This window comes from Leptodactylus fuscus, unplaced genomic scaffold (genome assembly GCF_031893055.1).
Source record: "Leptodactylus fuscus isolate aLepFus1 unplaced genomic scaffold, aLepFus1.hap2 HAP2_SCAFFOLD_86, whole genome shotgun sequence".
Taxonomy (NCBI): domain Eukaryota; kingdom Metazoa; phylum Chordata; class Amphibia; order Anura; family Leptodactylidae; genus Leptodactylus; species Leptodactylus fuscus.
In genome coordinates, this window is record NW_027440904.1 from 182,467 (window position 1) to 254,555 (window position 72,089).

The 72,089-nt window shown below is 51.1% G+C and overlaps 1 protein-coding gene across 2 annotated transcripts; it reads left to right on the forward strand.

Moving 5' to 3' along the window:
- Positions 1-3,273: 3,273 nt before the first annotated feature.
- MGST1 (microsomal glutathione S-transferase 1) lies at positions 3,274-31,154 on the forward strand. 2 transcript variants are annotated; one of them, XM_075262069.1, is made up of 4 exons: positions 3,274-3,377; positions 14,725-14,854; positions 26,295-26,389; positions 30,814-31,154. In XM_075262069.1, exons 2-4 carry the CDS (start codon positions 14,738-14,740, stop codon positions 31,058-31,060), a joined length of 459 nt encoding a protein of 152 aa, XP_075118170.1. In that variant the 5' UTR covers positions 3,274-3,377; positions 14,725-14,737; the 3' UTR covers positions 31,061-31,154. The 2 variants fall into 2 exon arrangements, with proteins under 2 accessions (XP_075118170.1, XP_075118169.1); XM_075262068.1 differs by having other exon boundaries at positions 14,737-14,854.
- The last annotated feature ends 40,935 nt before the right edge of the window (positions 31,155-72,089 follow it).

Below are 72,089 nucleotides of genomic sequence, written 5' to 3' on the forward strand. Positions count from 1 at the left end.
CATAGAGACCGGGCCTGGAGAACATACAGGAGACTCCATACAGACCGGGCCTGGAGAACATACAGGAGACTCCATACAGACCGGGCCTGGAGGACAGAGGAGACTCCATACAGACCGGGCCTGGAGAACAGAGGAGACTCCATACAGACCGGGCCTGGAGAACAGTCAGGAGACTCCATAGAGACCGGGCCTGGAGGACAGAGGAGACTCCATAGAGACCGGGCCTGGAGGACAGAGGAGACTCCATACAGACCGGGCCTGGAGAACACACAGAAGACTCCATAGAGACTGGGCCTGGAGAATAGAGGAGACTCCATAGAGACCAGGCCTGGAGAACACACAGGAGATGCCATAGAGACCGGGCCTGGAGAACACACAGGAGACTCCATAGAGACCGGGCCTGGAGGACAGAGGAGACTCCATACAGACCGGGCCTGGAGAACAGAGGAGACTCCATACAGACCGGGCCTGGAGAACAGTCAGGAGACTCCATAGAGACTGGGCCTGGAGAACACACAGGAGATGCCATAGAGACCAGGCCTGGAGAACACACAGGAGACTCCGTAGAGACCGGGCCTGGAGAACACATAGGAGACTCCATACAGACCAGGCCTGGAGAACACACAGGAGACTCCATAGAGACTGGGCCTGGAGAACACACAGGAGATGCCATAGAGACCGGGCCTGGAGAACAGAGGAGACTCCATACAGACCGGGCCTGGAGAACAGAGGAGACTCCATACAGACCGGGCTTGGAGAACATACAGGAGACTCCATAGAGACCGGGCCTGGAGAACACACAGGAGATGCCATAGAGACCGGGCCTGGAGAATAGAGGAGACTCCATAGAGACCAGGCCTGGAGAACACACAGGAGACTCCATACAGACCAGGCCTGGAGAACACACAGGAGACTCCATACAGACCAGGCCTGGAGAACACACAGGAGACTCCATACAGACCAGGCCTGGAGAACACACAGGAGACTCCATACAGACCAGGCCTGGAGAACACACAGGAGACTCCATAGAGATCCTGCCTGGAGAACACACAGGAGACTCCATAGAGACCGGGCCTGGAGAACACACAGGAGACTCCATAGAGACCAGGCCTGGAGAACACACAGGAGATGCCATAGAGACCGGGCCTGGAGAACAGACAGGAGACTCCATAGAGACCGGGCCTGGAGAACAGACAGGAGACTCCATAGAGACCGGGCCTGGAGAACAGAGGAGACTCCATACAGACCGGGCCTGGAGAACACACAGGAGACTCCATAGAGACTGGGCCTGGAGAACACACAGGAGATGCCATAGAGACCAGGCCTGGAGAACACACAGGAGACTCCATACAGACCGGGCCTGGAGAACAGACAGGAGACTCCATAGAGACCGGGCCTGGAGAACAGACAGGAGACTCCATAGAGACCGGGCCTGGAGAACAGAGGAGACTCCATACAGACCGGGCCTGGAGAACACACAGGAGATGCCATAGAGACCGGGCCTGGAGAATAGAGGAGACTCCATACAGACCGGGCCTGGAGAACACACAGGAGACTCCATACAGACCGGGCCTGGAGAACAGAGGAGACTCCATAGAGACCGGGCCTGGAGAACAGAGGAGACTCCATAGAGACCGGGCCTGGAGAACACACAGGAGACTCCATACAGACCAGGCCTGGAGAACAGAGGAGACTCCATACAGACCGGGCCTGGAGAATAGAGGAGACTCCATAGAGACTGGGCCTGGAGGACAGAGGAGACTCCATACAGACCAGGCCTGGAGAACACACAGGAGACTCCATAGAGACCGGGCCTGGAGAACAGAGGAGACTCCATACAGACCGGGCCTGGAGGACAGAGGAGACTCCATAGAGACTGGGCCTGGAGAACACACAGGAGACTCCATACAGACCGGGCCTGGAGAACACACAGGAGACTCCATAGAGACCGGGCCTGGAGAACAGAGGAGACTCCATAGAGACCGGGCCTGGAGAACAGACAGGAGACTCCATAGAGACCGGGCCTGGAGAACAGAGGAGACTCCATAGAGACCGGGCCTGGAGAACAGAGGAGACTCCATAGAGACCGGGCCTGGAGAACAGAGGAGACTCCATAGAGACCAGGCCTGGAGAACACACAGGAGACTCCATACAGACTGGGCCTGGAGAATAGAGGAGACTCCATACAGACCGGGCCTGGAGAACACACAGGAGACTCCATAGAGACTGGGCCTGGAGAATAGAGGAGACTCCATACAGACCGGGCCTGGAGAACACACAGGAGACTCCATACAGACCAGGCCTGGAGAACAGACAGGAGACTCCATACAGACCGGGCCTGGAGAACACACAGGAGACTCCATACAGACCGGGCCTGGAGAACACACAGGAGACTCCATACAGACCGGGCCTGGAGAATAGAGGAGACTCCATACAGACCGGGCCTGGAGAACAGGCAGGAGACTCCATAGAGACCGGGCCTGGAGAACAGAGGAGACTCCATAGAGACCGGGCCTGGAGAACACACAGGAGACTCCATACAGACCGGGCCTGGAGAACAGAGGAGACTCCATACAGACCAGGCCTGGAGAATAGAGGAGACTCCATACAGACCGGGCCTGGAGGACAGAGGAGACTCCATACAGACCGGGCCTGGAGAACAGAGGAGACTCCATAGAGACCGGGCCTGGAGAACAGAGGAGACTCCATACAGACCAGGCCTGGAGAATAGAGGAGACTCCATACAGACCGGGCCTGGAGGACAGAGGAGACTCCATACAGACCGGGCCTGGAGAACAGAGGAGACTCCATAGAGACTGGGCCTGGAGAACATACAGGAGACTCCATAGAGACCGGGCCTGGAGAACAGAAGAGACTCCATAGAGACCGGGCCTGGAGAACACACAGGAGACTCCATACAGACCGGGCCTGGAGGACAGAGGAGACTCCATACAGACCGGGCCTGGAGGACAGAGGAGACTCCATACAGACCGGGCCTGGAGAACAGAGGAGACTCCATACAGACCGGGCCTGGAGAACACACAGGAGACTCCATACAGACTGGGCCTGGAGAACAGACAGGAGATAGGCCCTGGAGATGTGGGCTGGAGGTGACAGGCGGGCCCTGGAGATGTGGGCTGGAGGTGACAGGCGGGCCCTGGAGATGTGGGCTGGAGGTGACAGGCGGGCCCTGGAGATGTGGGCTGGAGGTGACAGGCGGGCCCTGGAGATGTGGGCTGGAGGTGACAGGCGGGCCCTGGAGATGTGGGCTGGAGGTGACAGGCGGAGCTGAGTGTGGCATTCAGAGAAGCAGGAAGAAGTCCGGTCTCCAGATCACAGCAAGTTCTGCCCCAGGATCCAGGACACTGTACACACAGGTGGGAGTCACTAGATGTTCTCTCTGCTCCTTCTTGTTTCCTGTCACCTTCTGTTCAGACTGTGTTGTGTAATATTCTCTGCAGCCCCTAGTCCTAGTGTAACTCACTATAGTGCACACACAGCTGGGCCCCTAGTCCTAGTGTAACTCACTATAGTGCACACACAGCCGGGCCCCTAGTCCTAGTGTAACTCACTATAGTGCACACACAGCAGGGCCCCTAGTCCTAGTGTAACTCACTATAGTGCACACACAGCAGGGGCGCCTAGTCCTAGTGTAACTCACTATAGTGCACACACAGCAGGGCCCCTAGTCCTAGTGTAACTCACTATAGTGCACACACAGCAGGGGCCCCTAGTCCTAGTGTAACTCACTATAGTGCACACACAGCAGGGGCCCCTAGTCCTAGTGTAACTCACTATAGTGCACACACAGCTGGGCCCCTAGTCCTAGTGTAACTCACTATAGTGCACACACAGCAGGGCCCCTAGTCCTAGTGTAACTCACTATAGTGCACACACAGCCGGGCCCCTAGTCCTAGTGTAACTCACTATAGTGCACACACAGCAGGGGCCCCTAGTCCTAGTGTAACTCACTATAGTGCACACACAGCCAGGCCCCTAGTCCTAGTGTAACTCACTATAGTGCACACACAGCAGGGCCCCTAGTCCCAGTGTAACTCACTATAGTGCACACACAGCAGGGGCCCCCCTAGTCCTAGTGTAACTCACTATAGTGCACACACAGCAGGGGCCCCCCTAGTCCTAGTGTAACTCACTATAGTGCACACACAGCCGGGCCCCCTAGTCCTAGTGTAACTCACTATAGTGCACACACAGCCGGGCCCCTAGTCCTAGTGTAACTCACTATAGTGCACACACAGCCGGGCCCCTAGTCCTAGTGTAACTCACTATAGTGCACACACAGCCGGGCCCCTAGTCCTAGTGTAACTCACTATAGTGCACACACAGCCGGGCCCCTAGTCCTAGTGTAACTCACTATAGTGCACACACAGCTGGGCCCCTAGTCCTAGTGTAACTCACTATAGTGCACACACAGCAGGGGCCCCCCTAGTCCTAGTGTAACTCACTATAGTGCACACACAGCAGGGCCCCTAGTCCTAGTGTAACTCACTATAGTGCACACACAGCAGGGCCCCTAGTCCTAGTGTAACTCACTATAGTGCACACACAGCAGGGCCCCTAGTCCTAGTGTAACTCAGTATAGTGCACACACAGCCGGGCCCCCTAGTCCTAATGTAACTCACTATAGTGCACACACAGCAGGGGGTCCTAGTGTTACTCACTATAGTGCACACACAGCAGGGGCCCCTAGTCCTAGTGTTACTCACTATAGTGCACACACAGCAGGGGCCCCTAGTCCTAGTGTAACTCAGTATAGTGCACACACAGCAGGGCCCCTAGTCCTAGTGTAACTCACTATAGTGCACACACAGCTGGGGCCCCTAGTCCTAGTGTAACTCACTATAGTGCACACACAGCAGGGCCCCTAGTCCTAGTGTAACTCACTATAGTGCACACACAGCAGGGCCCCTAGTCCTAGTGTAACTCACTATAGTGCACACACAGCAGGGCCCCTAGTCCTAGTGTAACTCACTATAGTGCACACACAGCAGGGGCCCCTAGTCCCAGTGTAACTCACTATAGTGCACACACAGCAGGGCCCCTAGTCCTAGTGTAACTCACTATAGTGCACACACAGCATGGGCTCCCCTAGTCCTAGTGTAACTCACTATAGTGCACACACAGCAGGGGCCCCTAGTCCTAGTGTAACTCACTATAGTGCACACACAGCAGGGCCCCTAGTCCTAGTGTAACTCACTATAGTGCACACACAGCAGGGCCCCTAGTCCTAGTGTAACTCAGTATAGTGCACACACAGCAGGGGCCCCTAGTCCCAGTGTAACTCACTATAGTACACACACAGCAGGGGCCCCTAGTCCTAGTGTAACTCACTATAGTGCACACACAGCTGGGCCCCTAGTCCTAGTGTAACTCACTATAGTGCACACACAGCCGGGCCCCTAGTCCTAGTGTAACTCACTATAGTGCACACACAGCAGGGCCCCTAGTCCTAGTGTAACTCACTATAGTGCACACACAGCCGGGCCCCTAGTCCTAGTGTAACTCACTATAGTGCACACACAGCAGGGGCCCCTAGTCCTAGTGTAACTCACTATAGTGCACACACAGCCGGGCCCCTAGTCCTAGTGTAACTCACTGTAGTGCACACACAGCCGGGCCCCTAGTCTTAGTGTAACTCACTATAGTGCACACACAGCAGGGCCCCTAGTCCCAGTGTAACTCACTATAGTGCACACACAGCAGGGGCCCCCCTAGTCCTAGTGTAACTCACTACAGTGCACACACAGCAGGGGCCCCCCTAGTCCTAGTGTAACTCACTATAGTGCACACACAGCAGGGGCCCCCCTAGTCCTAGTGTAACTCACTATAGTGCACACACAGCCGGGCCCCCTAGTCCTAGTGTAACTCACTATAGTGCACACACAGCCGGGCCCCTAGTCCTAGTGTAACTCACTATAGTGCACACACAGCAGGGGCCCCCCTAGTCCTAGTGTAACTCACTATAGTGCACACACAGCCGGGCCCCTAGTCCTAGTGTAACTCACTATAGTGCACACACAGCCGGGCCCCTAGTCCTAGTGTAACTCACTATAGTGCACACACAGCCGGGCCCCTAGTCCTAGTGTAACTCACTATAGTGCACACACAGCCGGGCCCCTAGTCCTAGTGTAACTCACTATAGTGCACACACAGCCGGGCCCCTAGTCCCAGTGTAACTCACTATAGTGCACACACAGCCGGGCCCCTAGTCCCAGTGTAACTCACTATAGTGCACACACAGCAGGGGCGCCTAGTCCTAGTGTAACTCACTATAGTGCACACACAGCAGGGGCCCTAGTCCTAGTGTAACTCACTATAGTGCACACACAGCCGGGCCCCTAGTCCTAGTGTAACTCACTATAGTGCACACACAGCAGGGCCCCTAGTCCCAGTGTAACTCACTATAGTGCACACACAGCCGGGCCCCTAGTCCCAGTGTAACTCACTATAGTGCACACACAGCAGGGGCGCCTAGTCCTAGTGTAACTCACTATAGTGCACACACAGCAGGGGCCCCTAGTCCTAGTGTAACTCACTATAGTGCACACACAGCTGGGCCCCTAGTCCTAGTGTAACTCACTATAGTGCACACACAGCTGGGCCCCTAGTCCTAGTGTAACTCACTATAGTGCACACACAGCAGGGGCCCCCCTAGTCCTAGTGTAACTCATTATAGTGCACACACAGCAGGGCCCCTAGTCCCAGTGTAACTCACTATAGTGCACACACAGCAGGGGCCCCCCTAGTCCTAGTGTAACTCACTATAGTGCACACACAGCAGGGGCCCCTAGTCCTAGTGTAACTCACTATAGTGCACACACAGCCGGGCCCCTAGTCCTAGTGTAACTCACTATAGTGCACACACAGCTGGGCCCCTAGTCCTAGTGTAACTCACTTTAGTGCACACACAGCAGGGGCGCCTAGTCCTAGTGTAACTCACTATAGTGCACACACAGCAGGGCCCCTAGTCCTAGTGTAACTCACTATAGTGCACACACAGCTGGGCCCCTAGTCCTAGTGTAACTCACTATAGTGCACAAAGAGCAGGGGCCCCTAGTCCCAGTGTAACTCACTATAGTGCACACACAGCCGGGGCCCCTAGTCCTAGTGTAACTCACTATAGTGCACACACAGCAGGGCCCCTAGTCCTAGTGTAACTCACTATAGTGCACACACAGCAGGGCCCCTAGTCCTAGTGTAACTCACTATAGTGCACACACAGCAGGGCCCCTAGTCCTAGTGTAACTCACTATAGTGCACACACAGCTGGGCCCCTAGTCCTAGTGTAACTCACTATAGTGCACACACAGCAGGGGCCCTAGTCCTAGTGTAACTCACTATAGTGCACACACAGCAGGGGCCCTAGTCCTAGTGTAACTCACTATAGTGCACACACAGCCGGGCCCCTAGTCCTAGTGTAACTCACTATAGTGCACACACAGCCGGGCCCCTAGTCCTAGTGTAACTCACTATAGTGCACACACAGCCGGGCCCCTAGTCCTAGTGTAACTCACTATAGTGCACACACAGCAGGGGCCCCTAGTCCTAGTGTAACTCACTATAGTGCACACAGCTGGGCCCCTAGTCCTAGTGTAACTCACTATAGTGCACACACAGCTGGGCCCCTAGTCCTAGTGTAACTCACTATAGTGCACACACAGCTGGGCCCCTAGTCCTAGTGTAACTCACTATAGTGCACACACAGCAGGGGCCCCCCTAGTCCTAGTGTAACTCACTATAGTGCACACACAGCCGGGCCCCTAGTCCTAGTGTAACTCACTATAGTGCACACACAGCAGGGCCCCTAGTCCTAGTGTAACTCACTATAGTGCACACACAGCCGGGCCCCTAGTCCTAGTGTAGCTCACTATAGTGCACACACAGCAGGGGCGCCTAGTCCTAGTGTAGCTCACTATAGTGCACACACAGCTGGGCCCCTAGTCCTAGTGTAACTCACTATAGTGCACACAGAGCAGGGGCCCCTAGTCCCAGTGTAACTCACTATAGTGCACACACAGCCGGGGCCCCTAGTCCTAGTGTAACTCACTATAGTGCACCCCTAGGTTACCCAGCCCCCCAGACATTTTGGGTCTGCACTGTATACGGAGGTTGAAGAATCACATGACCCTCCCAGTGCTGAGTCACTCCTCGCTGCACCTTGCACTGGGTTACATCATGTCTATTACTTTAGTCACAGGGTCCCCTCTACTCCAGTTACATCCACGGCTGCAGTGCTTCATGTTATTCTCCAGGTGCACAGCATGAGCCGATTCTCCAGCAGAATGGTGACTGCAGCTCTGGATATAACTGGAGTAAGAGATAGGATCAGATTGAGGAACAATCTCTGGGGATTTCTGTTGTTCAGGGGTTTTTTGTGTTGGATTCTCCTCTGCACTCTTGATGTGAAACAGTTAAGACATACTCCGCCTGGCGGCCAGGCGGAGCTCTCACATACCTCCCAACCCTCCCAGATTCTGCAGGACAGTCCTGGATTGCGGGTCGTGTCTTGCAGTCCCGGTCAGCAGATGGTATGTTCTCCGGACACAGATAGTGAATGAAGCAGAGCTATCCCCGGACCGCCCCCACCTTACCGCTGTACTCCTATGCACTCCGGCCCCAGGTTGCTGTAGGCGCCATGTGATGACGTCACTCACATCGCACCTACTGCTCCTAGAACTTTCCGAGAGAAGAGACTGCTGACACAGCGGGAGGGGAGGAGCAGAAAAGAGGGGAGGAGCAGAGGAGAGGGGAGGAGCAGAAAAGAGGGGAGGAGAAGAGGAGAGGGGAGGGGCAGAAAAGAGGGGAGGAGAAGAGGAGAGGGGAGGAGGAGAGGAGAGAGGAGGAGCAGAAAAGAGGGGAGGAGCAGAGGGGAGGAGGAGAGGAGAGGGGAGGAGCAGAGGAGAGGGGAGGAGCAGAGGGGAGGAGGAGAGGAGAGGGGAGGAGCAGAGGAGAGGGGAGGAGCAGAAAAGAGGGGAGGAGCAGAGGGGAGGAGGAGAGGGGAGGAGCAGAAAAGAGGGGAGGAGCAGAAAAGAGGGGAGTAGCAGAGGAGAGGGGAGGAGAAGAGGGGAGGATCAGAAAAGAGGGGAGGAGAAGAGGAGAGGGGAGGAGCAGAAAAGAGGGGAGGAGAAGAGGAGAGGGGAGGAGGAGAGGAGAGGGGAGGAGGAGAGGAGAGAGGAGGAGAAGAGGAGAGGGGAGGAGGAGAGGAGAGGGGAGGAGCAGAGGGGAGGAGCAGAAAAGAGGGGAGGAGCAGAAAGAGGGGAGGAGCAGAAAAGAGGGGAGTAGCAGAAAAGAGGGGAGGAGAAGAGGAGAGGGGAGGAGCAGAAAAGAGGGGAGGAGAAGAGGAGAGGGGAGGAGCAGAAAAGAGGGGAGGAGAAGAGGAGAGGGGAGGAGCAGAAAAGAGGGGAGGAGCAGAGGGGAGGGGAGGAGAAGAGGAGAGGGGAGGAGCAGAAAAGGGAGGAGGAGAGGGAGGAGAAGAGGAGAGGGGAGGAGAAGAGGAGAGGGGAGGAGCAGAGGGGAGGAGAAGAGGAGAGGGGAGGAGGAGAGGGGAGGAGAAGAGGAGAGGGGAGGAGCAGAGGGGAGGAGAAGAGGGGAGGAGAAGAGGAGAGGGGAGGAGCAGTAAAGAGGGGAGGAGAAGAGGAGAGGGGAGGAGAAGAGGAGAGGGGAGGAGCAGAAAAGAGGGGAGGAGCATATGAGAGGGGAGGAGCATAGGAGAGGGGAGGAGCAGAGTTGAGGGCAGGCGTATCCCGCCAGGAACATCATCTGCAAGGAGTTTGTATGTTCTCCCCGTGTTTGCATGGATTTCCTCCCATACTACAAAGACATACTGATAGGAAAAAATATATAATAATAATTGAAATAATAATAATAATAATAGTAATTACATCGTGAGCCCTGTATGGGGCTCACAATCTACATTAAAAAAAAGGAGATGAGGGGAGGAGCAGAAAAGAGGGGAGGGGCAGAAAAGAGGGGAGGGGCAGAAAAGAGGGGAGGGGAGCATCAGTGTTTCTTATGTTAAACTGTGGGGGCAAATTGAGGGGGAACATTTAACAGGAGGCTGATGAAGGGGGGCATGAACCTGAGAGCAGACATTGGGAGGTCATTAAACTGGGGACAGATAAAGGGAGATATTAAACTAGTGGCAAATGGAAGGGGTGGGGACATTAAATATTGGGAAATTAAGAGGGACATTAAAGGGATTCTACTATTAAAACATTTTTTTTTGGCGATAACACGTTGGAATAGCCTTTAGGAAGGCTATTCGTCCCTTACCTTTAGACATGGTTTCCGCCGCGCTGTTCCTTAGAAATACCAGTTTTTACCGGTATGTAAATGAGTTCTCTGGCAGCGATGGGGGCGTCCGCACCGCTGCCAGAGAAGTGTCTCCAAGCACCACCTCCTTCTTCGTCCGCTGCGTCATCTTCAATGTCTTCTTCCGTCACAGGCTCGTAACCTAGCAGAGCAGACTGCACAGGTCATGGGAAAATGGCCGCTAACAATACTGAGCAAGCGACCATTTTCACATGACCTGTGTGCCTGCGCAGTCTGCTCTGCTAGAAGTTACAAGCCTTCACCGGAAGACATTGAAGATGACGCGGCGGACGAAGAAGGAGGCGGCGCTTGGAGACACTTCTCCGGCAGCAGTGGGGACGCCCTCATCGCTGCCACAGAACTCATTTACATACCGGTAAAAAACGGTATTTCTAAGGAACGGCGCGGCAGAGACCATGTCTAAAGGTAAGAGATAAATAATAGCCTTTCTAAAGGTTACTCCGACGTGTGATCGCCCAAAAAAAAGTTTTAATAGTAGAATCCCTTTAAAAAAATGGGGGTCACTGAACAGAGACAAATGGCAAATGGAAAGGGACATTAAACTGGGGACACCATGTCCACGTCTAATTGCCCCCAGATTAATGGGGAAATAGGAGGGGAACAATATAATGTTAGCGTGACTGTAGGAGGATTATACAGATTATACCACTGCTGTATGTAAACAACATATTTATTTCAGCTGGATTTAATCACTGGCTGATAACAGATAGTAATAGATTGTATTCCCCTGTCCTACAGTCGGCCTCTCCTCTCCTGACATGGCAGATAACAGATAGTAATAGATTGTATTCTCCTATCCTACAGTCGGCCTCTCCTCTCCCGACATGGCAGATAACAGATAGTAATAGATTGTATTCTCCTGTCCTACAGTCGGCCTCTCCTCTCCTGACATGGCTGATAACAGATAGTAATAGATTGTATTCCCCTGTCCTACAGTCGGCCTCTCCTCTCCTGACATGGCTGATAACAGATAGTAATAGATTGTATTCCCCTGTCCTACAGTCGGCCTCTCCTCTCCTGACATGGCTGATAACAGATAGTAATAGATTGTATTCTCGTGTCCTACAGTCGGCCTCTCCTCTCCTGACATGGCTGATAACAGATAGTAATAGATTGTATTCCTCTGTCCTACAGTCGGCCTCTTCTCTCTTGACATGGCTGATAACAGATAGTAATAGATTGTATTCTCCTGTCCTACAGTCGGCCTCTCCTCTCCTGACATCGGCAGATAACAGATAGTAATAGATTGTATTCCTCTGTCCTACAGTCGGCCTCTTCTCTCTTGACATGGCTGATAACAGATAGTAATAGATTGTATTCTCCTGTCCTACAGTCGGCCTCTCCTCTCCTGACATGGCAGATAACAGATAGTAATAGATTGTATTCTCCTATCCTACAGTCGGCCTCTCCTCTCCCGACATGGCAGATAACAGATAGTAATAGATTGTATTCTCCTGTCCTACAGTCGGCCTCTCCTCTCCTGACATGGCTGATAACAGATAGTAATAGATTGTATTCCCCTGTCCTACAGTCGGCCTCTCCTCTCCTGACATGGCTGATAACAGATAGTAATAGATTGTATTCCCCTGTCCTACAGTCGGCCTCTCCTCTCCTGACATGGCTGATAACAGATAGTAATAGATTGTATTCTCGTGTCCTACAGTCGGCCTCTTCCTCTCCTGACATGGCTGATAACAGATAGTAATAGATTGTATTCCTCTGTCCTACAGTCGGCCTCTTCTCTCTTGACATGGCTGATAACAGATAGTAATAGATTGTATTCTCCTGTCCTACAGTCGGCCTCTCCTCTCCTGACACGGCAGATAACAGATAGTAATAGATTGTATTCTCCTGTCCTACAGTCGGCCTCTCCTCTCCTGACACGGCAGATAACAGATAGTAATAGATTGTATTCCCCTGTCCTACAGTCGGCCTCTCCTGACATGGCTGATAACAGATAGTAATAGATTGTATTCCCCTGTCCTACAGTCGGCCTCTCCTCTCCTGACATGGCAGATAACAGATAGTAATAGATTGTATTCCTCTGTCCTACAGTTGGCCTCTCCTCTCCTGACATGGCAGATAACAGATAGTAATAGATTGTATTCCCCTGTCCTACAGTCAGCCTCTCCCCTCCTGACATGGCTAATAACAGATAGTAATAGATTGTATTCCCCTGTCCTACAGTCGGCCTCTCCCCTCCTGACATGGCTAATAACAGATAGTAATAGATTGTATTCTCCTGTCCCACAGTCGGCCTCTCCTGACATTACTGATAACAGATAGTAATAGATTGTATTCCCCTGCCCTACAGTCGGCCTCTCCTCTCCTGACATGGCTGATAACAGATAGTAATAGATTGTATTCCCCTGTCCTACAGTCGGCCTCTCCCCTCCTGACATGGCTGATAACAGATAGTAATAGATTGTATTCCCCTGTCCTACAGTCGGCCTCTCCCCTCCTGACATGGCTGATAACAGATAGTAATAGATTGTATTCCCCTGTCCTACAGTCGGCCTCTCCTGACACGGCTGATAACAGATAGTAATAGATTGTATTCCCCTGTCCTACAGTCGGCCTCTCCTCTCCTGACATGGCTGATAACAGATAGTAATAGATTGTATTCCCCTGCCCTACAGTCGGCCTCTCCTCTCCTTACATGGCTGATAACAGATAGTAATAGATTGTATTCCCCTGTCCTACAGTCGGCCTCTCCTCTCCTGACATGGCTGATAACAGATAGTAATAGATTGTATTCCCCTGTCCTACAGTCGGCCTCTCCTCTCCTTACATGGCTGATAACAGATAGTAATAGATTGTATTCTCCTGTCCTACAGTCGGCCTCTCCTGACATGGCTGATAACAGATAGTAATAGATTGTATTCCCCTGTCCTACAGTCGGCCTCTCCTCTCCTGACATGGCTGATAACAGATAGTAATAGATTGTATTCCCCTGTCCTACAGTCGGCCTCTCCCCTCCTGACATGGCTGATAACAGATAGTAATAGATTGTATTCCCCTGTCCTACAGTCGGCCTCTCCTGACATGGCTGATAACAGATAGTAATAGATTGTATTCCCCTGTCCTACAGTCGGCCTCTCCTCTCCTGACATGGCTGATAACAGATAGTAATAGATTGTATTCTCCTGTCCTACAGTCGGCCTCTACTCTCCTGACATGGCTGATAATAGATAGTAATAGATTGTATTCCCCTGTCCTACAGTCGGCCTCTCCTGACATGGCTGATAACAGATAGTAATAGATTGTATTCCCCTGTCCTACAGTCGGACTCTCCTCTCCTGACATGGCTGATAACAGATAGTAATAGATTGTATTCTCCTGTCCTACAGTCGGCCTCTCCTCTCCTGACATGGCTGATAACAGATAGTAATAGATTGTATTCCCCTGTCCTACAGTCGGCCTATCCTCTCCTGACATGGCTGATAACAGATAGTAATAGATTGTATTCTCCTGTCCTACAGTCGGCCTCTCCTCTCCTGACATGGCTGATAACAGATAGTAATAGATTGTATTCCCCTGTCCTACAGTCGGCCTCTCCTCTCCTGACATGGCTGATAACAGATAGTAATAGATTGTATTCCCCTGTCCTACAGTCGGCCTCTCCCCTCCTGACATGGCTGATAACAGATAGTAATAGATTGTATTCCCCTGTCCTACAGTCGGCCTCTCCTCTCCTGACATGGCTGATAACAGATAGTAATAGATTGTATTCTCCTGTCCTACAGTCGGCCTCTTCCTGACATGGCTGATAACAGATAGTAATAGATTGTATTCTCCTGTCCTACAGTCGGCCTCTCCTCTCCTGACATGGCTGATAACAGATAGTAATAGATTGTATTCTCCTGTCCTACAGTCGGCCTCTCCTGACATGGCTGATAACAGATAGTAATAGATTGTATTCTCCTGTCCTACAGTCGGCCTCTCCTCTCCTGACATGGCTGATAACAGATAGTAATAGATTGTATTCCCCTGTCCTACAGTCGGCCTATCCTCTCCTGACATGGCTGATAACAGATAGTAATAGATTGTATTCTCCTGTCCTACAGTCGGCCTCTCCTCTCCTGACATGGCTGATAACAGATAGTAATAGATTGTATTCCCCTGTCCTACAGTCGGCCTCTCCTCTCCTGACATGGCTGATAACAGATAGTAATAGATTGTATTCTCCTGTCCTACAGTCGGCTTCTCCTGACATGGCTGATAACAGATAGTAATAGATTGTATTCCCCTGTCCTACAGTCGGCCTCTCCCCTCCTGACATGGCTGATAACAGATAGTAATAGATTGTATTCCCCTGTCCTACAGTCGGGCCTCTCCCCTCCTGACATGGCTGATAACAGATAGTAATAGATTGTCTTGCAGGATGACGTCTCTGGCAGATATTGAGGTGTTTCGGGCATTCGCCACTTATGCGACCCTTGTCCTTGTGAAGATGATGTTAATGAGCCTGGTAACTGCTTTCTACAGAATCACCCGGAAGGTAAGTGTCAGTGCAATGGAATAAAATTGGGGGAGGGGATGAGGCATAGAGCTGTGTGTTGTTACAAAGCGCAGGGGACATTAGATCATGTTAATATTATAGTGGGGGGCTGTAGGGTCTGGGGATCTCTGACCAAGGACACACCCCTGACTGATAACCTCTCAGTCACGTGTAAAGAAAACAGTGTGTGATACTCCTAATCCCCCCAGTATGGTGACCGGTGTGTAATATCTAGTGTGTGATACTTCTAATCCCTCCAGTATAGTGACCAGTGTGTAATATCTAGTGTGTGATACTCCTAATCCCTCCAGTATGGTGACCAGTGTGTAATATCTAGTGTGTGATACTCCTAATCCCCCCAGTATGGTGACCGGTGTGTAATATCTAGTGTGTGATACTCCTAATCCCCCCAGTATGGTGACCAGTGTGTAATATCTAGTGTGTGATACTCCTAATCCCTCCAGTATGGTGACCGGTGTGTAATATCTAGTGTGTGATACTCCTAATCCCCCCAGTATGGTGACCGGTGTGTAATATCTAGTGTGTGATACTCCTAATCCCTCCAGTATGGTGACCGGTGTGTAATATCTAGTGTGTGATACTCCTAATCCCCCCAGTATGGTGACCGGTGTGTAATATCTAGTGTGTGATACTCCTAATCCCCCCAGTATAGTGACCGGTGTGTAATATCTAGTGTGTGATACTACTAATCCCCCCAGTATAGTGACTGGTGTGTAATATCTAGTGTGTGATACTCCTAATCCCCCCAGTATGGTGACCGGTGTGTAATATCTAGTGTGTGATACTCCTAATCCCCCCCAGTATGGTGACCAGTGTGTAACATCTAGTGTGTGATACTCCTAATCCCCCCAGTATGGTGACCAGTGTGTAATATCTAGTGTGTGATACTCCTAATCCCCCCAGTATGGTGACCGGTGTGTAATATCTAGTGTGTGATACTCCTAATCCCCCCAGTATGGTGACCAGTGTGTAATATCTAGTGTGTGATACTCCTAATCCCCCCAGTATGGTGACCGGTGTGTAATATCTAGTGTGTGATACTCCTAATCCCCCCAGTATGGTGACCAGTGTGTAATATCTAGTGTGTGATACTCCTAATCCCCCCAGTATGGTGACCGGTGTGTAATATCTAGTGTGTGATACTCCTAATCCCCCCCAGTATGGTGACCAGTATGTAATATCTAGTGTGTGATACTCCTAATCCCCCCCAGTATGGTGACCAGTGTGTAATATCTAGTGTGTGATACTCCTAATCCTCCAGTATGGTGACCGCTGTGTAATATCTAGTGTGTGATACTCCTAATCCCCCCAGTATGGTGACCGCTGTGTAATATCTAGTGTGTGATACTCCTAATCCCCCCAGTATGGTGACCGGTGTGTAATATCTAGTGTGTGATACTCCTAATCCCCCCCAGTATGGTGACCGGTGTGTAATATCTAGTGTGTGATACTCCTAATCCCCCCAGTATAGTGACCGGTGTGTAATATCTAGTGTGTGATACTCCCAATCCCCCCCAGTATGGTGACCGCTGTGTAATATCTAGTGTGTGATACTCCTAATCCCCCCAGTATGGTGACCGGTGTGTAATATCTAGTGTGTCATGCTCCTAATCCCCCCAGTATGGTGACCGGTGTGTAATATCTAGTGTGTGATACTCCTAATCCCCCCCAGTATGGTGACCGCTGTGTAATATCTAGTGTGTGATACTCCCAATCCCCCTCCAGTATAGTGACCGGTGTGTAATATCTAGTGTGTAATACTCCTAATCCCCCCAGTATGGTGACCAGTGTGTAATATCTAGTGTGTGATACTCCTAATCCCCCCAGTATGGTGACCAGTGTGTAATATCTAGTGTGTGATACTCCTAATCCCCCCCAGTATGGTGACCAGTGTGTAATATCTAGAGTGTGATACTCCTAATCCCCCCAGTATGGTGACCGGTGTGTAATATCTAGTGTGTGATACTCCTAATCCCCCCAGTATAGTGACCGGTGTGTAATATCTAGTGTGTGATACTCCCAATCCCCCCCAGTATGGTGACCGCTGTGTAATATCTAGTGTGTGATACTCCTAATCCCCCCCAGTATGGTGACCGGTGTGTAATATCTAGTGTGTGATACTCCTAATCCCCCCAGTATGGTGACCAGTGTGTAATATCTAGAGTGTGATACTCCTAATCCCTCCAGTATGGTGACCAGTGTGTAATATCTAGTGTGTGATACTCCTAATCCTCCGGTATGGTGACCAGTATGTAATATCTAGTGTGTGATACTCCTAATCCCCTCCAGTATAGTGACCAGTGTGTAATATCTAGTGTGTGATACTCCTAATCCCCCTCCAGTATAGTGACCAGTGTGTAATATCTAGTGTGTGATACTCCTAATCCCTCCAGTATGGTGACCAGTGTGTAATATCTAGTGTGTCATGCTCCTAATCCCCCAGTATGGTGACCAGTGTGTAATATCTAGTGTGTGATACTCCTAATCCCCCCAGTATGGTGACCAGTGTGTAATATCTAGTGTGTGATACTCCTAATCCCCCCAGTATGGTGACCAGTGTGTAATATCTAGTGTGTGATACTCCTAATCCCCCCAGTATGGTGACCAGTGTGTAATATCTAGTGTGTCATGCTCCTAATCCCCCCAGTATGGTGACCAGTGTGTAATATCTAGTGTGTGATACTCCTAATCCCCCCAGTATGGTGACCAGTGTGTAATATCTAGTGTGTGATACTCCTAATCCCCCCAGTATGGTGACCAGTGTGTAATATCTAGTGTGTGATACTCCTAATCCCCCCAGTATGGTGACCGGTGTGTAATATCTAGTGTGTGATACTCCTAATCCCCCCAGTATGGTGACCGGTGTGTAATATCTAGTGTGTGATACTCCTAATCCCTCCGGTATGGTGACCAGTGTGTAATATCTAGTGTGTGATACTCCTAATCCCTCCAGTATGGTGACCGGTGTGTAATATCTAGTGTGTGATACTCCTAATCCCCCCTAGTATGGTGACCGCTGTGTAATATCTAGTGTGTGATACTCCTAATCCCCCCAGTATAGTGACCAGTGTGTAATATCTAGTGTGTGATACTCCTAATCCCCCCCAGTATGGTGACCGGTGTGTAATATCTAGTGTGTGATACTTCTAATCCCTCCAGTATAGTGACCGGTGTGTAATATCTAGTGTGTGATACTCCTAATCCCCCCAGTATGGTGACCAGTGTGTAATATCTAGTGTGTGATACTCCTAATCCTCCCAGTATGGTGACCGCTGTGTAATATCTAGTGTGTGATACTCCTAATCCCCCCAGTATGGTGACCAGTGTGTAATATCTAGTGTGTGATACTCCTAATCCCTCCAGTATGGTGACCGGTGTGTAATATCTAGTGTGTGATACTCCTAATCCCCCCAGTATGGTGACCGCTGTGTAATATCTAGTGTGTGATACTCCTAATCCCCCCAGTATAGTGACCAGTGTGTAATATCTAGTGTGTGATACTCCTAATCCCCCCCAGTATGGTGACCGGTGTGTAATATCTAGTGTGTGATACTTCTAATCCCTCCAGTATAGTGACCGGTGTGTAATATCTAGTGTGTGATACTCCTAATCCCTCCAGTATGGTGACCAGTGTGTAATATCTAGTGTGTGATACTCCTAATCCTCCAGTATAGTGACCGGTGTGTAATATCTAGTGTGTGATACTCCTAATCCTCCAGTATAGTGACCGGTGTGTAATATCTAGTGTGTGATACTCCTAATCCCCCCCAGTATGGTGACCAGTGTGTAATATCTATTGTGTGATACTCCTAATCCTCCCAGTATGGTGACCGGTGTGTAATATCTAGTGTGTGATACTCCTAATCCCCCCAGTATGGTGACCAGTGTGTAATATCTAGTGTGTGATACTCCTAATCCCCCCAGTATGGTGACCAGTGTGTAATATCTAGTGTGTGATACTCCTAATCCCTCCAGTATGGTGACCGGTGTGTAATATCTAGTGTGTGATACTCCTAATCCCCCCAGTATGGTGACCGCTGTGTAATATCTAGTGTGTGATACTCCTAATCCCCCCAGTATAGTGACCAGTGTGTAATATCTAGTGTGTGATACTCCTAATCCCCCCAGTATGGTGACCGGTGTGTAATATCTAGTGTGTGATACTTCTAATCCCTCCAGTATAGTGACCGGTGTGTAATATCTAGTGTGTGATACTCCTAATCCCTCCAGTATGGTGACCAGTGTGTAATATCTAGTGTGTGATACTCCTAATCCTCCAGTATAGTGACCGGTGTGTAATATCTAGTGTGTGATACTCCTAATCCCCCCAGTATGGTGACCGCTGTGTAATATCTAGTGTGTGATACTCCTAATCCCCCCAGTATGGTGACCAGTGTGTAATATCTAGTGTGTGATACTCCTAATCCCTCCGGTATGGTGACTGGTGTGTAATATCTAGTGTGTGATACTCCTAATCCCCCCCAGTATGGTGACCAGTGTGTAATATCTAGTGTGTGATACTCCTAATCCCCCCAGTATGGTGATCAGTGTGTAATATCTAGGTGTGATACTCCTAATCCTACAGTATGGTGACCAGTGTGTAATATCTAGTGTGTGATACTCCTAATCCCCCCCAGTATGGTGACCGGTGTGTAATATCTAGTGTGTGATACTCCTAATCCCCCAGTATGGTGACCAGTGTGTAATATCTAGTGTGTGATACTCCTAATCCCTCCAGTATGGTGACCAGTGTGTAATATCTAGTGTGTGATACTCCTAATCCCCCCCAGTATGGTGACCGGTGTGTAATATCTAGTGTGTGATACTCCTAATCCTACAGTATGGTGACCAGTGTGTAATATCTAGTGTGTGATACTCCTAATCCCCCCCAGTATGGTGACCAGTGTGTAATATCTAGTGTGTGATACTCCTAATCCCCCCAGTATAGTGACCAGTGTGTAATATCTAGTGTGTGATACTCCTAATCCCCCCAGTATGGTGACCAGTGTGTAATATCTAGTGTGTGATACTCCTAATCCCCCCAGTATGGTGACCAGTGTGTAATATCTAGTGTGTGATACTCCTAATCCCTCCAGTATGGTGACCAGTGTGTAATATCTAGTGTGTGATACTCCTAATCCCCCCAGTATGGTGACCAGTGTGTAATATCTAGTGTGTGATACTCCTAATCCCCCCAGTATGGTGACCAGTGTGTAATATCTAGTGTGTGATACTCCTAATCCCTCCAGTATGGTGACCAGTGTGTAATATCTAGTGTGTGATATTCCTAATCCTACAGTATGGTGACCAGTGTGTAATATCTAGTGTGTGATACTCCTAATCCCCCCCAGTATGGTGACCAGTGTGTAATATCTAGTGTGTGATACTCCTAATCCCCCCAGTATGGTGACCGCTGTGTAATATCTAGTGTGTGATACTCCTAATCCCCCCAGTATGGTGACCGGTGTGTAATATCTAGTGTGTGATACTCCTAATCCCCCCAGTATGGTGACCAGTGTGTAATATCTAGTGTGTGATACTCCTAATCCCCCCCAGTATGGTGACCAGTGTGTAATATCTAGTGTGTGATACTCCTAATCCCCCCAGTATGGTGACCAGTGTGTAATATCTAGTGTGTGATACTCCTAATCCCCCCCAGTATGGTGACCAGTGTGTAATATCTAGTGTGTGATACTCCTAATCCCCCTCCCAGTATGGTGACCAGTGTGTAATATCTAGTGTGTGATACTCCTAATCCCCCCAGTATGGTGACCAGTGTGTAATATCTAGAGTGTGATACTCCTAATCCCTCCAGTATGGTGACCAGTGTGTAATATCTAGTGTGTGATACTCCTAATCCTCCAGTATGGTGACCAGTGTGTAATATCTAGTGTGTGATACTCCTAATCCCCTCCAGTATAGTGACCAGTGTGTAATATCTAGTGTGTGATACTCCTAATCCCCCTCCAGTATAGTGACCAGTGTGTAATATCTAGTGTGTGATACTCCTAATCCCTCCAGTATGGTGACCAGTGTGTAATATCTAGTGTGTCATGCTCCTAATCCCCCCAGTATGGTGACCAGTGTGTAATATCTAGTGTGTGATACTCCTAATCCCCCCAGTATGGTGACCAGTGTGTAATATCTAGTGTGTGATACTCCTAATCCCCCCAGTATGGTGACCAGTGTGTAATATCTAGTGTGTGATACTCCTAATCCCCCCAGTATGGTGACCAGTGTGTAATATCTAGTGTGTCATGCTCCTAATCCCCCCAGTATGGTGACCAGTGTGTAATATCTAGTGTGTGATACTCCTAATCCCCCCAGTATGGTGACCAGTGTGTAATATCTAGTGTGTGATACTCCTAATCCCCCCAGTATGGTGACCAGTGTGTAATATCTAGTGTGTGATACTCCTAATCCCCCCAGTATGGTGACCGGTGTGTAATATCTAGTGTGTGATACTCCTAATCCCCCCAGTATGGTGACCGGTGTGTAATATCTAGTGTGTGATACTACTAATCCCCCCAGTATGGTGACCGGTGTGTAATATCTAGTGTGTGATACTCCTAATCCCTCCGGTATGGTGACCGGTGTGTAATATCTAGTGTGTGATACTCCTAATCCCCCCAGTATAGTGACCGGTGTGTAATATCTAGTGTGTGATACTCCTAATCCCCCCAGTATGGTGACCGGTGTGTAATATCTAGTGTGTGATACTCCTAATCCCCCCAGTATGGTGACCAGTGTGTAATATCTAGTGTGTGATACTCCTAATCCTCCAGTATAGTGACCAGTGTGTTATATCTAGTGTGTGATACTCCTAATCCCCCCCAGTATGGTGACCAGTGTGTAATATTTAGTGTGTGATACTCCTAATCCCTCCAGTATGGTGACCGGTGTGTAATATCTAGTGTGTGATACTCCTAATCCCCCCAGTATGGTGACCGGTGTGTAATATCTAGTGTGTGATACTCCTAATCCCTCCGGTATGGTGACCAGTGTGTAATATCTAGTGTGTGATACTCCTAATCCCTCCAGTATGGTGACCGGTGTGTAATATCTAGTGTGTGATACTCCTAATCCCCCCAGTATGGTGACCGCTGTGTAATATCTAGTGTGTGATACTCCTAATCCCCCCAGTATAGTGACCAGTGTGTAATATCTAGTGTGTGATACTCCTAATCCCCCCCAGTATGGTGACCGGTGTGTAATATCTAGTGTGTGATACTTCTAATCCCTCCAGTATAGTGACCGGTGTGTAATATCTAGTGTGTGATACTCCTAATCCCCCCAGTATGGTGACCAGTGTGTAATATCTAGTGTGTGATACTCCTAATCCTCCCAGTATGGTGACCGCTGTGTAATATCTAGTGTGTGATACTCCTAATCCCCCCAGTATGGTGACCAGTGTGTAATATCTAGTGTGTGATACTCCTAATCCCTCCAGTATGGTGACCGGTGTGTAATATCTAGTGTGTGATACTCCTAATCCCCCCAGTATGGTGACCGCTGTGTAATATCTAGTGTGTGATACTCCTAATCCCCCCAGTATAGTGACCAGTGTGTAATATCTAGTGTGTGATACTCCTAATCCCCCCCAGTATGGTGACCGGTGTGTAATATCTAGTGTGTGATACTTCTAATCCCTCCAGTATAGTGACCGGTGTGTAATATCTAGTGTGTGATACTCCTAATCCCTCCAGTATGGTGACCAGTGTGTAATATCTAGTGTGTGATACTCCTAATCCTCCAGTATAGTGACCGGTGTGTAATATCTAGTGTGTGATACTCCTAATCCTCCAGTATAGTGACCGGTGTGTAATATCTAGTGTGTGATACTCCTAATCCCCCCCAGTATGGTGACCAGTGTGTAATATCTAGTGTGTGATACTCCTAATCCCCCCAGTATGGTGACCAGTGTGTAATATCTAGTGTGTGATATTCCTAATCCCTCCAGTATGGTGACCGGTGTGTAATATCTAGTGTGTGATACTCCTAATCCCCCCAGTATGGTGACCGCTGTGTAATATCTAGTGTGTGATACTCCTAATCCCCCCAGTATAGTGACCAGTGTGTAATATCTAGTGTGTGATACTCCTAATCCCCCCCAGTATGGTGACCGGTGTGTAATATCTAGTGTGTGATACTTCTAATCCCTCCAGTATAGTGACCGGTGTGTAATATCTAGTGTGTGATACTCCTAATCCCTCCAGTATGGTGACCAGTGTGTAATATCTAGTGTGTGATACTCCTAATCCTCCAGTATAGTGACCGGTGTGTAATATCTAGTGTGTGATACTCCTAATCCCCCCAGTATGGTGACCGCTGTGTAATATCTAGTGTGTGATACTCCTAATCCCCCCAGTATGGTGACCAGTGTGTAATATCTAGTGTGTGATACTCCTAATCCCTCCGGTATGGTGACCGGTGTGTAATATCTAGTGTGTGATACTCCTAATCCCCCCCAGTATGGTGACCGGTGTGTAATATCTAGTGTGTGATACTCCTAATCCCCCCAGTATGGTGACCAGTGTCTAATATCTAGTGTGTGATACTCCTAATCCCCCCAGTATGGTGACCAGTGTGTAATATCTAGTGTGTGATACTCCTAATCCTACAGTATGGTGACCAGTGTGTAATATCTAGTGTGTGATACTCCTAATCCCCCCCAGTATGGTGACCGGTGTGTAATATCTAGTGTGTGATACTCCTAATCCCCCCAGTATGGTGACCAGTGTGTAATATCTAGTGTGTGATACTCCTAATCCCTCCAGTATGGTGACCAGTGTGTAATATCTAGTGTGTGATACTCCTAATCCCCCCAGTATGGTGACCGGTGTGTAATATCTAGTGTGTGATACTCCTAATCCTACAGTATGGTGACCAGTGTGTAATATCTAGTGTGTGATACTCCTAATCCCCCCCAGTATGGTGACCAGTGTGTAATATCTAGTGTGTGATACTCCTAATCCCCCCAGTATGGTGACCAGTGTGTAATATCTAGTGTGTGATACTCCTAATCCCCCCCAGTATGGTGACCAGTGTGTAATATCTAGTGTGTGATACTCCTAATCCCTCCAGTATGGTGACCAGTGTGTAATATCTAGTGTGTGATACTCCTAATCCCCCCAGTATGGTGACCAGTGTGTAATATCTAGTGTGTGATACTCCTAATCCCCCCCAGTATGGTGACCAGTGTGTAATATCTAGTGTGTGATACTCCTAATCCCTCCAGTATGGTGACCAGTGTGTAATATCTAGTGTGTGATATTCCTAATCCTACAGTATGGTGACCAGTGTGTAATATCTAGTGTGTGATACTCCTAATCCCCCCCAGTATGGTGACCAGTGTGTAATATCTAGTGTGTGATACTCCTAATCCCTCCAGTATGGTGACCAGTGTGTAATATCTAGTGTGTGATATTCCTAATCCTACAGTATGGTGACCAGTGTGTAATATCTAGTGTGTGATACTCCTAATCCCCCCCAGTATGGTGACCGGTGTGTAATATCTAGTGTGTGATACTCCTAATCCCCCCAGTATGGTGACCGGTGTGTAATATCTAGTGTGTGATACTCCTAATCCCTCCAGTATGGTGACCGGTGTGTAATATCTAGTGTGTGATACTCCTAATCCCCCCAGTATAGTGACCAGTGTGTAATATCTAGTGTGTGATACTCCTAATCCCTCCAGTATGGTGACCAGTGTGTAATATCTAGTGTGTGATACTCCTAATCCCCCCAGTATGGTGACCGGTGTGTAATATCTAGTGTGTGATACTCCTAATCCCTCCAGTATGGTGACCGGTGTGTAATATCTAGTGTGTGATACTCCTAATCCCCCCAGTATGGTGACCAGTGTGTAATATCTAGTGTGTGATACTTCTAATCCCCCCAGTATGGTGACCGGTGTGTAATATCTAGTGTGTGATACTCCTAATCCCTCCACTATAGTGACCGGTGTGTAATATCTAGTGTGTGATACTCCTAATCCCCCCAGTATGGTGACCGGTGTGTAATATCTAGTGTGTGATACTCCTAATCCCCCCAGTATGGTGACCGGTGTGTAATATCTAGTGTGTGATACTCCTAATCCCTCCAGTATGGTGACCGGTGTGTAATATCTAGTGTGTGATACTCCTAATCCCTCCACTATAGTGACCGGTGTGTAATATCTAGTGTGTGATACTCCTAATCCCTCCACTATAGTGACCGGTGTGTAATATCTAGTGTGTGATACTCCTAATCCCTCCAGTATGGTGACCAGTGTGTAATATCTAGTGTGTGATACTCCTAATCCCCCCCAGTATGGTGACCGGTGTGTAATATCTAGTGTGTGATACTCCTAATCCCTCCAGTATGGTGACCGGTGTGTAATATCTAGTGTGTGATACTCCTAATCCCTCCACTATAGTGACCGGTGTGTAATATCTAGTGTGTGATACTCCTAATCCCTCCACTATAGTGACCGGTGTGTAATATCTAGTGTGTGATATTCCTAATCCTACAGTATGGTGACCAGTGTGTAATATCTAGTGTGTGATACTCCTAATCCCCCCCAGTATGGTGACCGGTGTGTAATATCTAGTGTGTGATACTCCTAATCCCCCCAGTATGGTGACCGGTGTGTAATATCTAGTGTGTGATACTCCTAATCCCTCCAGTATGGTGACCGGTGTGTAATACTCCTAATCCCTCCACTATAGTGACCGGTGTGTAATATCTAGTGTGTGATACTCCTAATCCCTCCACTATAGTGACCGGTGTGTAATATCTAGTGTGTGATACTCCTAATCCCTCCAGTATGGTGACCAGTGTGTAATATCTAGTGTGTGATACTCCTAATCCCCCCAGTATGGTGACCGGTGTGTAATATCTAGTGTGTGATACTCCTAATCCCCCCAGTATGGTGACCGGTGTGTAATATCTAGTGTGTGATACTCCTAATCCCTCCAGTATGGTGACCGGTGTGTAATATCTAGTGTGTGACCACCGCACCCGGCCCACTGTGCTAGATACTTAGCTATTATCCAGGTGGTGTGAAGAGGAGGCGAGGAAGGCTGAGCGGAGCAGGACTCGGACACAGATGAGAAGCCGTTACAGGGAGACAGAGCATATATGGGCCCAGGAATCTGGAGTATAAGACCGGCCACTGACAGCAGGCAAAGGGGAGTGGCACAAGCTCCGCCCACAGCACTGCACAGGACTCAAGAAGGCCCTGACCCACAATGCAACTCATCATGTGATCCATGCATGAGTGCAGAAACAGCATGCCCAGTGTGAACATTCCCCTGCAGCACATCAGAAGATTCATGCGCCGAATGCTGAAGCGGCAAAGACCGTGTCCTGACAGGCAGGCGGTATCGTGCGGGGGATGTAGCCATGTCTTACCACGCACATCTCCTATTGGTTACAGGTCTTTGCCAATCCTGAAGATGCCAAATCTCACAGTAAAGGAGGCGACCCAAAGAAATACATCCGGACAGACCCAGACGTGGAGCGAGTGCGCAGGTAAGATGTGTCCACCAATACATAGTAACCTAGTGATCCTGCCTGTAGAGGGCGTCCTTCTCTTTCTACTCTATGCATATGTCCACACGGTGCAATTTGTATTCTGCATGTGAACACTTCCACACAGATAGGCGCAACGGGATGTCAGTGCAGTGCGTAGGCATCTTGTCGCAGCATTCTACTCCGGATTACACTCAATCTTTGGGTGTAATCTGGAGAGAGGCTCGCACCGCGGACACCGCGAATGAGTCCGCCTTGGAATCCGCGGCAAGATACGGCAGCTCGCTTCTTTTTTCCAGTACTAGCAAGCAGAAAAAAAAAGCAAGCGGTTCCCATTGAAGTCAATGACGTTTTTAGAGCTGGATTTTGAGGTGGATTCTGCTCCATCCTCAGAGGACGTCCTCCTGTCTCTGCTCCATCCTCGGAGGACATCCTCGTGTCTCTGCTCCATCTGCGGAGGACGTCCTGGTGTCTCTGCTCCATCTGTGAGGACGTCCTCGTGTCTCTGCTCCATCCTCAGAGGACGTCCTCCTGTCTCTGCTCCATCCTCGGAGGGCGTCCTCGTGTCTTTGCTCCATCTGCGGAGGACATCCTCGTGTCTCTGCTCCATCTGCGGAGGACGTCCTCTTGTCTCTTCTCCATCTGAGGAGGACGTCCCCGTGTCTCTGCTTCATCTGCAGAGGAAATCCTTGTGTCTCTTCTCCAACTGCGAGGACATCCTCGTGTCTCTGCTCCATCTGCGGAGGACTTTCTCGTGTTTCTGCTCCATCTGCGGAGGACAGATGGAGCAGAGACAACAGGACGTCCTCGTCTCGTCTCCATCTGCGGAGGACGTCGTGTCTCTGCTCCATCTGCGGAGGGTGTCCTTGTGTCTCTTCTCCATTGCGGAGGACGTCCTTGTGTCTCTTCTCCATCTGCGGAGGACGTCCTTGTGTCTCTGCTCCATCTGCGGAGGACGTCTTTGTATATCTGCTCCATCTGCGGAGGACGTCCTCGTGTCTCTGCTCCATCTGCGGAGGACGTCTTTGTATATCTGCTCCATCTGCGAAGGACGTCCTCGTGTCTCTGCTCCATCTGCGGAGGACGTCCTGGTGTCTCTGCTCCATCTGTGAGGACATTTTCGTGTCTCTGCTCCATCTGCGGAGGACGTCCTCGTGTCTCTGCAAAATCTGCAAGGATGTCCTCATGTCTCTGCTTCATCTGCGGAGGACACCCTTGTGTCTCTGCTCCAACTGCAAAGACATCCTTGTGTCTCTGCTCCATCTGCGGAGGACGTCCTGTTGTCTCTGCTCCATCTGCAGATGACGTCCTCGTCTCGTCTCCATCTGCGGAGGACGTCGTGTCTCTTCTCCATCTGCGGAGGGTGTCCTTGTGTCTCTTCTCCATCTGCGGAGGACATCGTGTCTCTGCTCCATCTGCGGAGGACATCCTAGTGTCTCTTCTCCATCTGCGGAGGACATCCTAGTGTCTCTTCTCCATCTGCGGAGGACGTCCTAGTGTCTCTTCTCTATCTGCGGAGGACGTCCTTGTGTCTCTGCTCCATCTGTGGAGGATGTCCTAGTGTCTCTGCTCCATCTGCGGAGGACGTCCTTGTGTCTCTGCTCCATCTGTGGAGGATGTCCTCGTGTCTCTGCTCCATCTGCGGAGGACGTCCTAGTGTCTCTTCTCCATTTGCGGAGGACGTCCTTGTGTCTCTGCTCCATCTGCGGAGGACGTCCTTGTGTCTCTTCTCCATCTGCGGAGGACGTCCTTGTGTCTCTGCTACCTTCAGAGGAAATCCTTGTGTCTCTTCTCCAACTGCGAGGACATCCTCGTGTCTCTTCTCCATCTGCGGAGGACGTCCTCGTGTCTCTGCTCCATCTGCGGAGGACATCCTCGTGTCTCTGCAAAATCTGCAAGGATGTCCTCATGTCTCTGCTTCATCTGTGGAGGACGTCCTAGTCTCTTCTCCATCTGCGGAGGACATCCCCGTGTCTCTGCTTCATCTGCGAGGACGTCCTCGTCTCTGCTCCATCTGCGGAGGGTGTCCTTGTGTCTCTTCTCCATCTGCGGAGGACGTCCTAGTTTCTCTTCTCCATCTGCGGAGGACGTCCTAGTTTCTCTTCTCCATCTGCGGAGGACGTTCTTGTGTCTCTTCTCCATCTGCGGAGGACGTCCTTGTGTCTCTGCTCCATCTGCGGAGAATGTCCTTGTGTCTCGGCTCCATCTGCGGAGGACGTCCTAGTGTCTCTGCTCCATCTGCGGAGGACGTCCTCGTGTCTCTGCTCCATCTGCGGAGGACGTCCTCGTGTCTCTGCTCCATCTGCGGAAGACGTCCTCGTGTCTCTGCTCCATCTGCGGAGGACGTCCTAGTGTCTCTTCTCCATCTGCGGAGGACGTCCTAGTGTCTCTTCTCCATCTACGGAGGACGTCCTAGTGTCTCTGCTCCATCTGCGGAGGACATCGTGTCGATGCTCCATCTGCGGAGGACGTCCTAGTGTCGATGCTCCATCTGCGGAGGACGTCCTAGTGTCTCTGCTCCATCTGCGGAGGACGTCCTAGTGTCTCTGCTCCATCTGCGGAGGACGTCCTCGTGTCTCTGCTCCATCTGCGGAGGATAGGATGTCCTCGTGTCTCTGCTCCATCTGCGGAGGATGTTCTCGTGTCTCTGCTCCATCTGCAGAGGACGTCCTTGTGTCTCTTCTCCATCTGCGGAGGATGTCCTCGTGTCTCTGCTCCATCTGCGGAGGACGTCCTCGTGTCTCTTCTCCATCTGCGGAGGACGTCCTAGTGTCTCTGTTCCATCTGCGGAGGACGTCCTCGTGTCTCTGCTCCATCTGCGGAGGACGTCCTAGTGTCTCTTCTCCATCTGCGGAGGACGTCCTAGTGTCTCTGCTCCATCTGCGGAGGACGTCCTAGTGTCTCTGCTCCATCTGCGGAGGACGTCCTAGTGTCTCTGCTCCATCTGCGGAGGACGTCCTAGTGTCTCTGCTCCATCTGCGGAGGACGTCCTCGTGTCTCTGCTCCATCTGCGGAGGACGTCCTAGTGTCTCTTCTCCATCTGCGGAGGACGTCCTAGTGTCTCTGCTCCATCTGCGGAGGACGTCCTTGTGTCTCTGCTCCATCTGCGGAGGACGTCCTCGTGTCTCTTCTCCATCTGCGGAGGACGTCCTAGTGTCTCTGCTCCATCTGCGGAGGACGTCCTCGTGTCTCTGCTCCATCTGCGGAGGACGTCCTAGTGTCTCTTCTCCATCTGCGGAGGACGTCCTAGTGTCTCTGCTCCATCTGCGGAGGACGTCCTAGTGTCTCTTCTCCATCTGCGGAGGACGTCCTAGTGTCTCTGCTCCATCTGCGGAGGACGTCCTAGTGTCTCTGCTCCATCTGCGGAGGACGTCCTAGTGTCTCTGCTCCATCTGCGGAGGACGTCCTAGTGTCTCTGCTCCATCTGCGGAGGACGTCCTCGTGTCTCTGCTCCATCTGCGGAGGATAGGATGTCCTCGTGTCTCTGCTCCATCTGCGGAGGACGTCCTAGTGTCTCTTCTCCATCTGCGGAGGACGTCGTGTCTCTGCTCCATCTGCGGAGGACGTCCTCGTGTCTCTGCTCCATCTGCAGAGGACGTCCTCGTGTCTCTTCTCCATCTGCGGAGGACGTCCTCGTGTCTCTTCTCCATCTGCGGAGGACGTCCTAGTGTCTCTGCTCCATCTGCGGAGGACGTCCTAGTGTCTCTTCTCCATCTGCGGAGGACGTCCTAGTGTCTCTTCTCCATCTGCGGAGGACGTCGTGTCTCTGCTCCATCTGCGGAGGACGTCCTCGTGTCTCTGCTCCATCTGCGGAGGACGTCCTCGTGTCTCTGCTCCATCTGCGGAGGACGTCCTAGTGTCTCTTCTCCATCTGCGGAGGACGTCGTGTCGATGCTCCATCTGCGGAGGACGTCGTGTCGATGCTCCATCTGCGGAGGACGTCCTCGTGTCTCTGCTCCATCTGCGGAGGACGTCCTCGTGTCTCTTCTCCATCTGCGGAGGACGTCCTCGTGTCTATTCTCCATCTGCGGAGGACGTCCTCGTGTCTCTTCTCCATCTGCGGAGGACGTCCTAGTGTCTCTTCTCCATCTGCGGAGGACGTCCTAGTGTCTCTGCTCCATCTGCGGAGGACGTCCTAGTGTCTCTGCTCCATCTGCGGAGGACGTCCTTGTGTCTCTTCTCCATCTGCGGAGGACGTCCTCGTGTCTCTGCTCCATCTGCGGAGTTTGTGGCAAGTTATATATTTTCCTGGTGTCGAGGCTGGAGCTGTAGTGACTTGTGTGGCCACTAGAGGGCAACTGGGATACTTGTAATCAGGCAGTAAATTGAAATGCTGAAAAGAGGCTTATTGAGGGGGAGGGGCTATAAGTTTGCCATCACTGCCGTAAAGTGACTATTAATGCTCGCTCTGTCTCTCTCCACAGGTGTCACCTCAATGACATAGAGAATATTGTGCCGTTTCTGGGCGTGGGCCTTCTCTACGCCCTCAGTAACCCCGAGCTGTCCTGCGCTCTGCTGCATTTCCGTGTCTTTGCGGCCAGTCGCGTTCTGCACACCATCGCCTACTTGACGCCACTGCCGCAGCCCAGCCGTGCTCTCACCTTCCTGGTTGGCTTCCTGACGACGTTGTCCATGGCGTTTTGCACTGTGCGCAGCCTTCTCTACATCTAGGGGGCCACACCTGATGCGGGGGCGTGGCTATCTGGAAGCCCTGCCCCCACCTTTATGTGTTCTTATAAGAATAGATTTGGGGTTTTTTACCTGATTTGTCTCCTCCTTTTTTGTGCTTGACAGTATTTCTAAGCGGTGCCCCCATTAGCCATGGCCATAGCTGGTACTGCATCGTAACAAATCATCACAAGCGTCTCATCCACTGACAGTGACACAATGTCAATCAGCTTTAGTATCGCATAGTAGGTGTAGCCTGCATTCAAGAAGCTCCTCCCCCTTCAAGAATGGCAGAAGTTCTCTCTCATTTCTTTCTGCTATGACCCAAAGAGGAGTGGCTACATGGAGGGTATCCCCATCACTGCCCCGCCCACCAGGAAGCACAGACTATTATCCCCATCACTGCCCCGCCCACCAAGAAGCACAGACTATTATCCCCATCACTGTCCCGCCCACCAGGAAGCACAGACTATTATCCCCATCACTGTCCCGCCCACCAGGAAGCACAGACTATTATCTCCATCACTGTCCCGCCCACCAGGAAGCACAGACTATTATACCCATCACTGTCCCACCCACCAGGGGGCACAGACTATTATCCCCATCACTGCCCCGCCCACCAGGAAGCACAGACTCTTATCCCCATCACTGCCCCGCCCACCAGGAAGCACAGACTATTATACCCATCACTGTCCCGCCCACCAGGAAGCACAGACTCTTATCCCCATCACTGTCCCGCCCACCAGGAAGCACAGACTCTTATCCCCATCACTGCCCCGCCCACCAGGAAGCACAGACTATTATCCCCATCACTGCCCCGCCCACCAAGAAGCACAGACTATTATCCCCATCACTGCCCCGCCCACCAGGAAGCACAGACTATTATACCCATCACTGCCCCGCCCACCAGGAAGCACAGACTCTTATCCCCATCACTGTCCCGCTCACCAGGAAGCACAGACTATTATCCCCATCACTGCCCCGCCCACCAGGAAGCACAGACTATTATACCCATCACTGCCCCGCCCACAAGGAAGCACAGACTCTTATCCCCATCACTGCCCCGCTCACCAGGAAGCACAGACTATTATACCCATCACTGCCCCGCCCACCAGGAAGCACAGACTATTATCCCCATCACTGCCCCACCCACCAGGGGGCACAGACTATTATCCCCATCACTGTCCCGCCCACCAAGGGGCACAGACTCTTATCCCCATCACTGCCCCGCCCACCAGGAAGCACAGACTATTATACCCATCACTGTCCCACCCACCAGGGGGCACAGACTCTTATCCCCATCACTGTCCCGCTCACCAGGAAGCACAGACTATTATCCCCATCACTGTCCCGCCCACCAAGGGGCACAGACTCTTATCCCCATCACTGCCCCGCCCACCAGGAAGCACAGACTCTTATCCCCATCACTGCCCCGCCCACCAGGAAGCACAGACTATTATACCCATCACTGTCCCACCCACCAGGGGGTACAGACTCTTATACCCATCACTGCCCCGCCCACCAGGAAGCACAGACTATTATCCCCATCACTGCCCCGCCCACCAGGAAGCACAGACTATTATCCCCATCACTGTCCCACCCACCAGGGGGCACAGACTCTTATCCCCATCACTGCCCCGCCCACCAGGAAGCACAGACTATTAGCCCCATCACTGCCCCGCCCACCAGGGGGCACAGACTCTTATCCCCATCACTGCCCCGCCCACCAGGAAGCACAGACTATTAGCCCCATCACTGCCCCGCTCACCAGGAAGCACAGACTCTTATCCCCATCACTGTCCCGCCCACCAAGGGGCACAGACTATTAGCCCCATCACTGCCCCGCCCACCAGGAAGCACAGACTCTTATCCCCATCACTGTCCCGCCCACCAAGGGGCACAGACTATTATCCCCATCACTGTCCCACCCACCAGGAAGCACAGACTATTATCCCCATCACTGCCCCGCCCACCAGGAAGCACAGACTATTATACCCATCACTGTCCCACCCACCAGGAAGCACAGACTATTAGCCCCATCACTGCCCCGCTCACCAGGAAGCACAGACTCTTATCCCCATCACTGTCCCGCCCACCAAGGGGCACAGACTATTATCCCCATCACTGCCCCGCCCACCAGGAAGCACAGACTATTATCCCCATCACTGTCCCGCCCACCAGGAAGCACAGACTATTATCCCCATCACTGCCCCGCCCACCAGGAAGCACAGACTATTATACCCATCACTGTCCCACCCACCAGGGGGCACAGACTCTTATCTCCATCACTGCCCCACCCACCAGGGGGCACAGACTATTATACCCATCACTGCCCCGCCCACCAGGAAGCACAGACTATTATACCCATCACTGCCCCGCCCACCAGGAAGCACAGACTATTATCCCCATCACTGTCCCGCCCACCAGGAAGCACAGACTATTATACCCATCACTGTCCCACCCACCAGGAAGCACAGACTCTTATCCCCATCACTGTCCCGCCCACCAGGAAGCACAGACTCTTATCCCCATCACTGCCCCGCCCACCAGGAAGCACAGACTATAATCCCCATCACTGCCCCACCCACCAGGGGGTACAGACTATTATCCCCATCACTGTCCCGCCCACCGGGAAGCACAGACTATTATACCCATCACTGCCCCACCCACCAAGGGGCACAGACTATTATACCCATCACTGCCCCGCCCACCAGGAAGCACAGACTCTTATCCCCATCACTGCCCCGCCCACCAGGAAGCACAGACTATTATCCCCATCACTGCCCCGCCCACCAGGAAGCACAGACTATTATACCCATCACTGTCCCACCCACCAAGAAGCACAGACTATTATCCATATTACTGCTCCGCCCACCAGGAAGCACAGACTCTTATCCCCATCACTGTCCCGCCCACCAAGGGGCACAGACTATTATCCCCATCACTGTCCCACCCACCAGGAAGCACAGACTATTATCCCCATCACTGTCCCGCCCACCAGGAAGCACAGACTATTATACCCATCACTGTCCCACCCACCAGGAAGCACAGACTCTTATCCCCATCACTGCCCCGCCCACCAGGAAGCACAGACTATTAGCCCCATCACTGCCCCGCTCACCAGGAAGCACAGACTCTTATCCCCATCACTGTCCCGCCCACCAAGGGGCACAGACTATTATCCCCATCACTGCCCCGCCCACCAGGAAGCACAGACTATTATCCCCATCACTGTCCCGCCCACCAGGAAGCACAGACTATAATCCCCATCACTGCCCCACCCACCAGGGGGTACAGACTATTATCCCCATCACTGTCCCGCCCACCAGGAAGCACAGACTATTATACCCATCACTGCCCCACCCACCAAGGGGCACAGACTATTATACCCATCACTGCCCCGCCCACCAGGAAGCACAGACTCTTATCCCCATCACTGCCCCGCCCACCAGGAAGCACAGACTATTATCCCCATCACTGCCCCGCCCACCAGGGGGTACAGACTATTATACCCATCACTGTCCCACCCACCAGGGGGTACAGACTATTATCCATATTACTGCTCCGCCCACCAGGAAGCACAGACTCTTATCCCCATCACTGCCCCGCCCACCAAGAAGCACAGACTATTATACCCATCACTGTCCCACCCACCAGGGGGTACAGACTATTATCCATATTACTGCTCCGCCCACCAGGAAGCACAGACTATTAGCCCCATCACTGCCCCGCTCACCAGGAAGCACAGACTCTTATCCCCATCACTGCCCCGCCCACCAGGGGGTACAGACTATTATCCCCATCACTGCCCCGCCCACCAGGGGGTACAGACTATTATCCATATTACTGCTCCGCCCACCAGGAAGCACAGACTATTATCCCCATCACTGCCCCGCTCACCAGGAAGCACAGACTATTATCCCCATCACTGCCCCGCCCACCAGGGGGTACAGACTATTATCCCCATCACTGCCCCGCCCACCAGGAAGCACAGACTATTATCCCCATCACTGCCCCGCCCACCAGGGGGTACAGACTATTATCCCCATCACTGTCCCGCCCACCAGGAAGCACAGACTATTATCCCCATCACTGCCCCGCCCACCAGGAAGCACAGACTATTATCCCCATCACTGTCCCGCCCACCAGGGGGTACAGACTATTATCCCCATCACTGTCCCGCCCACCAGGAAGCACAGACTATTATCCCCATCACTGTCCCACCCACTAGGGGGCACAGACTATTATCCCCATCACTGCCCCGCCCACCAGGGGGTACAGACTATTATCCATATTACTGCCCCGCCCACCAGGGGGCACAGACTATTATCCCCATCACTGCCCCGCTCACCAGGAAGCACAGACTATTATCCCCATCACTGCCCCGCCCACCAGGGGGCACAGACTATTATCCCCATCACTGCCCCGCCCACCAGGGGGTACAGACTATTATCCCCATCACTGCCCCGCCCACCAGGGGGTACAGACTATTATCCCCATCACTGCCCCGCCCACCAGGAAGCACAGACTATTATCCCCATCACTGCCCCGCCCACCAGGGGGTACAGACTATTATCCATATTACTGCCCCGCCCACCAGGGGGCACAGACTATTATCCCCATCACTGCCCCGCTCACCAGGAAGCACAGACTATTATCCCCATCACTGCCCCGCTCACCAGGAAGCACAGACTATTATCCCCATCACTGCCCCGCCCACCAGGGGGCACAGACTATTATCCCCATCACTGCCCCGCCCACCAGGGGGTACAGACTATTATCCCCATCACTGTCCCACCCACCAGGGGGTACAGACTATTATCCCCATCACTGCCCCGCCCACCAGGGGGTACAGACTATTATCCCCATCACTGCCCCGCCCACCAGGAAGCACAGACTATTATCCCCATCACTGCCCCGCCCACCAGGGGGTACAGACTATTATCCCCATCACTGTCCCGCCCACCAGGAAGCACAGACTATTATCCCCATCACTGCCCCGCCCACCAGGAAGCACAGACTATTATCCCCATCACTGTCCCGCCCACCAGGGGGTACAGACTATTATCCCCATCACTGTCCCGCCCACCAGGAAGCACAGACTATTATCCCCATCACTGTCCCACCCACTAGGGGGCACAGACTATTATCCCCATCACTGCCCCGCCCACCAGGGGGTACAGACTATTATCCATATTACTGCCCCGCCCACCAGGGGGCACAGACTATTATCCCCATCACTGCCCCGCTCACCAGGAAGCACAGACTATTATCCCCATCACTGCCCCGCCCACCAGGGGGCACAGACTATTATCCCCATCACTGCCCCGCCCACCAGGGGGTACAGACTATTATCCCCATCACTGCCCCGCCCACCAGGGGGTACAGACTATTATCCCCATCACTGCCCCGCCCACCAGGAAGCACAGACTATTATCCCCATCACTGCCCCGCCCACCAGGGGGTACAGACTATTATCCATATTACTGCCCCGCCCACCAGGGGGCACAGACTATTATCCCCATCACTGCCCCGCTCACCAGGAAGCACAGACTATTATCCCCATCACTGCCCCGCCCACCAGGGGGCACAGACTATTATCCCCATCACTGCCCCGCCCACCAGGGGGTACAGACTATTATCCATATTACTGCTCCGCCCACCAGGGGGTACAGACTATTATCCCCATCACTGCCCCGCCCACCAGAGGGTACAGACTATTATCCATATTACTGCTCCGCCCACCAGGGGGTACAGACTATTATCCATATTACTGCTCCGCCCACCAGGGGGCACAGACTATTATCCCTATCACTGTCTCACCCCGGGGAGGGAAGGGGACATGAAAATTGGGGTACATTAAACTGGGGACAACTGGAAGGGGGCATTAGACTGTTGGAGTAGCTGGAGAGTGATCTGTTTGCCTTTAGTTGCCCCCAGTTTAATCTCCCGCTCCAGCTGCCATTAACTTATTACCCCCCTCCAACTACCCCCACTGTTAATGTCTCCTCTATTTTCTGGCAGTTTAAACTGGGGCACCAGGAGAGGGACTTAATACTGTGGGGTAGTTGGAGGAGAACATTATACTGTGGGGACATATAGTGTACGGGTGACTGTAGGATTATTATACTGTGTGGGGGCACATGGACAACCTGCTGGTCCAAGCTAGTAACACAGGAATCCCCTGACTGTACGAGGGGGGGGGTTCAGCCACACAGACAACATACAGGGCACAAATAACAACCTGCTGCAGGAAAAAAGAGGCCTTCAAAGAGAAGAAGTCACATGATCTGCTCCCTCTGGTTTTTCTGTGTTTGTCAGATGGTTTTATCACATACAGAAATAGAATTACAATCATATTCTGAGTAATAAAAGCTTATAGTGACAGTTAGAAGGAGTTACTGCAGCGGTGTAATATTTGCAGTGTTGCCCCTTCTTCAGGATCTGACATGGCAAACACCAAAATATTTACAGCTAACAAGGATTAAGATTAATAAGGGGACACTAACTTTTTCATAGGACTGTAAATAACTCCAAGAAACTCACCAATGTGTACCAATCCCTACAAAGGGACTACACCATGGCCACCTACCTGGAGAGAATACGCCACCCCAAGCACAGACAGACCCTGAGCCGGTACAGACTGAGCGCCCACAACCTAGAGATAGAGACGGGGCGATACAGGCAGACGTACAAGCCACGGGAGAAGAGACTGTGCCAGCACTGTGACCAGGGGGCCCTAGAAGATGAGACCCACTTCCTGCTACACTGCACCAAATACTCAGCTGTGAGGGCCGTCTACTACCAAAGACTCTCTGCCCACATCCCAGACTGGGAGAAGAGGAAACTCTACATCCTACTGGGAGAAGAAGAGGCCACTGTGGAGATCGCTGCCCAATACGTGTCCAGCTGTCACCAAACCAGAGGAAGATGAGACTCCACGGACTGTTATATTTATCCCAATACACCCGCCCCACCCCCACCTCCCCATATAGCAGTCACCAACTAAGAGGAAGATGAGACTCCACGGACTGTTATATTTATCCCAATACACCCGCCCCACCCCCACCCCCACCTCCCCATATAGCGGTCACCAACGAAGAGGAAGATGAGACTCCATGGACTGTTATATTTATCCCAATACACCCGCCCCACCCCCACCTCCCCATATAGCAGTCACCAACTAAGAGGAAGATGAGACTCCACGGACTGTTATATTTATCCCAATACACCCGCCCCACCCCCACCCCCACCTCCCCATATAGCAGTCACCAACTAAGAGGAAGATGAGACTCCACGGACTGTTATATTTATCCCAATACACCCGCCCCACCCCACCCCACCTCCCCATATAGCAGTCACCAACGAAGAGGAAGATGAGACTCCACGGACTGTTATATTTATCCCAAAACACCCGCCCCACCCCACCCCCCCATATAGCGGTCACCAACTAAGAGGAAGATGAGACTCCACGGACTGTTATATTTATCCCAATACACCCGCCCCACCCCACCCCACCTCCCCATATAGCAGTCACCAACGAAGAGGAAGATGAGACTCCATGGACTGTTATATTTATCCCAATACACCCGCCCCGCCTCCCCATATAGCGGTCACCAACGAAGAGGAAGATGAGACTCCACGGACTGTTATATTTATCCCAATACACCCGCCCCACCCCCACCCCACCTCCCCATATAGCAGTCACCAACGAAGAGGAAGATGAGACTCCATGGACTGTTATATTTATCCCAATACACCCACCCCACCTCCCCATATAGCGGTCACCAAACAAGAGGAAGATGAGACTCCACGGACTGTTATATTTATCCCAATACACCCGCCCCACCCCCACCTCCCCATATAGCAGTCACCAACTAAGAGGAAGATGAGACTCCACGGACTGTTATATTTATCCCAATACACCCGCCCCACCCCACCCCCACCTCCCCATATAGCAGTCACCAACGAAGAGGAAGATGAGACTCCATGGACTGTTATATTTATCCCAATACACCCGCCCCACCCCCACCCCCCCATATAGCAGTCACCAACGAAGATGAGACTCCATGGACTGTTATATTTATCCCAATACACCCGCCCCACCCCCACCCCCACCTCCCCATATAGCAGTCACCAACTAAGAGGAAGATGAGACTTCATGGACTGTTATATTTATCCCAATACACCCGCCCCACCCCACCCCCACCTCCCCATATAGCAGTCACCAACGAAGAGGAAGATGAGACTCCATGGACTGTTATATTTATCCCAATACACCCGCCCCCCCCCCGCCCCCCCATATAGCGGTCACCAACGAAGAGGAAGATGAGACTCCATGGACTGTTATATTTATCCCAATACACCCGCCCCCCCCCCGCCCCCCCATATAGCAGTCACCAACTAAGAGGAAGATGAGACTCTACAGACTGTTTTACCCCAAACCACCTGCCCCACCCCCCCATACCCACCACTCACCCACCCGAATCCAACTCCCCCCACCACTTTACTAGCTTTGGCAATGTCAAATATCTATTCGGACGTGCCAATAAAGCTTGTTTGATTTGATTATATATACACACCTCCCTAGTGACAGGCAGAGTCCTGTATACTGTGTCACATATATATACACACCTCCCTAGTGACAGGCGCGGCTGCCGTCTCCGGGGCGTCTTCCCCTCCTTGCAATGTTATAATTAGAGACGATGGCGTCTGAAGCACTTAATAATCTCGGCTAATGATAATGGCGCCGCTCTCAGCACCTTCCTGTAAGTGGCTTTCAGGTTACAAGTGGCGCTGATTCTGATGGATTCTGGATGGTTCTCCTGGAGACGAGCGGCGGCGACTCTGATGAAGATGACGAGTACCCCCTCAGTTTAGGCCTGGTCTCGGACAGACACGCTCACATGACTTCATTATAATTGTTCCGATTTCTCATTGAGGCCACGAGGTCTCCGTAGACGTCAGGAATGAATCCACTGAATACAGTCCCCGGATGACACAGAAGCTGCGCCCCGACAGCCCCATTAGTGGCCCCACTCTAAGCCAATGTTCACACACAGCCCGTCCCTCCCAGTGTCATGGGGCGCTTGATGTGTCTGTGACATCACTACTCAGCAGCGCCATAGTCCTATGTCCGCTCCAAGTACAGAATGGAAAGTCGCCGTACGCATCACACTGACGCTGATGGACGGATCCAGACACAACGAACATCCATCTAGTGAAGTTAAGAACATTGATCGACCGCACAATGTCTTCTGGACTGTGATGGAAATCCTACAATAGTTAGATCCAAAAATATCCCCAGAAAGAAGGTCAATCCCTCGCCCCTCGGGCTCAATGAACATGTACAGCCAAGGAAGAGTAAAACACATATGGCGGCATGTGCGGAGTGCTAACTAATGATACAACCATCAGTGAGCCCATGTGCAGCAGAGACCTGCAGAATGTCACTCCAGGGATGGTGAGGGGTAGAGCTCTGCCACAAGGACCAAGAGAGGCTGAGATGTGACATCAACTTGGAGATTGCTCTCGGCAGGTGCCGGCAGCAGGTGCTGAAGTGCCAGATACCCAGTCATCACAGCTTCCGACACTCGGGGTGATTGCACTCCTGAGCCCTGAGGATAAAGCTGCTGCTGTGAAGAAGACGTTCTCCTGCCAAGATCTCCCGATAACCCTCAGACTTATTAGTAATTCAGTCCCTGAAGATGAGATGACAAGAACTCAGCCGTCACTTATTCACAAAGAGAAGGCTGGCAAATACAAAATGAGCAGAGGTCAGGAGGGTAGATATAGGGGGTGTAGAGGTCAGGAGGGTAGATATAGGGGGTGTAGAGGTCAGGAGGGTAGATATAGGAGGTGTAGAGGTCAGGAGGGTAGATATAGGGGGTGTAGAGGTCAGGGGTGTAGATATAGGGGGTGTAGAGGTCAGGGGGTAGATATAGGAGGTGTAGAGGTCAGGGGGGTAGATATAGGAGGTATAGAGGTCAGGGGTGTAGATATAGGAGGTGTAGAGGTCAGGGGTGTAGATATAGGAGGTGTAGAGGTCAGGGGGTAGATATAGGAGGTGTAGAGGACAGGGGGTAGATATAAGAGGTGTAGAGGTCAGGGGGGTAGATATAGGAGGTGTAGAGGTCAGGGGGGTAGATATAGGAGGTGTAGAGGTCAGGGGTGTAGATATAGGGGGTGTAGAGGTCAGGGGGTAGATATAGGAGGTGTAGAGGTCAGGGGTGTAGATATAGGAGGTGTAGAGGTCAGGGGTGTAGATATAGGAGGTGTAGAGGTCAGGGGGTAGATATAGGAGGTGTAGAGGACAGGGGGTAGATATAGGAGGTGTAGAGGACAGGGGGTAGATATAGGAGGTGTAGAGGTCAAGGGGGTAGATATAGGAGGTGTAGAGGTCAGGGGGTAGATATAGGGGGTGTAGAGGTCAGGGGGGTAGATATAGGAGGTGTAGAGGTCAGGGGGGTAGATATAGGAGGTGTAGAGGTCAGGGGGGTAGATATAGGAGGTGTAGAGGTCAGGGGTGTAGATATAGGGGGTGTAGAGGTCAGGGGGTAGATATAGGAGGTGTAGAGGTCAGGGGTGTAGATATAGGAGGTGTAGAGGTCAGGGGTGTAGATATAGGAGGTGTAGAGGTCAGGGGGTAGATATAGGAGGTGTAGAGGACAGGGGGTAGATATAGGAGGTGTAGAGGACAGGGGGTAGATATAGGAGGTGTAGAGGTCAGGGGGGTAGATATAGGAGGTGTAGAGGTCAGGGGGTAGATATAGGGGGTGTAGAGGTCAGGGGGGTAGATATAGGAGGTGTAGAGGTCAGGGGTGTAGATATAGGAGGTGTAGAGGACAGGGGGTAGATATAGGAGGTGTAGAGGTCAGGGGGTAGATATAGGGGGTGTAGAGGTCAGGGGGGTAGATATAGGAGGTGTAGAGGTCAGGGGTGTAGATATAGGAGGTGTAGAGGACAGGGGGTAGATATAGGAGGTGTAGAGGTCAGGGGTGTAGATATAGGAGGTGTAGAGGTCAGGGGGTAGATATAGGAGGTGTAGAGGTCAGGGGGTAGATATAGGGGGTGTAGAGGTCAGGGGGTAGATATAGGGGGTGTAGAGGTCAGGGGGGTAGATATAAGAGGTGTAGAGGTCAGGGGGTAGATATAGGAGGTGTAGAGGTCAGGGGGTAGATATAGGGGGTGTAGAGGTCAGGGGGGTAGATATAAGAGGTGTAGAGGTCAGGGGGGTAGATATAGGAGGTGTAGAGGTCAGGGGGTAGATATAGGAGGTGTAGAGGTCAGGGGGGTAGATATAGGAGGTGTAGAGGTCAGGGGGGTAGATATAGGAGGTGTAAAGGTCAGGGGGTAGATATAGGGGGTGTAGAGGTCAGGGGGGTAGATATAGGAGGTATAGAGGTCAGGGGGGTAGATATAGGAGGTGTAGAGATCAGGGGGGTAGATATAGGAGGTGTAGAGGTCAGAGGGGTAGATATAGGAGGTATAGAGGTCAGGGGGTAGATATAGGAGGTGTAGAGGTCAGGGGTGTAGATATAGGGGGTGTAGAGGTCAGGGGGGTAGATATAGGGGGTGTAGAGATCAGGGGGATAGATATAGGAGGGGCAGAGGTCAGGGGGGTAGATATAGGGGGTGTAGAGGTCAGGAGGGTAGATATAGGAGGTGTAGAGGTCAGGGGGGTAGATATAGGAGGTGTAGAGGTCAGAGGGGTAGATATAGGAGGTGTAGAGGTCAGGGGGATAGATATAGGAGGTGTAGAGGTCAGGGGGGTAGATATAGGAGGTGTAGAGGTCAGGGGGGTAGATATAGGAGGTGTAGAGGTCAGGGGGGTAGATATAGGAGGTGTAAAGTTCAGGGGGTAGATATAGGGGGTGTAGAGGTCAGGGGGGTAGATATAGGAGGTATAGAGGTCAGGGGGGTAGATATAGGAGGTGTAGAGGTCAGGGGGGTAGATATAGGAGGTATAGAGGTCAGGGGGTAGATATAGGAGGTGTAGAGGTCAGGGGGGTAGATATAGGAGGTGTAGAGGTCAGGGGGGTAGATATAGGAGGTGTAAAGTTCAGGGGGTAGATATAGGGGGTGTAGAGGTCAGGGGGGTAGATATAGGAGGTATAGAGGTCAGGGGTGTAGATATAGGGGGTGTAGAGGTCAGGGGTGTAGCTATAGGAGGTGTAGAGGTCAGGGGGTAGATATAGGAGGTGTAGAGGTCAGGGGGGTAGATATAGGAGGTGTAGAGGTCAGAGGGGTAGATATAGGAGGTATAGAGGTCAGGGGGTAGATATAGGGGGTGTAGAGATCAGGGGGATAGATATAGGAGGTGTAGAGGTCAGGGGTGTAGATATAGGAGGTGTAGAGGTCAAGAGGGTAGATATAGGAGGTGTAGAGGTCAGGGGGTAGATATAGGGGGAGTAGAGGTCAGGGGGGTAGATATAGGAGGTGTAGAGGTCAGGGGGTAGATATAGGAGGTGTAGAGGTCAGGGGGGTAGATATAGGAGGTGTAGAGGTCAGGGGGTAGATATAGGAGGTGTAGAGGTCAGGGGGTAGATATAGGAGGTGTAGAGGTCAGGGGTGTAGATATAGGAGGTGTAGAGGTCAGGGGGTAGATATAGGAGGTGTAGAGGTCAGGGGGTAGATATAGGAGGTGTAGAGGTCAGGGGGTAGATATAGGAGGTGTAGAGGTCAGGGGGGTAGATATAGGAGGTGTAGAGGTCAGGGGATAGATATAGGAGGTGTAGAGGTCAGGGGGGTAGATATAGGGGGTGTAGAGGTCAGGGGGGTAGATATAGGAGGTGTAGAGGTCAGGGGTGTAGATATTGGAGGTGTAGAGGTCAGGGGGGTAGATATAGGGGGTGTAGAGGTCAGGGGGGTAGATATAGTAGGTATAGAGGTCAGGGGGGTAGATATAGGAGGTGTAGAGGTCAGGGGGTAGATATAGGAGGTGTAGAGGTCAGGGGGGTAGATATAGGAGGTGTAGAGGTCAGAGGGGTAGATATAGGAGGTGTAGAGGTCAGGGGGATAGATATAGGAGGTGTAGAGGTCAGGGGGGTAGATATAGGAGGTGTAGAGGTCAGGGGGGTAGATATAGGAGGTGTAGAGGTCAGAGGGGTAGATATAGGAGGTGTAGAGGTCAGGGGTGTAGATATAGGAGGTGTAGAGGTCAGGGGTGTAGATATAGGAGGTGTAGAGTTCAGAGGGGTAGATATAGGAGGTGTAGAGGTCAGGGGTGTAGATATAGGAGGTGTAGAGGTCAGGGGGTAGATATAGGAGGTGTAGAGGTCAGGGGGGTAGATATAGGAGGTGTAGAGGTCAGGGGGTAGATATAGGAGGTGTAGAGGTCAGGGGTGTAGATATAGGAGGTGTAGAGGTCAGGGGGTAGATATAGGAGGTGTAGAGGTCAGGGGGTAGATATAGGAGGTGTAGAGGACAGAGGTGTAGATATAGGAGGTGTAGAGGTCAGGGGTGTAGATATAGGAGGTGTAGAGGTCAAGGGTGTAGATATAGGAGGTGTAGAGGTCAGGGGGGTAGATATAGGAGGTGTAGAGGTCAGGGGGGTAGATATAGGAGGTGTAGAGGTCAAGGGTGTAGATATAGGAGGTGTAGAGGACAGAGGTGTAGATATAGGAGGTGTAGAGGTCAAGGGTGTAGATATAGGAGGTGTAGAGGTCAGGGGGGTAGATATAGGAGGTGTAGAGGTCAGGGGGGTAGATATAGGAGGTGTAGAGGTCAAGGGTGTAGATATAGGAGGTGTAGAGGTCAGGGGGGTAGATATAGGAGGTGTAGAGGTCAGGGGTGTAGATATAGGAGGTGTAGAGGTCAGGGGTGTAGATATAGGGGGTGTAGAGGTCAGGAGGTAGATATAGGAGGTGTAGAGGTCAGGGGGTAGATATAGGAGGTGTAGAGGTCAGGGGTGTAGATATAGGAGGTGTAGAGGTCAGGGGTGTAGATATAGGAGGTGTAGAGGTCAGGGGTGTAGATATAGGAGGTGTAGAGGTCAGGGGGTAGATATAGGGGGTGTAGAGGTCAGGGGTGTAGATATAGGGGGTGTAGAGGTCAGGGGTGTAGATATAGGGGGTGTAGAGGTCAGGGGTGAAGATATAGGGGGTGTAGAGGTCAGGAGGTAGATATTATTATTATTATTGTTTATTTATATAGCACCATTAATTCCATGGTGCTTTACATTTGGGGGTTACATACAATTTGGGGGTTACATACAATACACAGAATATACAGGTAGATATAATACTAATAATGACTGACTGGCACAGTGGGGTAGAGGGCCCTGCCCGCGAGGGCTTACAATCTATGAGGGAGGGGGGTAGAGACAGAAGGAGAGGGGGAGACTGTACAGATGGGGGTGCGGTGATAGTGTTATTGGGGGGTGTAGGCCTTCCTGAATAGGGGAGTCTTCAGAGCCTTCTTGAAGCCTGTGATTGTGGGGGTCAGTCTTATGTGTCGTGGTAAGGAGTTCCAGAGTATGGGGGATGCAGGGGAGAAATCTTGGAGACGGTTGTGTGAGGAGCGGATGAGAGCAGAGCGGAGTAGGAGGTCATTGGAGGATCTGAGGTTACGTGTGGGCAGGTAGCGGGAGATGAGGTCAGAGATATATGGAGGGGACAGGTTGTGGTAGATATAGGAGGTGTAGAGGTCAGGGGGGTAGATATAAGAGGTGTAGAGGTCAGGGGGGTAGATATAGGAGGTGTAGAGGTCAGGGGGTAGATATAGGGGGTGTAGAGGTCAGGGGGGTAGATATAGGAGGTGTAGAGGTCAGGGGGGTAGATATAGGAGGTGTAGAGGACAGGGGGTAGATATAGGGGGGGTAGATATAGGGGGAGTAGAGGTCAGGGGGTAGATATAGGGGGTGTATAGGTCAGGGGGGTAGATAGAGGAGGTGTAGAGTTCAGGGGTGTAGATAGAGGAGGTGTAGAGGTCAGGGGGGTAGATATAGGAGGTGTAGAGGACAGGGGGTAGATATAGGGGGTGTAGATATAGGGGGAGTAGAGGTCAGGGGGTAGATATAGGGGGTGTATAGGTCAGGAGGTAGATATAGGGGGTGTAGAGGTCAGGGGGTAGATATAGGAGGTGTAGAGGTCAGGGGGTAGATAGAGGAGGTGTAGAGGTCAGGGGGGTAGATTGAGGAGGTGTAGAGGTCAGGGGTGTAGATATTGGAGGTGTAGAGGTCAGGGGGTAGATATAGGAGGTGTAGAGGACAGGGGGTAGATATAGGAGGTGTAGAGGACAGGGGGTAGATATAGGGGGTGTAGAGGTCAGGGGGTAGATATAGGGGGTGTATAGGTCAGGGGGTAGATATAGGGGGTGTAGAGGTCAGGGGGGTAGATATAGGAGGTGTAGAGGTCAGGGGGTAGATAGAGGAGGTGTAGAGGTCAGGGGGTAGATATAGGAGGTGTAGAGGTCAGGGGGTAGATATAGGGGGTGTAGAGGTCAGGGGGGTAGATATAGGAGGTGTAGAGGTCAGGGGGTAGATAGAGGAGGTGTAGAGGTCAGGGGGGTAGATAGAGGAGGTGTAGAGGTCAGGGGGGTAGATATAGGGGGTGTAGAGGTCAGGGGGTAGATATAGGAGGTGTAGAGGTCAGGGGGGTAGATATAGGGGGTGTAGAGGTCAGGGGGGTAGATATAGGGGGTGTAGAGGTCAGGGGGTAGATATAGGAGGTGTAGAGGTCAGGGGGGTAGATATAGGGGGTGTAGAGGTCAGGGGGGTAGATATAGGGGGAGTAGAGGTCAGGGGTGTAGATATAGGGGGTGTAGAAGTCAGGGGGGTAGATATAGGAGGTGTAGAGGTCAGGGGGTAGATATAGGAGGGGCAGAGGTCAGGGGGGTAGATATAGGAGGTGTAGGGGTCAGGGGGTAGATATAGGGCGTGTATAGGTCAGGGGGTAGATATAGGGGGTGTAGAGGTCAGGGGGGTAGATATAGGGAGTGTAGAGGTCAGGGGGGTAGATATAGGAGGGGCAGAGGTCAGGGGTTAGATAGAGGAGGTGTAGAGGTCAGGGGGGTAGATATAGGAGGTGTAGAGGTCAGGGGGGTAGATATAGGAGGTGTAGAGGTCAGGGGGGTAGATATAGGAGGTGTAGAGGTCAGGGGTAGATATAGGAGGTGTAGAGGTCAGGGGGTAGATATAGGGGGTGTAGAGGTCAGGAGGGTAGATATAGGGGGTGTAGAGGTCAGGGGTGTAGATATAGGGGTGTAGAGGTCAGGGGTGTAGATATAGGAGGTGTAGAGGTCAGGGGGTAGATATAGGGGGAGTAGAGGTCAGGGGGGTAGATATAGGAGGTGTAGAGGTCAGGGGTGTAGATATAGGAGGTGTAGAGGTCAGGGGGTAGATATAGGGGGAGTAGAGGTCAGGGGGGTAGATAGAGGAGGTGTAGAGTCTGCCTAGCTCTGCCCTGCAGGCTATGTTGCGATGGACATGGAGCAGGTATTTGCAGAACTCCAGGTGGAAGTTCTCTGTTGGGCTGGAATCCCACCTTGACTGGTCTGGGTAGGTGGCTGGGCCCCAAACCTCACTGCCATAGAGAAGGATCGGGGAGATGACAGCGTCAAATATCTTCATCCAGACCCTCACCGGTAGTTTGAGGTGGTACAGTTGTCTTCTGATGGCGTAGAAGGTTCTGCAGGCTTTTGCTTTCAGGGTTTCTATTGCTGCTTTGAAGCTTCCTGATTGGCTGAGCTCCAGCCCCAGGTAGGTGTAGCTGTTGGTTTTCTCCAGTGTGGAGCCGTTCAGTGTGAATTGTGGGGTGGTGGAGGCTTTATTGTGGCCCTTCTTCTGAAATACCATGATTTTGGTCTTCTTCTGGTTGATGGGTAGGGCCCATGTGGTGCTGAATTTTTCCAGCACGGACAGGCTTTCTTGGAGGTCTTTCTCGGTGGGGGCCAGGAGTAGGAGGTCATCGGCGTATAGTAGGAACTTCACCTCCCGGTCGTTCAGGGTGAGGCCTGGGGTTGGTGAGGCCTCCAGGGCTGTAGCCAGTTCATTGATATAGATGTTGAAGAGCGTTGGGCTCAGGCTACAGCCTTGTCTGACCCCTCGGGCCTGTTGGAAGTATGCTGTCCTTTTCCCGTTCACCTTCACACTGCACTGGTTTCCGGTGTAGGAGCTCTTGATGACGTCGTACGTGATTGTCGCGGGGTGTTTAGAGTCTATACTATAGGCAATGTGTAATATATATTTGGTGTGGAATGTATTCTCTAACCTGTTATATACATCAATGTGTAGTTGGCTGATTAGGGTCTAGTGTGTTAGCACATTGTATGCAAATACCTCTAACTAGTGAGGACCAGTGAGGACAATGGGTGGAGATAATCTGATCAGTGTCTGAACGTGGAACTCGACTATGGTTATGGACCAAAACGATGCACAATTGGTGTGATGAGCGGGCTGCCGGCCGATGTTCTGTTAGGCAACGATGTTGGAAATCTACAGTGCCACTTTGTGGGAGCAGTGACCCGAAGCCAAGCTCAGAGAGACGCCAACATGGATCCACCGGATTTTCTGCCAGATGCCAGCCCTTCAACCCTACAACTTTACCATTCAGTACCGCCGAGGGAACCAACACCAGAACGCGGATGGGTTATCCCGGTAGGAGGACATATGAGCTATAGAGACTGATGTGCATTCCCCAATTTACCTGTGTAGGCCAATTGTGTCATGCACATGTTTTGAGAGGGGGAGGGGTTGTCACGGGATGGTTAGAGTCTATACTATAGGCAATGTGTAATATATATTTCATGTGGAATATATTCTCTAACCTGTTATATACATCAATGTGTAGTTGGCTGATTAGGGTCTAGTGTGTTAGCACATTGTATGCAAATACCTCTAACTAGTGAGGACAATGGGTGGAGATAATCTGATCAGTGTCTCCAAGAAGATGTTGGACGGTGCATTGTCCATAGTAGACAGGGAGTCTGCTCTCCTTGGTATAGGTGAGGGGGGAAGGATCTGTGACTCAGCCCTTCCCCCCCACAGATATAGGTGTAACAGTCTTAGTATATAGTATGTAGCTAGCAGTTAGTATGTGTTAGCCGGCCTGTGCACAGCTCTGCAGAGAGCCAGGATTTAGTTACAGGACCAAGGAGCCAAAGCTATCATTGGATTGTGACTTCTGTGGACTTATTGTTATTACGGTTGATGTGACCGCCGCCGGCTACTAACTTTGTGGATTACAATAAATTGCTGTTGTCTCCCGACCTCTTATGTCCCTATTGATTCAAGATATCTCCGGAGGAAGGACGTATACCTTTGCTCCATGACAGTGATATATATGGGGCTCTTTATATGGTATATACAGTATATGTAGATGAAATGGGGGGTCTCTTTATATGGTATTGTCACGGGATGGTTAGAGTCTATACTATAGGCAATGTGTAATATATATTTGGTGTGGAATGTATTCTCTAACCTGTTATATACATCAATGTGTAGTTGGCTGATTCGGGTCTAGTGTGTTAGCACATTGTATGCAAATACCTCTAACTAGTGAGGACCAGTGAGGACAATGGGTGGAGATAATCTGATCGGTGTCTCCAAGAAGATGTTGGATGGTGCATTGTCCATAGTAGACAGGGAGTCTGCTCTCCTTGGTATAGGTGAGGGGGGAAGGATCTGTGACTCAGCCCTCCCCCCCACAGATATAGGTGTAACAGTCTTAGTATATAGTATATAGCTAGCAGTTAGTATGTGTTAGCCGGCCTGTGCACAGCTCTGCAGAGAGCCAGGATTTAGTTACAGGACCAAGGAGCCAAAGTTATCATTGGATTGTGACTTCTGTGGACTTATTGTTGTTACGGTTGATGTGACCGCCGCCGGCTACTAACTTTGTGGATTACAATAAATTGCTGTTGTCTCCCGACCTCTTGCGTCCGTGTTGATTCAAGATATCCTCCGGAGGAAGGACGTATACCTTTGCTCCGTGACAGGTATATTCAGGTGATATATGGAGGGCTATTTATATGGTGTATACAGTATATGTAGGTGATATATGGGGGCTCTTTATATGGTATATACAGTATATGTAGGTGATATATGGGTGGGCTCGTTATATGGTATATACAGTATATGTAGGTGATATATATGGGGGGGCTCTTTATATGGTATATACAGTATATGTAGGTGATATATGGGGGGCTCTTTATATGGTATATACAGTATATGTAGGTGATATATATGGGGGGGCTCTTTATATGGTATATACAGTATATGTAGGTGATATATACCATATAAAGAGTCCCCATATATCACCTACATATACTGTATATACCATATAAAGAGTCCCCATATATGTAGGTGATATATGGGGGGCTCGTTATATGGTGTATACAGTATATGTAGGTGATATATGGGGGCTCTTTATATGGTATATACAGTATATGTAGGTGATATATGGGGGGGGCTCTTTATATGGTATATACAGTATATGTAGGTGAAATGGGGGGGCTTGTTCTATGGTATATTCAGGTGATATATGGAGGGCTCTTCTCTGGTCTCAGCACATGGTATATGCAGGATAATCAGGGACCGCCGCTGATGTCCGCCATGTTCTCGGGGCTTCCTCTATTGTCCTCACTCACTTTGTTGTTTTTCCTACTCTCTATGTCTATGAGAAGTTTCCAGTTGCCGGTCACCAGTAGTTTACGCCTTCGACCATGAAGATCTGCAGGCTGGACGGTTCTCCCCTCAGTGGACGCTTATTCTGTCATGAAGAGATTAAGAGCAAACGCTCAGTTTCTCCCCAAATAACGATCTGGAGCCTCGGAGCGTCCGCGAAAATCAGGAGGGAGACTAACGTGGAGCCTGTGCAGCCCGCGGCTCCATTCATTGCCATTCGCAGGCACGTGGAAGTTCGTCCTTTTTCTAAATTTCTGCCGTGGTGGGTGGGGCTTGTGCTCGCGGCTGTTGTTCCCCACAGATGTCACCTGAGAGTATCCTGTACATGGTCACTGTCATGTGATGTATACGAGACATCGTCTCCTTGTGTATTAGCATCACCACACAGGACAAGACCAAGAATAGTGCAAGGTTAAGTAGGAGGCCAGACTATAGGTGACCGGAGGGGTGAGAGAATGGACTATAGGTGACCGGAGGGGTGAGAGAATGGACTATAGGTGACCGGAGGGGTGAGAGAATGGACTATAGGTGACCGGAGGGGTGAGAGAATGGACTATAGGTGACCGGAGGGGTGAGAGAATGGACTATAGGTGACCGGAGGGGTGAGAGAATGGACTATAGGTGACCGGAGAGGAGAGAGAATGGACTATAGGTGACCGGAGAGGAGAGAGAATGGACTATAGGTGACCGGAGGGGTGAGAGAATGGACTATAGGTGACCGGAGAGGAGAGAGAATGGACTATAGGTGACCGGAGGGGTGAGAGAATGGACTATAGGTGACCGGAGAGGAGAGAGAATGGACTATAGGTGACCGGAGAGGAGAGAGAATGGACTATAGGTGACCGGAGAGGAGAGAGAATGGACTATAGGTGACCGGAGGGGTGAGAGAATGGACTATAGGTGACCGGAGGGGTGAGAGAATGGACTATAGGTGACCGGAGGGGTGAGAGAATGGACTATAGGTGACCGGAGGGGTGAGAGAATGGACTATAGGTGACCGGAGGGGTGAGAGAATGGACTATAGGTGACCGGAGGGGTGAGAGAATGGACTATAGGTGACCGGAGGGGTGAGAGAATGGACTATAGGTGACCGGAGAAGAGAGAGAATGGACTATAGGTGACCGGAGAGGAGAGAGAATGGACTATAGGTGACCGGAAAGGAGAGAGAATGGACTATAGGTGACCGGAGGGGTGAGAGAATGGACTATAGGTGACCGGAGGGGTGAGAGAATGGACTATAGGTGACCGGAGGGGTGAGAGAATGGACTATAGGTGACCGGAGAGGAGAGAGAATGGACTATAGGTGACCGGAGAGGAGAGAGAATGGACTATAGGTGACCGGAAAGGAGAGAGAATGGACTATAGGTGACCGGAGGGGTGAGAGAATGGACTATAGGTGACCGGAGGGGTGAGAGAATGGACTATAGGTGACCGGAGAGGAGAGAGAATGGACTATAGGTGACCGGAGAGGAGAGAGAATGGACTATAGGCGACCGGAGAAGTGAGAGAATGGACTATAGGTGACCGGAGGGGTGAGAGAATGGACTATAGGTGACCGGAGGGGTGAGAGAATTGACTATAGGTGACCGGAGGGGTGAGAGAATGGACTATAGGTGACCGGAGAAGAGAGAGAATGGACTATAGGTGACCAGAGAGGAGAGAGAATGGACTATAGGTGACCGGAAAGGAGAGAGAATGGACTATAGGTGACCGGAGGGGTGAGAGAATGGACTATAGGTGACCGGAGAAGAGAGAGAATGGACTATAGGTGACCGGAGAGGAGAGAGAATGGACTATAGGTGACCGGAGAGGAGAGAGAATGGACTATAGGTGACCGGAGAAGTGAGAGAATGGACTATAGGTGACCGGAGGGGTGAGAGAATGGACTATAGGTGACCGGAGGGGTGAGAGAATGGACTATAGGTGACCAGAGAGGAGAGAGAATGGACTATAGGTGACCGGAGAGGAGAGAGAATGGACTATAGGTGACCGGAGGGGTGAGAGAATGGACTATAGGTGACCGGAGAAGAGAGAGAATGGACTATAGGTGACCGGAGAAGTGAGAGAATGGACTATAGGTGACCGGAGAGGAGAGAGAATGGACTATAGGTGACCGGAGGGGTGAGAGAATGGACTATAGGTGACCGGAGGGGTGAGAGAATGGACTATAGGTGACCGGAGGGGTGAGAGAATGGACTATAGGTGACCGGAGGGGTGAGAGAATGGACTATAGGTGACCGGAGGGGTGAGAGAATGGACTATAGGTGACCGGAGAAGAGAGAGAATGGACTATAGGTGACCGGAGAGGAGAGAGAATGGACTATAGGTGACCGGAAAGGAGAGAGAATGGACTATAGGTGACCGGAGGGGTGAGAGAATGGACTATAGGTGACCGGAGGGGTGAGAGAATGGACTATAGGTGACCGGAGGGGTGAGAGAATGGACTATAGGTGACCGGAGGGGTGAGAGAATGGACTATAGGTGACCGGAGAGGAGAGAGAATGGACTATAGGTGACCGGAGAGGAGAGAGAATGGACTATAGGTGACCGGAGGGGTGAGAGAATGGACTATAGGTGACCGGAGAGGAGAGAGAATGGACTATAGGTGACCGGAGGGGTGAGAGAATGGACTATAGGTGACCGGAGAGGAGAGAGAATGGACTATAGGTGACCGAAGAGGAGAGAGAATGGACTATAGGTGACCGGAGAGGAGAGAGAATGGACTATAGGTGACCGGAGGGGTGAGAGAATGGACTATAGGTGACCGGAGGGGTGAGAGAATGGACTATAGGTGACCGGAGGGGTGAGAGAATGGACTATAGGTGACCGGAGGGGTGAGAGAATGGACTATAGGTGACCGGAGGGGTGAGAGAATGGACTATAGGTGACCGGAGGGGTGAGAGAATGGACTATAGGTGACCGGAGGGGTGAGAGAATGGACTATAGGTGACCGGAGGGGTGAGAGAATGGACTATAGGTGACCGGAGAAGAGAGAGAATGGACTATAGGTGACCGGAGAGGAGAGAGAATGGACTATAGGTGACCGGAAAGGAGAGAGAATGGACTATAGGTGACCGGAGGGGTGAGAGAATGGACTATAGGTGACCGGAGGGGTGAGAGAATGGACTATAGGTGACCGGAGGGGTGAGAGAATGGACTATAGGTGACCGGAGAGGAGAGAGAATGGACTATAGGTGACCGGAGAGGAGAGAGAATGGACTATAGGTGACCGGAAAGGAGAGAGAATGGACTATAGGTGACCGGAGGGGTGAGAGAATGGACTATAGGTGACCGGAGGGGTGAGAGAATGGACTATAGGTGACCGGAGAGGAGAGAGAATGGACTATAGGTGACCGGAGAGGAGAGAGAATGGACTATAGGTGACCGGAGAAGTGAGAGAATGGACTATAGGTGACCGGAGGGGTGAGAGAATGGACTATAGGTGACCGGAGGGGTGAGAGAATTGACTATAGGTGACCGGAGGGGTGAGAGAATGGACTATAGGTGACCGGAGAAGAGAGAGAATGGACTATAGGTGACCAGAGAGGAGAGAGAATGGACTATAGGTGACCGGAAAGGAGAGAGAATGGACTATAGGTGACCGGAGGGGTGAGAGAATGGACTATAGGTGACCGGAGAAGAGAGAGAATGGACTATAGGTGACCGGAGAGGAGAGAGAATGGACTATAGGTGACCGGAGAGGAGAGAGAATGGACTATAGGTGACCGGAGAAGTGAGAGAATGGACTATAGGTGACCGGAGGGGTGAGAGAATGGACTATAGGTGACCGGAGGGGTGAGAGAATGGACTATAGGTGACCAGAGAGGAGAGAGAATGGACTATAGGTGACCGGAGAGGAGAGAGAATGGACTATAGGTGACCGGAGGGGTGAGAGAATGGACTATAGGTGACCGGAGAAGAGAGAGAATGGACTATAGGTGACCGGAGAAGTGAGAGAATGGACTATAGGTGACCGGAGAGGAGAGAGAATGGACTATAGGTGACCGGAGGGGTGAGAGAATGGACTATAGGTGACCGGAGGGGTGAGAGAATGGACTATAGGTGACCGGAGGGGTGAGAGAATGGACTATAGGTGACCGGAGGGGTGAGAGAATGGACTATAGGTGACCGGAGGGGTGAGAGAATGGACTATAGGTGACCGGAGAAGAGAGAGAATGGACTATAGGTGACCGGAGAGGAGAGAGAATGGACTATAGGTGACCGGAAAGGAGAGAGAATGGACTATAGGTGACCGGAGGGGTGAGAGAATGGACTATAGGTGACCGGAGGGGTGAGAGAATGGACTATAGGTGACCGGAGAAGAGAGAGAATGGACTATAGGTGACCGGAGAGGAGAGAGAATGGACTATAGGTGACCGGAGAGGAGAGAGAATGGACTATAGGTGACCGGAGAAGTGAGAGAATGGACTATAGGTGACCGGAGGGGTGAGAGAATGGACTATAGGTGACCGGAGGGGTGAGAGAATGGACTATAGGTGACCGGAGAGGAGAGAGAATGGACTATAGGTGACCGGAGGGGTGAGAGAATGGACTATAGGTGACCGGAGAGGAGAGAGAATGGACTATAGGTGACCGGAGGGGTGAGAGAATGGACTATAGGTGACCGGAGAGGAGAGAGAATGGACTATAGGTGACCGGAGGGGTGAGAGAATGGACTATAGGTGACCGGAGAGGAGAGAGAATGGACTATAGGTGACCGGAGGGGTGAGAGAATGGACTATAGGTGACCGGAGAAGAGAGAGAATGGACTATAGGTGACCGGAGAAGTGAGAGAATGGACTATAGGTGACCGGAGAGGAGAGAGAATGGACTATAGGTGACCGGAGGGGTGAGAGAATGGACTATAGGTGACCGGAGGGGTGAGAGAATGGACTATAGGTGACCGGAGAGGACAGAGAATGGACTATAGGTGACCGGAGAGGACAGAGAATGGACTATAGGTGACCGGAGAGGAGAGAGAATGGACTATAGGTGACCGGAGAGGAGAGAGAATGGACTATAGGTGACCAGAGATGAAAGAGAATGGACTATAGGTGACCGGACAGGAGAGAGAATGGACTATAGGTGATCGGATGGGTGAGAGAATGGACTATAGGTGACCAGAGAGGAGAGAGAATGGACTATAGGTGATTGGAGGGGTGAGAGAATGGACTATAGGTGACCGGAGGGGTGAGAGAATGGACTATAGGTGACCGGAGGGGTGAGAGAATGGACTATAGGTGACCGGAGAGGACAGAGAATGGACTATAGGTGACCGAAGGGGTGAGAGAATGGACTATAGGTGACTGGAGAGGAGAGAGAATGGACTATAGGTGATCGGAGAGGACAGAGAATGGACTATAGGTGACCGGAGAGGACAGAGAATGGACTATAGGTGACTGAAGAGGAGAGAGAACGGACTATAGGTGACCGGAGAGGACAGACAATGGATTATAGGTGACCGGAGGGGTGAGAGAATGGACTATAGGTGACCGGAGAAGAGAGAGAATGGACTATAGGTGACCGAAGAGGAGAGAGAATGGACTATAGGTGACCGGAGAGGAGAGAGAATGGACTACAGGTGACCGGAGGGGTGAGAGAATGGACTATAGGTGACCGGAGGGGTGAGAGAATGGACTATAGGTGATCGGAGGGGTGAGAGAATGGACTATAGGTGACCGGAGAGGAGAGAGAATGGACTATAGGTGACCGGAGAGGAGAGAGAATGGACTATAGGTGACCGGAGGGGTGAGAGAATGGACTATAGGTGACCGGAGGGGTGAGAGAATGGACTATAGGTGACCGGAGGGGTGAGAGAATGGACTATAGGTGACCGGAGAGGAAAAAGAATGGACTATAGGTGACCGGAGAGAAGAGAGAATGGACTATAGGTGACCGGAGGGGGTGAGAGAATGGACTATAGGTGACTGGAGAGGACAGAGAATGGACTATAGGTGACAGGAGAGGAGAGAGAATGGACTATAGGTGACCGGAGAGGAGAGAGAATGGACTATAGGTGACCGGAGAAGAGAGAGAATGGACTATAGGTGACCGGAGAGGACAGAGAATGGACTATAGGTGACAGGAGGGGTGAGAGAATGGACTATAGGTGACTGGAGAGGACAGAGAATGGACTATAGGTGACCGGAGAGGACAGAGAATGGACTATAGGTGACCGGAGAGGAGAGAGAATGGACTATAGGTGACCGGAGAGGAGAGAGAATGGACTATAGGTGACCGGAGGGGTGAGAGAATGGACTATAGGTGACCGGAGAAGAGAGAGAATGGACTATAGGTGACCGGAGGGGTGAGAGAATGGACTATAGGTGACCGGAGAGGACAGAGAATGGACTATAGGTGACCGGAGGGGTGAGAGAATGGACTATAGGTGACTGGAGAGGACAGAGAATGGACTATAGGTGACCAGAGAGGACAGAGAATGGACTATAGGTGACCGGAGAGGAGAGAGAATGGACTATAGGTGACCGGAGAGGAGAGAGAATGGACTATAGGTGACCGGAGAGGAGAGAGAATGGACTATAGGTGACCGGAGAAGAGAGAGAATGGACTATAGGTGACCGGAGAGGAGAGAGAATGGACTATAGGTGACCGGAGAGGACAGAGAATGGACTATAGGTGACCGGAGGGGTGAGAGAATGGACTATAGGTGACCGGAGAAGAGAGAGAATGGACTATAGGTGACCGGAGAAGAGAGAGAATGGACTACAGGTGACCGGAGAGGAGAGAGAATGGACTATAGGTGACCGGAGAGGACAGAGAATGGACTATAGGTGACCGGAGGGGTGAGAGAATGGACTATAGGTGACCGGAGAGGACAGAGAATGGACTATAGGTGACCGGAGAGGACAGAGAATGGACTATAGGTGACCGGAGAGGAGAGAGAATGGACTATAGGTGACCGGAGAGGACAGAGAATGGACTATAGGTGACCGGAGGGGTGAGAGAATGGACTATAGGTGACCGGAGAGGACAGAGAATGGACTATAGGTGACCGGAGAGGACAGAGAATGGACTATAGGTGACCGGAGGGGTGAGAGAATGGACTATAGGTGACCGGAGAGGACAGAGAATGGACTATAGGTGACCGGAGAGGACAGAGAATGGACTATAGGTGACCGGAGGGGTGAGAGAATGGACTATAGGTGACCGGAGAGGACAGAGAATGGACTATAGGTGACCGGAGAGGACAGAGAATGGACTATAGGTGACCGGAGGGGTGAGAGAATGGACTATAGGTGACCGGAGAGGACAGAGAATGGACTATAGGTGACATCTGAATGGTGGTGCAATAGTTATGATGAACACATTAGACTAAATGCAGGAAGCACACAGACAACTGACTGACACACAATATTTTTTTTTTTTTTTTTATCGAAGGTCTCCGCTGTGCCAATCAAAAACACCAAGTGCACAAAAAAAGTGTGGGTGTCACACTAAAAAAAAACGTGCCCAGGATGCTTGCCAAAAAACGCACCCTTTCCCTAAAGGGGAGAGAGGTTCCTGACTCAAACTCTTCCCCACAAGGACCAAAAGGTGACCGAGTGGGGTCGAGTATCCGAAAGGGCCATCTGCCGGAGCAGGATGGTCCTACACACACTATTACACAGACAGCTGACTGACACACACTATTACACAGACAACTGACTGACACATGCTATTACACAGACAACTGACTGACACACGCTATTACACAGACAACTGACTGACACACACTATTACACAGACAGCTGACTGACACACACTACTACACAGACAACTGACTGACACACACTATTACACAGACAGCTGACTGACACACACTATTACACAGACAGCTGACTGACACACACTATTACACAAACAGCTGACTGACACACACTATTACACAGACAGCTGACTGACACACACTATTACACAAACAGCTGACTGACACACACTATTACACAGACAGCTGACTGACACACACTATTACACAGACAGCTGACTGACACACACTATTACACAGACAACTGACTGACACATGCTATTACACAGACAACTGACTGACACACACTATTACACAGACAGCTGACTGACACACACTATTACACAGACAGCTGACTGACACACACTATTACACAGACAGCTGACTGACACACACTATTACACAGAAAGCTGACCGACACACACTATTACACAGACAACTGACTGACACACACTATTACACAGACAACTGACTGACACACACTACTACACAGACAACTGACTGACACACTATTACACAGACAACTGACTGACACACACTATTACACAGACAGCTGACTGACACACACTATTACACAGACAACTGACTGACACACTACTACACAGACAACTGACTGACACACTATTACACAGACAACTGACTGACACACACTATTACACAGACAGCTGACTGACACACACTATTACACAGACAACTGACTGACACACACTATTACACAGACAACTGACCGACACACACTATTACACAGACAACTGACTGACACACACTATTACACAGACAACTGACTGACACACACTATTACACAGACAGCTGACTGACACACACTACTACACAGACAGCTGACTGACACACTATTACACAGACAACTGACTGACACACACTATTACACAGACAACTGACTGACACACACTATTACACAGACAACTGACTGACACACACTATTACACAGACAACTGACTGACACACACTATTACACAGACAACTGACTGACACACGCTATTACACAGACAACTGACTGACACACACTATTACACAGACAGCCGACTGACACACACTATTACACAGACAGCTGACTGACACACACTATTACACAGACAACTGACTGACACACACTATTACACAGACAACTTACTGACACACGCTATTACACAGACAACTGACTGACACACACTATTACACAGACAGCTGACTGACACACACTATTACACAGACAACTGACTGACACACACTATTACACAGACAGCTGACTGACACACGCTATTACACAGACAACTTACTGACACACGCTATTACACAGACAACCGACTGACACACACTATTACACAGACAACCGACTGACACACACTATTACACAGACAACTGACTGACACACACTATTACACAGACAACTGACTGACACACGCTATTACACAGACAACTGACTGACACACACTATTACACAGACAACTGACTGATACACACTATTACACAGACAACTGACTGACACACACTACTACACAGACAACTGACTGACACACACTATTACACAGACAACTGACTGACACACGCTATTACACAGACAACTGACTGATACACACTATTACACAGACAACTGACTGACACACACTATTACACAGACAACTGACTGACACACGCTATTACACAGACAACTGACTGATACACACTATTACACAGACAACTGACTGACACACACTATTACACAGACAGCCGACTGACACACGCTATTACACAGACAACTGACTGACACACACTATTACACAGACAACTGACTGACACACACTATTACACAGACAACTGACTGACACACACTATTACACAGACAACTGACTGACACACACTATTACACAGACAACTGACTGACACACACTATTACACAGACAACTGACTGACACACACTATTACACAGACAACTGACTGACACACACTATTACTCCAAGTTGGATTCAGGTCCCACAGTGGAATACTCCAAAAAACTGAAAAAGTTTATCTATTAGCTTGTGCCATTGTGGGACATAATATAGGCTGCAGGGGCCGCTGTTGGAGATTTTATATATATATATATATATATATATATATATATATATATATACACACATATATAGGGGTTGGGTGCGTGGAGAAGTGAGGAGAAAGTGGTCAAGGCGGTCTAAAGGGAAGAGACGGGAAATGTGTGGAGACATCTCCTGCGAGTAATACTGCATTGTATTTATTGTAATGGTACTGCTAGCACCCCCAATCCCCCGCTGTCTGAGGCGGACGATCAAAAGGTGAACACCCCTCCCTTCCCTTCCCCCGGACTCAATACGGGGGTGGGGGCGTCTTTTGATCGTCCACCTCAGGCAGCGGAGAGGCTAGGTTCACCACTGGTGTGAACAACAGCTGAAAACCTTCCATGAACAATTCCACCAGTTCCATCCCACCATCAACCTGACGCTCAATCACTCCTTCTCTGAAATAAACTTCCTGGACGCCGTCATCAAGATACAGGACAACAAAATGGAGACATCGCTGTATCGGAAGCCGATTGACCGCCCAACCTACCTAAGATGGGATAGCTTTCATCCCAAACACATAAAGAACTCCATTGTCTACAGCCAGGCCATCCAGGGTCGGACTGGCCCGCCGGGGAACCGGGGAATCCTCGGGGCCCGAGCCCTGACTGTTAGTACTCATTTTGTCAATGCAAATGCATTGGTTAGGGGCCCGATCAGGATGGCCAGGGGCCCCGATTGGGCACCTAACCAATGCATTTGCATTGACAAAACGAAAGCTGGGTGCATTCACACTGAGTATACGTGCAGTGATTCTGAATGTGTAAACACGTTCAGAATCAGCGGCGTTAAAACAGATCCCATTGCTTTCTATGGGAGCCGGCATATGTGCACTCCCTATAGAAATGAATGGAGGATTATGTAGATAATCTGTTTTCCCTTAGTCCTAACAGCAGCACAACATACCCCTGCCCCTGTGTGCTAATAGAACAGGCGGAATTTGTAATTAGCATAATAAAATGCAGCCTAGTTCCCTATAAGTGGCCCTAGAGCCTCCCCTTCCCTATAAGTGGCCCTAGAGCCTCCCCTTCCCTATAAGTGGCCCTAGACCCTCCCTTCCCTATAAGTAGCCCAGAGCCCTCCCCTTCCCTATAAGTAGCCCTAGAGCCTCCCCTTCCCTATAAGTGGCCCTAGAGCCTCCCCTTCCCTATAAGTGGCCCTAGACCCTCCCTTCCCTATAAGTAGCCCAGAGCCCTCCCCTTCCCTATAAGTGGCCCTAGAGCCCTCCCCTTCCCTATAAGTGGCCCTAGAGCCCTCCCCTTCCCTATAAGTAGCCCTAGAGCCTCACCTTCCCTATAAGTAGCCCTAGACCCTCCCTTCCCTATAAGTAGCCCAGAGCCCTCCCCTTCCCTATAAGTGGCCCTAGAGCCTCCCCTTCCCTATAAGTAGCCCAGAGCCTCCCCTTCCCTATAAGTAGCCCAGAGCCCTCCCCTTCCCTATAAGTGGCCCTAGAGCCTCCCTTCCCTATAAGTGGCCCTAGAGCCCTCCCCTTTCCTATAAGTGGCCCTAGACCCTCCCTTCCCTATAAGTGGCCCTAGACCCTCCCTTCCCTATAAGTAGCCCAGAGCCCTCCCCTTCCCTATAAGTGGCCCTAGAGCCTCCCCTTCCCTATAAGTAGCCCAGAGCCCTCCCCTTCCCTATAAGTGGCCCTAGAGCCTCCCCTTCCCTATAAGTAGCCCAGAGCCTCCCCTTCCCTATAAGTAGCCCAGAGCCCTCCCCTTCCCTATAAGTAGCCCAGAGCCCTCCCCTTCCCTATAAGTAGCCCAGAGCCTCCCCTTCCCTATAAGTAGCCCAGAGCCCTCCCCTTCCCTATAAGTAGCCCAGAGCCCTCCCCTTCCCTATAAGTGGCCCTAGAGCCCTCCCCTTTCCTATAAGTGGCCCTAGAGCCTCCCCTTCCCTATAAGTATCCCCAGAGCCTCCCCTTCCCTATAAGTGGCCCTAGAGCCTCCCCTTCCCTATAAGTGGCCCTAGACCCTCCCTTCCCTATAAGTAGCCCAGAGCCCTCCCCTTTCCTATAAGTGGCCCTAGAGCCTCCCCTTCCCTATAAGTGGCCCTAGAGCCCTCCCCTTTCCTATAAGTGGCCCTAGAGCCTCCCCTTCCCTATAAGTAGCCCTAGAGCCTCCCCTTCCCTATAAGTGGCCCTAGACCCTCCCTTCCCTATAAGTAGCCCTAGAGCCTCCCTTCCCTATAAGTAGCCCTAGAGCCTCCCTTCCCTATAAGTAGCCCTAGAGCCTCCCCTTCCCTATAAGTGGCCCTAGAGCCCTCCCTCGTGTGTTTTTTTTAACAAGTAATGTAATACACAATATTTAGGGAGGGTTCACACGTTTTAACGTGCCGCATGATGTGGCACGTCTACGCCGCGGGACCCTTTGCGGGCCGTACACGTTCCCATTGATTTGCAAAGGGTCCCGCGGCGTAGACATGCCACATCACGCGGCACGTTACACCGTGTGAACCCTCCCTTAGGGAGGGAAAGCTTGTGCTGCTGTTAGGACTAAGGGAAAACAGATTATCTACTCATCCTCCATTCCCTTACGTCCCCAACAGCAGCACAACATACGGGGATTTGACAAGTAATACCCATAGGGAGGGTCCACTTATCTCACAGCCTCAAGAACCGCTCACCCGAAGACGGTGGCTTCAGTATTACGGGATGACAATCTATAATAGTGTACAAAGGTTAGATGAGACGACCAGGCGGCTCTACTCTCCGCCCAGGAGATGGAAACTGCGCTCGTGGAGTGAGCCTTTAGAAAGGACGGAGGAGGTTTCCCTTGAAGCTCAAACGCTAGTTTGATAGTCTCCTTGATCCAGCGGGCAATAGAGCTTTAGCGACCTTCAGCCCATTCTGTTTCCGGCTGTACCATCTAGAAGATGCTCGGATCTTGTAAAAGCTCTGGATCGATCTATGTAGATTTGTAGACAGCGCACCACATCTAGCTTGTGCAATCTCTCTTCCTCAAGAGAGCAAGGATCTGAAAAAAAAAGTTGGTAGAACCACCAACTGAGATAAATTCTCCACAGACGGCACCTTTGGCCTGAAGGTTGGAAGAAAGCGAAGCTGCACCCTATCTTTGAAAAAAGAAGCATAGGGGTACTCAGATGAAAAGGCCTGCAGCTCACCAACCCAACGGTTTTTTACATTAGATGTTTGAAATCTACTTCTTCCAAAGGCTCGAATGGAGGTCCACAGAGAGAAGATACACCACATCTTGAAGATTTTTACAATTCTTCCATAAGATCTGTTGGTGGACTCAGCCCTGGCACAGGTGAGCGTCCTCAGAATGGCCTTAGACAGTCCTCTATTCCCTAATCAGGACTGTTCGACCTCCAGGCTGTCAGGTTGAATTACCTCAGAACCTGACATTTCAGCTCTCCTTGTGTGATCAGGTTCTGGGAGGGGGGAAGCTTCCAATAATTGCCTCTGCTCATTTCCATGAGCTGCACAAACCAGGATCTCTTTGGCCAGAATGGGATTATTAGAATTGCAGAGACTTGGTCCTGTCTGAGTTTCATCAATACTCTTGGTATCATGGAAACTGGAGGGAATATGTAGACCAGCCTGAACCTCCATGGGATGGACAGGGCATCCACTGCCAAGGGATTATCCTGCCTGTAAAGGGGGCAGAATGTCTCTACCTTGGTGTTGAGTCGGGTAGCCATCAGATCCACTTCTGGGAGACACCACCTCCTGACAATCTGCTGGAAAACCTCTGGATTGAGGGACCATTCTCCTGATACAGTAATACCCCGACTCAACTGATCCGCTACTATGTTCAGGGAGCCTCTGATGTGAACAGCAGATAGGTGGGAAAGGTTCTTCTCTGCCCACGTGCAGATCATCCTGGAGACTTTGAGCAGAGCTGGAGATCTGGTTCCTCCTTGCTTGTTCAGGTATGACACCGTGGTCATGTTGTCTGACCGTACCATGATCGGCTTTCCATTGATGAGCGGGGCGAAATGTAGTAAGAAAGGGAAACAGCTCTGAGCTCCTTGTAATTGGATGATGTCCCCACCTCTTATTTGTTCCAACATCCCTGGATTGTCCTGGCATCCAGATGGGCTCCCCATCCTGTCTGGGATGCATCTGTCATCAACAGGGTCCAATCTGGATGGACCAAGGACCTTCCATCTTTCAGGTGTATCCACCATCTGAGGGAAAGACGGGTACTGGGAGAAAGGCAGATCTCTTTGTCCAGGGCCCGCGAAGATCTGTTCCAATTTGTCAACACCTCCATCTGGAGTGGACGTAAATGACATAAAGCTCAAGGGACCGCCAGGGCCAAGGATGACCTCAAGCCGAGGATTTTCATCGCCATCCTGATGGAGACATGCCGGGTTCTGTATAGGAGGCGGGCGGCCCGTATAATTCTCTGTTTTCTTGGAACGGTTAGAAAGATCTGTAGCTTTTCGGAGTCTAGGAGGAAACCCAAAAACTTCCTTTGGGTTGATGGCACAACCTCCGATTTCTCCCAATTTATCAGCCACCCTAACCTCTGGAGGAAAGAAATGGCTGTCTGAAGATGTTGGAGAAGTACCAGGCTGGACTAAGCTTTGATGAGCCAGTCATCGAGGTAAGGGACGATGAATAGACCTTGCAGTCTTAAGGCAGCGGCAACTGGGGCCACGACTTTTGTGAACACAAAAGGGGTGGATGATATGCCGAAGGGAAGGGCAGCGAATTGATAATGCTCCCGGTGACCAGAAATTTCTACAGCAATTCTTAGGTACCTTCTGTGTGGGGAAAAAAATGGGAATGTGCAGGTAGGCGTCTTTTAAATCCAGTGTAACCATAACGTCTCCTTGTTGAAGGAACGAGGTTACTGAGGTTACCGATTCCATCCTGAAATGTTTTCTTCTTATGAAGCGATTCAGAAATCTCAAATCGATGATCATCCTCCAGCCGGTAGCCTTTGGAACTAGAAATACCGGAGAGTAGACCCCTAATCCGCGTTCTGTAAAGGGAACTCTTTCCAGGGCCCCTTTCTTGACATATTCCGTGATGGAGTCTTCCAGGATGGATTGACGATCTGGAGGGAGAGAATGGATAACTACGAACTGGTCGCAGGGAGGCCGGATGAAATCTATGGCATAGCCCCACTCTATTACCTGAAAAACCCAAGGATCCTGGTTAGAATACTTCCAGGCCGCAAAAAAAATGGAGAAGGCGGTCTTCCACAGGTACCTTGGTCAGTGGGAGCAGCGTCCCATCAAAAATTGGGCCTTTTCTTACTATCGCCCCTAGAAGAGCCACGAGCCCAGTAATGGGAACGACTTAATCTTTGGGGTCTGCTTTGAGAACCCCTTCCTCTACCAAGACCTGGGGGTCTATGTCTGCCTCTGGATCCCTGGGGAAGGGACTTACCCTTGGTGTCTGCCAATCCCTCCATAAGCTCGTCAAGGCCCCTACCGAAAAGCCTACCCGGCTCGAAGGGTAAGGAACAGACGGAGGCCTTGGAAGGGAGATCCGCCCGCCATGACTTAAGCCATAAAGGCCTTCTGGCAGCTGTGGAGAGTGCCATGAACTTTGAGGCTAAACAAAGCTGCTGGGAAGAGGATTCACCCAGAAAATCCGCTGCCAAGAACAGAGAACGCATAGAGCCAATGATGTCATCTCTGTCAACTCCAATATCGATGTCCTGTTCCAGACGAGAAAGTTGGTCCCTTAGGCTATTGGCCACCTCATAGGATGTAATTGAGATGGAAGCTTGAGCGGCCACAGCAGAGTAGTTCTTCCTGAGTATGGCGTCCACTCTCCGGTCTAATGGGTCTTGGAGGTTTGAGCCGTCCTCGACCAGAACCACGGTGCGGCGCGATAGCTTGGCCACCGCAAGGTCCACCCTGGGGACCGCTCCCCATCTGTCAAGATGTGCAGGAGAAACAGGGTACAGCGTCTTGATTTGATGGTGGTGGAGGGACTTCTCAGGGCACTTCCATTCAAGCTCCATCTGCTTAGCCAGAGCAGTGTCCACATGGAAAACCCTCTGTCTCCCAGAGGTGGACGTGGAGGCTTCCCCATCAACATCCTGGCCCCTTGGCCGGATGGACTTCACTAGCCTAGGGAGCTTATCCCCCGGGAATATAGGTCTGCTGGAACTTTCAGATTCACCCTCTTCCGAGGAGAAACTATCAGCAACCTGCAAGTTTTCAATAGACGGTAGAGAAACTGACCGCCTATCAAGCCGCTGTCTTTTAGAGAGCTGCGATATGGCGCTCCTAATGTCCTTGAGTGAGTCCTCCTAGAAAAACCATAAAAAGAGGAATGCTAGCTAGAGGCCTGAAGCCTAAGGCCTCAGCAGAAACAGGACTCACTATGAACTCCTTCACCCACACGACTACGTCGCGGGTAGAGGGCTCCTCTTCCGGAGGGCCACGGCAAGAGCGGCATCTGGTATAATCATAGCCTGAAACAAAAGACTCACAAAGGGGGAGTTCACACGGGGTACCATGCCGCGTGATGTGGCACATATATGCCGTGTGAGCCTTTGCGGGCCGTATACGCGCGCATTGATTTCAATGGGAGAGTGGATCGTAAACGCCGCGTTATTTTGCAGCCGGGGATAGAAGCCACTGAGAGCTCTATAAGAGCCCAGCACCGCCCAGGGGCTTCACAACAACCCTCAACTAAAAGCAGCACCAAACCAGGGCTAGAACTTGTCCCATAAGCTTCCTCCCCTCCCAGTCCTGGAGCCCTCCAGGCTAAGTGCTCAACTTCACTCAATTGCTCTGGCTGAAAACAGCATAGAATACACCACTTCCTGTCACACCAGTAAATAGGTAGTGTGCTAAGAAAGTACTCCCCCCGGAACATAGCAGCATAACAAGGGTTCCGGCCAGTTACCCTGGCCTCCTACCTGAAGGCCTGGAACGGCCGGCGCTTCCCCAGAGAGCCTCCCATGGCAAAAAGGCGAGCTCCATGAAGCCTAAGGCTAGACCCAGCTGGCAGCAAGGAAAACAGGTCCGCCATAGCTTAGGTAGGAAGGAGCTGAGGTGGCGGGGTGGCAGGAGGTCTGTGGTGAGGAGTGCAAGGAGCAGGTAAAAACAAAGGAGCAGAGGGGGGGGGACAAACATTTCCTGAAGATGGAGGGCCTAGAGGTGCGCCCCACCTGTCCTAACACACAGGACAGAATAAACCACGCAAAGAGGAGGGCTCTGGGGCTACGTATAGGAAAGGGGAGGGCTCTGGGGCTACTTAGAGGGAAGGGGAGGGCTCTGGGGCTACTTAGAGGGAAGGGGAGGGCTCTGGGGCTACGTAGAGGGAAGGGGAGGGCTCTGGGGCTACTTATAGGGAAGGGGATGGCTCTGGGGCTACTTAGAGGGAAGGTGAGGCGCTAGGGCTACTTATAGGGAAGGGGAGGGTTTTGGGGCTACTTATAGGGAAGGGGAGGTGTCACGGAGCAAAGGTATACGTCTTCCTCCGGATGGTCTTTTGAATCAACACGGACGCAAGAGGTCGGGAGACAACAGCAATTTATTGTAATCCACAAAGTTAGTAGCCGGCAGCGGTCACATCAACCGTAATAACAATAAGTCCACAGAAGTCACAATCCAATGATAACTTTGGTTCCTTGGTCCTGTAACTATATCCTGGCTCTCTGCAGAGCTGTGCACAGGCCGGCTAACACATACTAACTCCAGCTACAACTATATACTAAAACTGTTACACCTATATCTGTGGGTGGGAAGGGCTGAGTCACAGATCCTTCCCCCCTCACCTATACCAAGGAGAGCAGACTCCCTGTCTACTATGGACAATGCACCATCCAACATCTTCTTGGAGACACTGATCAGATTATCTCCACCCATTGTCCTCACTGGTCCTCACTAGTTAGAGGTATTTGCATACAATGTGCTAACACACTAGACCCGAATCAGCCAACTACACACTGATGTTTACAACAGGTTAGAGAATACATTCCACATGAAATATATATTACACATTGCCTATTGCCGACTCTAACCATCCCGTGACAACCCCTCCCCCTCTCAAAACATGTGCATGACACAATTGGCCTACACAGGTAAATTGGGGAATGCACATCAGTCTCTATAGCTCATATGTCCTCCTGCCGGGATAACCCATCTGCGTTCTGGTGTTGGTTCCCTCGGCGGTACTGAATGGTAAAGTTGTAGGTTTGAAGGGCTGGCATCTGGCAGAAAATCCGGTCGATCCATGTTGGCGTCTCTCTGAGCTTGGCTTCTGGTCACTGCTCCCACAAAGGGGCACTGTAGATTTCCAACATCGTTGCCTAACAGAACATCGGCCGGCAGCCCGCTCATCACACCAATTGTGCATCGTTTTGGTCCATAACCATAGTCGAGTTCCACGGTAGCTTTAGGAATACGTCTTTGAGTACCCCCTGCCAACTTGATAGAAATGCCAGGGCCCTCCTCTAGGGCCTCGGGTCGCACAACTCGGGGGTCCGCTACCGTTAGGAAAGCTCCCGAGTCCCGGAATCCAACAACTGTTCGGCCATCCAGTAGGACCTCCTGCAAGTGCTTCCTCTGAAGGTTTGCGGGATGTGTGGCGGAAGGCTGAATCCCATAGACCCCTGGAGGTGGAACAGATGGGTCATTCATGGAGTCATCTGGAAATGGGGCCAAACTTTCTGTCCTAGGGGTGGTTCCCAGGTAGTGAATAGGCCGGGATGCCACGGTGGCCCGTGCCCCCATGTTAGCAGGGCAACTAGCTTGCAAATGTCCAGGCCGCCCGCACCCAAAACATCTGCGCTCTAGCATTCTTCCAGTAGGTCGTTGTCTAGGGACAGGGTTGTTCATAGCTGGAGGCCGATGGGCTGGGGCAGGGGTAGAGGGGGAATTGTAATCCTGAGGCCGGACACGAAAGGTGGGTGGCTGGCTGAAGGGTGTCTGGCGGACTGTGGTAGTTTTCCGCTCCTCTGCAAACAACCTCTTCCACTGCGGCTTGATGGTCAGGCCCTCATCTGCAAGAGAAGCAGCTTGCTCAACTGTGGCTGGGTTCCGTTCCAGCACCCACTCACGGATCTCAGCGGGGCACTGGGAAAAGAACTGTTCCTTAAGTATGACTTGGAGGATCTTATCGACTGTGACAGCCTCCTCTCCTTCTAGCCAGCGCTTGCATGCTTGCTTCAACTTGTGGGCGAACATGTGGAAGGAGCTTCCCCCATTGTAAGACAAAGAGCGGAACTGAACTCGGTAGGTCTCTGGAGTGACTGCATAATACTTCTGCACCGCTCTTTTAATGGCCTCATAGTCCCGCTGATCACTAGGGTCCATAGCTCTGAGAGCTTCCGCAGCCCCATCTCGTAGGTGCCCCACCAGATACCGGACCCAATCCTTCTCTGGGACTTCCATCAGGTGGCACTGGTGTTCGAAGTCCTGAAAATATCCATCAACATCCCCAGCCGCTTCATCAAAGGTCTTGAAGTGTTTATGGGAGACATATGGTGGTTCTCTCACTGTTGGGCTGGGGGTCGGCGTTTGATTATAATTCCTCGTAGTTATCTCAGCCATTCGCCTTTCATGCGCCATTCTTTCCTTTTCATGCGCCATTCTCTGTTCCTCCTTCTCCGTTTCCTGAGCCCTCTGTAATGCTCTACTCCTTTGCTCTGCAGTTGCTCCTAGCCCCAGCACTGCCAATTCCTCCTCATACAAAACAACCCATCTGCTCTTTTGGGTCTGTACCTGCCACTCCCGTATCTCTCCAGTCTCCTGGGGGCAGCCCTCCTCATGGTCGCTTTGCAGGGTCATCTCCTCCAGTGCCTCGATCAGTTGATCTTTCGTTCTTCCCTGGTAACTCAGGTTTAGTTCCCGGGCCCTTACTTGTAGACTTGCCATAGTCCAGTTCCTGTATTCTGAGGTTGTGGCTCCATTAATCGCTGAGCTGCTGTAGTCCATCTCGCTGTCCGCTGTTGATCCCACCGCTGCCACCAGTTGTCACGGAGCAAAGGTATACGTCTTCCTCCGGATGGTCTTTTGAATCAACACGGACGCAAGAGGTCGGGAGACAACAGCAATTTATTGTAATCCACAAAGTTAGTAGCCGGCAGCGGTCACATCAACCGTAACAACAATAAGTCCACAGAAGTCACAATCCAATGATAGCTTTGGCTCCTTGGTCCTGTAACTATATCCTGGCTCTCTGCAGAGCTGTGCACAGGCCGGCTAACACATACTAACTCCAGCTACAACTATATACTAAAACTGTTACACCTATATCTGTGGGGGGGAAGGGCTGAGTCACAGATCCTTCCCCCCTCACCTATACCAAGGAGAGCAGACTCCCTGTCTACTATGGACAATGCACCATCCAACATCTTCTTGGAGACACCGATCAGATTATCTCCACCCATTGTCCTCACTGGTCCTCACTAGTTAGAGGTATTTGCATACAATGTGCTAACACACTAGACCCGAATCAGCCAACTACACACTGATGTTTACAACAGGTTAGAGAATACATTCCACATGAAATATATATTACACATTGCCTATTGCCGACTCTAACCATCCCGTGACAGGAGGGCTCTAGGGCTACTTATAGAGAAGGGGAGGGTTTTGGGGCTACTTATAGGGAAGGTGAGGCTCTAGGGCTACTTATAGGGAAGGGGAGGCTCTGGGGCTACTTATAGGGAAGGGGAGGGCTCTGGGGCTACTTATAGGGAAGGGGAGGGCTCTGGGGCTACTTATAGTGAAGGGGAGGCTCTGGGGCTACTTATAGGGAAGGGGAAGGCTCTAGGGCTACTTATAGGGAAGGGGAGGCTCTGGAGATACTTATAGGGAAGGGGAGGGCTCTAGGGCTACTTATAGGGAAGGGGAGGGCTCTAGGGCTACTTATAGGGAAGGGGAGGCTCTGGGGATACTTATAGGGAAGGGGAGGGCTCTAGGGCTACTTATAGGGAAGGGGAGGGCTCTAGGGCTACTTATAGGGAAGGGGAGGGCTCTAGGGCTACTTATAGGGAAGGGGAGGGCTCTAGGGCTACTTATAGGGAAGGGGAGGCTCTGGGGATACTTATAGGGAAGGGGAGGGCTCTAGGGCTACTTATAGGGAAGGGGAGGGCTCTAGGGCTACTTATAGGGAAGGGGAGGGCTCTAGGGCTACTTATAGGGAAGGGGATGGCTCTGGGGCTACTTATAGGGAAGGGGAGGGCTATGGCCCATTCACTGCCCCCACACAATATGGCCCCATCACTCTCCCCCACACAATGTGGCCCCATCACTCTTCCCCACACAATATGGCCCCATCACTGCCCCCACACAATATGGCCCCATCACTGCCCCCACACAATATGGCCCCATCACTGTCCCCCACACAATATGGCCCCATCACTGCCCCCACACAATATGGCCCCATCACTCTCCCCCACACAATATGGCCCCATCACTGCCCCCACACAATATGGCCCCATCAGTGCTCCCACACACAATATGGTCCCATCACTCTCCCACACACAATATGGTCCCATCACTGCCCCCACACAATGTGTCCCCATCACTGCCCCCACACAATCTGGCCCCATCACTCTCCCCCACACAATATGGCCCCATCACTCTCCCCCACACAATATAGCCCCATCACTGTCCCCCACACAATATGGCCCCATCACTGCCCCCACACAATATGGCCCCATCACT

Coding starts and splice junctions, on each gene's coding strand:
- MGST1 (XM_075262069.1), top strand. CDS start 14,738: ATGACGTCTCTGGCAGATATTGAGGTGTTTCGGGCATTCGCCACTTAT. Junction 14,855..26,294: donor TCTACAGAATCACCCGGAAG/GTAAGTGTCAGT, acceptor TATTGGTTACAG/GTCTTTGCCAATCCTGAAGA. Junction 26,390..30,813: donor GACGTGGAGCGAGTGCGCAG/GTAAGATGTGTC, acceptor CTCTCTCCACAG/GTGTCACCTCAATGACATAG.